The sequence below is a fragment of the Chenopodium album genome, chromosome 6 (assembly GCF_948465745.1).
Source record: "Chenopodium album chromosome 6, dcCheAlbu1.1, whole genome shotgun sequence".
In the NCBI taxonomy this organism is placed as follows: domain Eukaryota; kingdom Viridiplantae; phylum Streptophyta; class Magnoliopsida; order Caryophyllales; family Amaranthaceae; genus Chenopodium; species Chenopodium album.
The window spans coordinates 61,295,092-61,367,180 of NC_137839.1; the positions used below are offsets into that span (position 1 = coordinate 61,295,092).

Below are 72,089 nucleotides of genomic sequence, written 5' to 3' on the forward strand. Positions count from 1 at the left end.
ATTTAAACTCTGGTTTTATTTATTTACTACTTTTGTTTGGTTTTGAATAAAGGTCTTAATGGTTCCAGCTTGTATCACTTAATTTGGTTTTATTTGTTGGTTTTGAAACTTATTTGTAACTGATTTAGTTTTTCCGCTGCTAATATTTGATATAGCTTTAACGTTTGAACACGTGGCGGTAGCACGCCAGTAATTCTTTTGGATTTTGTGCAGGGTATTTACAGGTTCTAAGAGAGAATTATTGGGGTGTTACAGTTATGCCATGAAATTCAATGTTCTTTCGATCTGCTGCTGCTGCAGAGCTAATGGCAAATAGGGAAGGCCTTAAATCTGCTTGGAGGAAGAACATCAAGTTTCTTGAACTAGAAACTGATGCAGATGCCCTTACTAAGATGCTTAAAGATCCAAAAGCATTTGAAGACAATGATTTAGGTAACATTCTTAGCGATGTTGCCTCTCTGCTGGAAATAAGCTGGACTGTTCAAGTATGCCATGCCAGCAGGACTGTCAACTCTGTTGCTGACAGATTGGCTATGATGGGTAGAACCAAGATAAAAACAGGAGAAGTTGTTCCTTTCTCTTATCCTCCAGCCCATCTCTTCAACATATATGCAGCAGAAATTCCAGAAATGGCTCCTTAGATTTATGAGAAGTCCAACAGCTCCTTTTGACATTCACAAGTTGCTGAAGTAGACCTTGGAAAGTGCCTATGTTTGGTCCAGCAACTCCTTTTGACATCTACAAGCTGCTGAAGTCTATCTTTACTATCTTTGTTAATCTTTATCCTATCCTTAGATATTATAACTACTTTATGTACTTAATGCACTTTGAGCATCATGATTTATGCTCTAAGTGTCGATCTTTTGCCCTGATGATTACATCATCATTAACTCTCCTAAGTAATTAAATATTTCCCTTTTGTGTAAAAAAAAAAAAAAAAAAAAAAAAAAAAAAAAAAAAAAAACTCAAAGGATGACCATCTCAGGCTTTTTATGATTACTTTTGTTTTTAGTTGTGCTTAAGCCTAACAATTTATATTGCATTATATTCATAGCCTCTCTATAATCGTACTACTTTCAAGTTTCAACATATCATAATGCGGTGAAGGTTGTGAATTCTTTCTCGAGTAAACATCATTGTGTGATTTGTGAATACTGACGTTCCTCATCCATCACCTCTCCCTTGCTAAACGGATGCATCATTGGTGGGTTGGTATCATGCCTCGAGTCTAATCATACGATTCGCAGGCCCTCTTGATTCGATCGAGGTGCTCTTGAAATGTATAGTCATATTTACTACCTCAATCTGTCCTGACTCCTGAGTTGGAAGAGCATAGACTTTACTTAATAAAAGATTGAAAAGATGTTAACTTGAAAGAACAACAATCATAAACCGGAGTTGACACCGAGTTTAACATTGGGTTGGACTTGAAATTGGGTTCGACATTAAGTTGAGTTAGAGACACTGAGATGCATACTTGAAGCTGGCTTAGAGCTAGGAGGGGAAGCTAATCAGCATGTAACTCTAATTGTAGAGAACCCAAAAAAAATAAAAAATAAATAAAAAATAAAAAAAAAAGAAGCTAATCAGCATGTAATTGTAAAAATGTTCCATGATCAGTAAGTGGATTAACTCCATTTTTTCACCGGGGATAAAAAATTAGTAACTCAACAATTTGAGTATTTGACGTTTTAAAATAAAACATTGTCATATGCACGAAAATAATCTCATTTTTTTTTATAAAGAATGGGTCAAAATTCAGATGAATATACACACCTCTAGAGATTTGTTTCCTGAAAAATTAAATAAACATAAATTATAGAAAAGTAAAATTTCTGTCCAGTATTTCATACACTATAGTTTCCAGAGTCCAGTAATTTAGAATCCTCGCTTGGATCGTCACTTTCCGATAACTGAATGTGTGATTTTGCACTCATTTTATTCCACTCATTTTCAACACGAAAGAAAACCCATTGAAAGCGACGGAAAATCTCCAGAGCAGTTATAGCAAAAACGGTAAGGTAATTATGTCGGAGATGGGCAGAAAGCTTGTACGTCCAAGTACATCGCATAATCAAATTGCTTCCAATCACCCAGCAATAAACCTGAAAATTCCATGTATCATTCCGAAAGGTAAGGTAACGATGATGAACAAAACAAATATTCTACTAAAATTAAATGTATCATTGCAAAAGGTAAAAACTGTTTATAAAGGGGTTATTTACCCAAGTCCGTCCATGCAGAAGGTATGAGCAAATATGAGGTCTCCCAAACTTGAAAATCCGAGTGAAACAGCTGAATGTCAAAAGAAATATCACATGAACACTCAAAATTCCAGGTGTAGCAATAAACAGTTTTCAATATATAATAAGACAATCTTTGAAAGAGGAAATAACTACCAGAAGAATGGCTTCTTATTTGAGAAGTTAAATATTTCAACTAGATGCAAAGTAAGAATGTAGCTCTTCACAGTGGTCATCAAAGCCCATGATTTTACAACCAACAACAACAAAGCCTTAGTCCCAAAATGATTATATGACCAATTTTAAAAATTTGGTCCTAGTCTCTTTTTTTTTTTTTTTTTTTTTTTTCCAGTTTGAGAGACAATATCCTCCACCAAAAGCATGATAAGACCGGAACAATACTAAGGATCTTAAGTTGGCCACTCGCCAAAAAAAATAGTTTTAACATTACAAGATATATTTCCCAAGATTAAGAAGCTTCTTACAAAAACATTCATTAAATTTTATGTTAAAAAACTCTCTTTCGAATGTAAAAGATAGATTTTGATTTCAACCTACTCTCTTCCCCTTTCTAGTCATAGTGCCCTTCCCCTACATATTTTCCCCTAGAGGTCTGTTTTTAATAGCCTTCACTCTCTCCATATCCCTCCTTTCATTAATTAGTCCAGCTATGGATTGAATATCAAGTTCCGAATGCTCCTCCCCAAAGTCAGCCCTCCTTACTTACACAATGCCGCAATGGCACAATGTGATACAAGACTTAGCGATGAATATCAAGTTCATCAATAAAAGTGATAATCCATAGTTAAAGTTTAAACTTATTGGTAGCATTGAAATGTTTCCTTGAAAAAAGCTCACTAATTATCAATCCACTACCTTGCATGTTTCTATTTCTTCCATAAACAATTGTAGGCTTTTTAGCCATTTTCTGCACTAATTATCAATCAATAAGCACTACTGCACTAGGCTCCTAATGAGAACTTTAATTAAGAGTGAATTAATACAGCATTAGCAACATGATTCTCTCTCCTCTTCTCTTCCCGAAATAGTGAGCTTTGAGGGCAAACGGAAGAGAGAACATTCAATATATGCATAAATCATTGTAAAACTATATGAACAAATCAGAGTTATAAACAAATAAAATTACTCTATTAATCAAATAAGTTCTCCCTATATTCTTTCCCTTTTTTTTTTTTTTTTTTATTTGTGAGTTGAATAGTGTTTAATTTGCTTAGTTTACAGAGTAGCCCTCTTTTTTGGAAAATTGCTATCTCAATTTAACTAAAGGATAAAAAGAAGATAAAATGAAACGGTGAGCAAACAAGGAAGTGATGGAACAGTGAGGAAAGAAATAGTCAGAGACAGTAGATGTTGTAAACTACTGATATGCTTTAGTCCCACACATAGGAGGAAGAGAAAAAAGATGAGAGAGGGGGGGGGGGGGGGTGTGAAGTGGGAGGTGTAAGTAACATACTTAAATTTTAGTTTTAAACCTACTAATATTTAACACTACTTCATCAAAATTAAATTAACTGAGGATGGTTTCCCAATTACTACTGGAAGAAAGCCCCTGTACGGCTGTACTTATGAAAAGCATTGGAAATTTGGCAATTTGAAAATACCTTTACACTTGAAAAAATAAGTGTCCGAGTAGCAAGAAACATGGAGGATTAAATAAAAGCTACAGTAATATAAAGTATACAATAAAGTAAACAACCATGGAATCATGGATACCAGTAAAAATAGGTGATTTTGCCACGTAAACATACCTCATATCCCAATCTCGTGTAATATCCCAGTAAAAGGAATACATAGAATTTAAAAGACTTGACATCAACCAGAGTGGCCGATATATGCTTGTCCACTTATCTGGGAACACATGATATTTGAGTGCTGAAAGGAAGATAACAGGTACTGCTGTGGAATATTTTAAAGCTGATACAAAAATAATTAGAATGAGTTCACAATATTATGGATATTAAGAGATTCAACAAAACAATTATCAAGTGCAGAGAGGACCTATAGGATCAAGTTGTATGCAGCCTCACCTACAGGCCACAGCCACTATAGACTGGCCAGATATGATTTATCCAAAAGATATTGAAAACTAGTTGTTAAACCTGTGCGATGCCCGGGTTGTATAATACAGTAGTTAATTTATTATGTACTCATACAATCATACTCTGCAATTTTATAACATATTTTATGTTTGGCTAAAATTTCAAAGGATTCATTTAAATCCTAATTGTAAGTAATATAATCATGAGCCTACCATGATTCATATTTATCTTATAACAATATATCCATATTACTACTACAATATCTTTATAATATTTAAAATTAATTAGATAAAAGGATATGGTAATTGGTCTTATTTTAAAGCAATTTCGAGTTTTTTAAATGATGTAAAAATTATTATAGTCTTGGCAAATGCTTGTAAGAAGCAATGCATCTAATGATTATCCTCTTACCATTCAAGAGGCTTGATTTCTCTCCAGTGTCCTTGTATTGACGAAGGCATTGGAATAGCCGAAAAATATATGGTAGAACAAGAACCACTGGAATTGCAACAGAGTGACTGCCACATACAGAATCAGCTTCAAACCATGCAATAGTAGCAACCTACACCAATAACAATCAAACACCATTTACAGTAAGAGATATATAGCTATTAGTCTATTACTAAGCCAAGGAACAGTAGGTAGCAATTACAGCTGACAGACCCAAGGTCAAAGAACCATGATATGAGCAGTGTAAGTACTGAACCCCCCATCACCTAGTTAACAGAAGAATTGATAACTAAGGAACAATACAGGAAACACATGGGGACTGGTGATTTTTTTTAAACAAACAACCACATGCAACAACGATACAGGGGAAAGACTGTACTGTCCAATATAGCACAAAGTAACGCAGCAAAATTTGATGTTACCAAGAAAACATGATCCAGAAATTTAAACTGAAAAAGATTTTTCCAAGAAACTAATAAAAGACAGAAATTGAAAGTTTGATGTCTACGGTTGAGGAAGCAGTTTCTAATACATATTATAGTTTATTACAATACTCAAACATGCAATATTTGTTTGTTTGTTTCTCTTCGGTATACTACATGCCAGTCCACCAAGCTCTTGAATAATTGTTCACCACATCAAAGATTTTGACGACATTCAAATTAATATAGTATCCAAATCAAAACTTTTGCTAATTCTAACATGACTCGCTTTTTAATGTAAGACATATTCACTAATATAGAACATTGATATGTATTAAAAAAAAAAAGAAAAAAGAAACATGACTGTACAATTGTCCTCAAATTACAACACAAGGCAATATCTACTCCCTACGTTTCGTAAGAATCTCAACAATAGGGAGTGCACATAGTTTAAGAAAAATATAGAGTAAGCTTGTTGGCATCAATAAGATAATGCATGTGGGCAAATTTTGTATGATATAAAGTTTAGTTAGTATGAGAGAGAAATAATAAAAAAGTACTGTAAGTGGGGTTGGTAGGAAAAAAATAAAATAAAATATTTGTGAAAGTGGAGTTATTAGGAGAGAAAATTAATAAAAATAATAGTGGGTCCTTACCAAATAAGTACTGCTATTATTATGAAACGGACATAAATGGAAAGTTGCGATTATTACGAAACAGAGGGAGTAATTTTTTCTTCTTTTTCGTAATAATCGCAACGGTAGGGAGTGCACATAGCTCAAGAAAAATATAGGGTAGGCTTATAGGCTTCAATAAAATAATGCAAGTGGATAAACTTTTATATTATAAAGTATAGTTAGTATGAGGGGTTAAAAAAAAAATGGGAATGTAAGTGGAGTTGGTAGGAGAGAGAAATAATAAAATATTTGCGAAAGTAGGGTTAGTAAGAGAGATAATTAATAAAATAATAGTGGATCCTTACCAAAAAAGGAAGTGTTGCAATTGTTATGAAACATACGTAAAAATAAAGTATCGCGATTATTACGAAACGGAGGAAGTAATATCATAATACAAGTAAGAAACAAAAACGGAGAAGTGATTCAGATGTGGAATTAAGGCCATGTTCATACAAGATTCTAGCTAACAAGGAAACTCTAAAAGCAGATAGATATCCATTTGTCACAACTTTGTCATAATAAATAGTGTACCCATTGCATATACTTCCATCTACTCAATCTTAGTTTACACAATAATGAGGGGATGAGAAAGAGGAATAAGGAAAGAAACCAACCTGACGATGGACCATGCGACAGACCGAACGCTCCAAGTCTGACAATACCTGCACAAAATAATAACACCAAAAACTAAGCTTATAATTCGTCTGATTTCAATAAATATATATATATATATATATATATATATATGCAAGTAATGAAACACTTTGACTAACACGCTTTTCAATGCACAACTTTGACCATAAATATTTTTGACTTATCTATTACTAAAAAAGCACCAAAAAAAAATTGATAGTGTTAAAATATACCATGATGTAATTCAAGACCTTGATAACATTTGCTTTAAATAGATTAATAAAATATAAGAGGCCAAAAAATTGATAACTAACAGTGTTCAATTATTGTGGTATGGAGGAATTGTAATCATAAATACATATTTAAAAGTATTTAGCTCCGCGGTAATGACAGACCATACAACCTATGACCCCTATGCATAATTACCAAATTACATGATCAGTTTACAAACATTAGTATGGGTAAAAAGTTCACTATACGCTGTGACTTTCAAACAGTAGAGTTACATAAGGCTTAAGTCAGCATTATGCTCAATTTTGTTTAGTGTATTTGACAGACTAGAACAATCAAAAAGGACAGCATGATAATAGACTAAACTAACATTTGTTCAAAAAAAATAAAATAGACTAAACCAACATAGGAAAATATAATATAATTACAGAGAGAGGCCAAAAAGTCTATGAGATGTTGCCAAAATATAAAAGTTCTAAGGCCTCTCCTCTTCCCCAACCCTTACCCCAACCACCTAAATTCAAAGAGAGAGAGAATAAAGGATCAAGCCAACATCCAGGGAACAGTACTGCAGGAGGTAGCCTGAGCAGCAGCCAGCTGAATTGTCCAATCCTCCACAAATAAAACAACAATTCACATCTTGATCATGGCTTATCTCCTTGTAATTAACTCACCCTTCACTAACCAACAAAAGCCCCAAGAATTTTGACAACTAGATTTTCCACTTTAGTGTTCTAGATTGTGTGCTGAGGTGACCTGGTACACTTTTAACTAGCAAATTATGAACAGCCGAGAATACACTTTGATGTGGAAATAGGTTATGTTAATAATCATCCTCCTTATGACCCAGATTTCCAATTAAAAAGTCATAAATCATTGTCAATACTATAATTTCATCTGTTGCCTAGATTGTTAATTTGATAGTTTTTTTTTTTATTTCAATTCGCTAAGAACTTTCAATGAAATCAGAGACCAGCAACTTCCAGTCAGAGAATGTTCCAAGAAGGGAAGAAATTTAAATCAAAATGAGAGTGCAATGAAAAAAACATGCAACCAAATGTGCACTATTTTGCTAATCCAAAGATACAATCCACATACTAGAAGTAAATTTTCAAATGACATGAATAACTCATACAAATAAACAACATTAATACCTTAGACATTGATGTCAAGATATCAGCCAAGAAGAAGTCAGAAAAGGTTATCGCCTGCATTAACAAGCAATAAAGTAAAGTTACTACCAAAAAACAAAAGTTGAAACTGCAAAAGGGGGTGAGGGAAATGAGAGGTAAGGTTTCATTGCACAGCCAAAAGAGCATTGAAGTTACCATATCCATTCTCATTTTCATGCTTTCTTAAGAGGCAGAAGTTACAGCATAGTCCTGGATCACTGATCCCTCCTCTAATTGATGAGATGGTGATCTCTACAAAAATTTGTCATCATCTTATAGTGAGGAGGGAGCAATGGTCCAAGATCTAGCAATATATCTTTTTTAGAGGAGGCTTCCTAATTTACAGGGGAATTGAGGGGAGGGGACTATCAGCAAACTTATACATAAACCAACATCGAAGAGTGTCAATCGAGAGTGTATGTGTGTGCGTGCATACGCAGGCATGTAGTTATGTGCTAGCTATAAGCATAATGGGCAGCACAATATTTTGCGGTGCCAATGGACAAACCCTTACAAATCTCCCCAGAGTCCCCACCTTAATGTGTGTGCTTTTTCTGGATCATGGACCCGCATAAGCACAACTTCAGCAACTCTAAAGAAATATTATCCTTGAGATTCAGATGAAAATTGAAAATTCCTTGCAGACCTGATGATTTTGAATTTTAAACATTTGGATTTGCATGCCAAACGGAAGAATACATTAAATAAATGAGTTTAGCTTGCCAAAATCAGAAGTGTTTGGTTGGAGCAAACTTCAAAATGTTGAGAATCAAGCATTTTCTTCAGGGGCGGAATTTACTTTGGAGTCAAACATTAAATCGGTCTGAATCGATCTATTTCAACATGTTCTAAGAAAAAGCTTTATTGTTGCAGGAGATAGTTCGGCATCATTTAAGTTATAGTTGATCACTGATTTCAAACCACTGTCTTCCAACATAAAGAGATGTAAGTGATATCTTTTCAGAGATTAAAAAGTTCTTTCATAAGTGATGATTTGAAAACCTCCTTGGAATTCATTAATTAAGAAAATCATTAATTCCACAAAAAGTAGGGAGAATTGCCAACTCTACAACATAAGAAGCAAAAAAGAACAGCACACATAATCAATTCAACAGCATGAACGCTAAGCAAGAGCTTACTTGCCTGCAGTGGAAGAACTATCCTCCAAAGAGTTCTCAACAGGTAGTACCGCGACGATAAGTAAAAAATGTCAAAAGGGGATATCAAAAGCATAAGAGCAGCAACGTACAAAAGAACCTGCAAAAGCGAGGTATATAAATGTCAATAACTGATCAAACCATATCTAAACATCCAAAATAAACCAATTTGACAAACATTCAGATTAGCCTAGAGCGTAGAAACTGATGGGGGAAGCCAGCCAACTTTTTTTGACAAAATTCTGTAACAAACTATACTGTCTTGCAGATTGTGGATATAATCAGCTGTTGATGTGGATATACTGCAAGACGGTCTAGTTTATTCTAAAAATCTGTTTCACTTGACCAAGAGAGCAGATTTTTAAAATGACTTGCTAAAGCAAAGGTATAAAGCCATTTACACATTAAACCCATTTAATAAGCATACTACAATGGGGATTACTTGAAAAGAATATTCCTAATGACTTCTTTAGCAAACCATTAACAAAATATTGCATAAATGCCCTAGCCAATTTAAGAGGGTACTTTTCTTCGTAGCTGTAGGCACTCAAAAAAGATAACATTGATTCAAACACTCTACTCAAAGCTCCATCATCAGACCACTAGCAATATATGATAGAAAGTAGAAACACATGCATAACATTGAAGTAAACAACAACGAATGTCAAAACAAACATAATAGAAGAAAACAGTCAGGCTTCAGGTTTTACATACATATATGAGTATCGAATAGATTCAATTTTTTGAACAACATTTAAGGTTATTGGTGTAAATCTCAAGAAAAGGAGGTATCTATTACACTGGTTGAGATGCTGCTAATGACACTTCTCCATCTGAGTACAGATAAAGGTATGCTGTCATGCTGGTTGGAACTATGATGGTCATCCAAGTGGCACACTGCAACCAAAACATAACAGTGAGAAACTCAAGCAACATTAGTGTTTCACTAAAACAGGAGAATAATCTATAACGGAATGAATTGACAGTCACAACATAAGATAAGTAGCCTAAGTATGAATTAAATGAGACCAAATGTAGTCTAATAAAAAACAAATCTCAATAAATACATCAACATATTCATAATGCAATCATCTAAACTCGTGAACAATCATAAAAGGATGGACTGACTACAAAGGGCTTATACAGAGAATTCTACATGCAATAAGACTTGTTCTTATCTATAAAAATAAATTTATCCCAACAGAACTGCTAGTACCAAGCCACCAAGGGCATCAGGATAAAGAACGACCAAGACAAATTTGTCTTGAGGAATATCAAAGCCTCAAAGGGAAAGCAAAATCAGGTAGCCTAGCCATCTAGCCCAAGCATGTTGTCATGAAACAAGTTTCCATTTCACCACCCCCTGCCCCGAAGAAAGTATTGATCAAGTAAGAGCAGCAGCTTAAGTGATAGATCCACTAAGTAAAATAATAGAGTTCTGATCCAATTTGCTCATTTGATGTAGTATCTTTGAGCATTAGAAGGAACTTAGTTGGATAAATAAGCTTAACAGCTGTTTAAGGCATGAATGTAGTTAATACTTCTATAATTTTTTTTAGAAGAATTAATACAAGCAACAACAAACCATTCAAAGTTTCTGCATGCTGGAAGCAAGACCTTTGCAGTGAAATTCTTGCTTTCACTTTTAATATTTATCTTTGGGAAGAAGTCAAGCTTCTCAGCAAATCAAAAGGAGGCACCTAATTTTGGTTATTACAACTTGTATTCTATAATTGTTTTTAGACATCTCAGATATAATAAAAACGGTATAAACTATAGACTCTCAATCTGTCATTACAGGAACAGTAAAACAAGCAACTAAAACTAAATTGATGGTAAGAAAAAAGGCTGAGAGACTTAATTAGGGTCCTCCATCTTGCTGTGGAAGAAGTCTTTAGAAGAAAAGGCTAGCAGTTAGCTCTAAACATCACACTATCTCGAGGATTCCTTGCCTCCTTGGAATGGCCCTCATTATCCAAGATAAACTTAGGGGCATTTGACTAGTTAAACTACAAGGGATTGAAACAGAATCTCATACTAGGGAGGTATAGATTCAAAATCACATACTACGTAATAATTTGAAGTTTTTGGTTTATTAGTGATTTGGTGGAATGGTTTTTACATCTCATTAATAAAATGGATTATGAACTTTAGGAGGTGAGATGGGTATGGGATTCTAGGGGGAAGGGGTAGAGTAAGAACCCACCTTGGCATGAGGTTCTATAGTTAATAATTCTAACCAAACAATAACATGAATGGAATGGGTTCTAACTTCATTCCAAAAGGTCCAATCAAACGGCCCTTCAAATCCTAGATCTTGTGATTCCTACAAAGATATTCTATGTCTTGATGATCCAATAAATATTTATTTCTTTTTGGGTTTTTCTAAGCTATACCCCTAAGGTAGTTGAGTTTCTAAGGTGTACCCATGCTTTTTCAAGTTTCTAAGTCGTGCCCTTCAACTTCTTATCAATACTAAAATGTACCCTTATTAGTTATTTAAAAGTTAATTGAGAGTGTGATTTCGTGGCTTTAGTTTTCGTTATTAGGGTTGTTGTGGTTAAGATTTCTTTCTTGTATCATTTCCTTACCTTTTATCATCTTTTTATTAAATTTATAGTTAACTTTAGGTGACGTGGAAGTTCCAAGGAGGGTACCATTCATTAATGGTAGTGAGTTGAGGGGCACAACTTAGAAATTTGAAAAAGCATGGGTACACCTTAGAAACTCGACTACCTTAGGGGCATAGCTTAGAAAAATCCTTTCTTTTTTATTAATAAATTATATAAGCTCAAGTATTGATTTTTCAGACATTTTAGCAATAAATTACAGAGGACTACACTCTATATACCACATTTTTGCAAACAATTAATCCCTCCGTCTCTTAAAGATTGCCTAATGTTATATTTTGGGGTCAAACTTTTAAAATTTCTACCACAAATTCTCACTAATCTATAAGAAATAATATCATCATGTGAGATCTTGTTAAACTTGTTTCGATATCCACCTTAAGAATATCAAGTTTATATTATTTTAAAGTATAAAAATTAAATTTATTAATGTTTTTAGACATGTCTTGGAGAATGTGAAAAGTCGAATGGGGAAAACATATAAGGACGGGGGGAGTACCTAATTATTTTTCCTTAAACAACTACCTTGTAAGACACTTTGTTCAAAATGAACATAATTTTTTGACGATTTTCATGAACTCCAAACATTAAGAATGAACAACAAAACCCAATCAACATGGAAGCAAGGGGAAAGGGACTATTTTGAACTCAATACTTGAAGCTCACAAAATCGGTCAAATGGTAGTATTATACAACTTGAGATCTCTACTCCTCGTCTCATATATCCCAAACATATGGTCATATACCCTCGCTCCTTAACGTCAATTTTTCCAATTTCCTCCTTACCCAAGTCTTCTTCACATAAATCTTAGAAACCCTCATTGGACAATAAATGTTAAGCTGCTTCTCTTTCCTTTCCAAGGTACTTTGTTTTCTTTTCTTTGAATACCCATAACTTCCCCTATACTTCTATATAATCACTCCTCCCAAAATAATTCTTGTTTGAAGAAATCTCTTGTCCATTTGACCTATTTTAGGATAGGACCTTAATTTCAACACTTTGGTTTGATTAAAAATGGGATATCTGTATGCATTTCATCCTTTATGCAAGCATTATGTAAAAACAGTATGCATTTCACCCCCTATGCAAGCACCCTTTAAAATTATATGCATTTTACCCACTATGCATAAACTATTGCTTTGTCCTTTAATCAATGTTAATAGAACACATACATAGGGAGAAGTAAAGTCATTATGGAGTCATTGTCAACATTCCCTAGTTATCTGAATGATAACTATTGAGCTAGTCTCCTTCCCAAGACTATATAAGAGTCAAAGGATCTGTTTCCTTTTCAATTCCATTATGGCCCTTTTCTTTTAAGTTGCTCTCCTCCGCTGAAACTGTTGTGCTTGCCGGAAGCTCAAAAGAATAGGGTCTACCTTTATTTACTTTGTGGGGGTGGGAGTGGGGGTAGGGGGGAAGCTAAAAAAAGGATAAAAGAAATTTCACTCTTGCATGTGCATGCAAAAGTTGTGAAAATGAGAGATGAATAAAGGATGTAACCTTCTCATTCTTTTCCATGGTTCCATCAAACTTACTTCACTTTGTCTTTGGGTTCCGAACTCAATTGTGGAAGGGGGAATAAATTTTAAGTGGCTCATTAAAGAAGAGAAGAAAGGCCTAATGACTATAATAGAACTTAATTCCTTTAGCAGTTTGAGGGCGTACCTAAAAAGAGAGAGGGAGAGAGAATAAATCTTCAACATAAAACTTTAGGGTACCGGGAGAGAAAGATAGGGAGTAATTCTTTAAATCAAAGGCTTCAACTTATTTGAAATTATTACACTAAAAGCCAAGTGAAATTTTTTCCATTATTACTAGCATTTTTCTTATCTTGATTAAATAGATGAAGTGTATGATAGTTGCCACGGAAAATGATGGTTTTTTTTTCTTACCTGCTCTTTTATGGAAGAATAAAACCCTTTGGTATAACTTTCTGTGTATATACTGTTTAGGAAATTTAACAACAACAAACCAACCTTTGCTTCATTCTCCCAAAATGGACCAACCTTTAAATCTGCCCAAAAAAAAAACACAAGTTTGTGTTTTTTCTCTCTTAGTAAACCCAAATGACCTATGACCTGAAGATCCGGTCACTTTTTTATTTTCTTTAAATATTTTTTTAAAATAACAAAATTAAATTAAAAAATTAAAAAAAAAAAACTCAAACCACCCCACCCTCACCCACTGCCAGCCCCTCCTCCCTCACTTCCCCTACCGGCGGCCGGCGGCTAACTCACTTCCCGGCGTCGGCTGATTCAATTCAAACTAGATTCAAATAAAATTAACATTGACCTAGCACATACAAAAATAAATAAATTCAATTCAATGTTTTGTAAAATTCAGGAAAAATGAAGAGGATTATACAGAGACAACATCATTAACCCATAAACCTACATGATACGATGAGGAGGTTTGGAGTGAGAATTGGAAGAATAGGAAAGGCACAGCAGCGCAGCAACAGTAGCAGCGAGCAGGGCACCACCGCATCAGGTGGTTGCGGCAGAGGAAGCACCAGAAAATGCACAGGGTTGCGTTTTCTTCTTCTTCAATCTTCTTTCTAATCAGGCGCTTCTCTCTCTTTGTTGATGTTGTAGTTTCCCCCATTGTTGTGTTTTCTCTCTCCTATTGCTCTTGTGGTTTCCCGCTTTGGGTGGTGTCGAGGGCAGCGGAAATGGGGAAAGGGGAAAGTGAGGTCGACGGCGCCGGCCGGTGGCAGGGGAGGGGTGGCTGGTGGGGAGGGGGAGGGGGAGGGGGAGATAGCATTGATGGGAAGGGAGGGTGTTTTTCTTTCTTTTTTTTTTTTAAATCGTCATAAATTAAAAAACAATTAACCAATAAGAACGTGACACGTGGATTGCAACCTAGTATAACAAGTCAAGTGACCTGCTAGGTTCACTATGGGAGAAAAAAATACAAACTTGTGTTTATTTTGGGAAGGTTTAAAGGTTGGTCCATTTTGGGAGAATGGAGCAAAAGTTGGTTTATTGTTCAATTTTCCTAATGTTTATCATTCATCTAAAATATCATAGCAAACTACAGAAATTGTAGAAAAATATGCAACCTGGACCAGAAGCTAACAAGGAAATATAACAAAAGTAATCATACAGGTGCAGAATATTCAGTTGAAATGGATCAAAACTTCATTACCTTCCATATTTCTCTGTGAGTAAGATGATTTTGATCAAGGTCAAATATTTTTGCATAATTGACATTAGCCTGAGAAAAGACCCATAAATTTATCCCCCAAAACCAAACCATCAAAGTCTGCAAAGAGGATTCACATAAATTATTAATTTGAGTAAACAACTCAATTCATAAGGAGCACAGAGTACATAATTTATTGATACTAACCACGAGCAGAAGAGGATTGTAGTATAGAAATGCCTCGTACAAAAAGAGATCTCTCAGATCAGCGCTCATTCGCATTACAGAATGCCATCCAATCTGGCAGTCATAAAATCGCGCCCAACATTATAAGTTCATCATCAAGAAATGCAATGCTACCTAATCAAACCAAAAAGACAAAAAAAAAAAAAAAAAAAAAATACAAACAATATAAAACAGAAAATTCTTTCTGACCTTGCAACAGCAGAACCCCCAGATGAAAAACAACAATACCTGTACACCAATTTAATCAGAAAACATTGAAGATAATCTATGAACTAAGCACATGCATATCTAGCAAAAAACATCCTTTGACCAATCCTACACGAAATCGCAAGCAATACAAACATCTTCACCTTAAATCTCCACAAGAAAGTGGGTGATGGCATGATCACCCCGCCACTTAATGGGGATGTTAAACTAATACCCTTCATCTCATTAGACCCAGATGAATGTAAAAGAGATTCTTCACTGCTTTCACCTAATCATGCACATGTAGCATTAGCCATAAATCAATAAAAAAAATAAACTAATATGGCATTAATTGTCATGTTGATAATGTAATTTGAGCTCGTAATGTAACAACTAAATCCGAAACCGAGGGATAAAATAATCACATCATTCCATTTCCAACAAAAGATTGAAAAAATTACCCAATTCACCAAAAACAGGTCTACTGCCAGATTTCCGGAGATGGGGACTATTAGCATTCACAAGTCCCCCAAACATAGATAAATCTCAGGAATTTTACACAGTGCAATTGCACCTAAACCCACTTCTTACCTAGAATCTGCACACACCAAAAAAAAAAACCAAAAATTATCAATAAATTACAATAAATAAACCTACATTGTGCAACAAATTTCGTAAAAAAAGTCGTAATTCAAAATCAAACCAAAAGTTACAATTGAAATATTCACCTTCAAAATGTCCACCACTTTTCAGCGATTCAATCAATGATCTGCAAATTTCCGGCACTATTAAGAGGGGAACAAGGTGATTGGCGATTGATCGCAGCGGAAAAAATTGGAGGGAGAGGATGATTAAATGGGTGAAGATGATGGAGAAATTAGGGATCCGAAGAATAATGGGAGAAAGTGCAGAGCTCACTGAAATTGGATCTCGTCAACTATGGCGTGGAGTATAAGAATGTTAACTTACTTTTGCAATTTTCAGTGTAAGGAAATTTTTTTTTTAAAAGAAAGTTGAATCTTTAGGAAAGTTTAGTTGGTGCCCTTTACAAGCTTGTCTCATGGCTCATCCTTGCACGGTGCTAATTGGTTTCAATTTTCGATATAGGAGGTACTAAATGCAAGTATTTTACCTAGACCTACCCGACTCGATTGACCCGACCCGAATGACCCAACCCGTACCCAAAAGTTGACCCAAAAACATTGATCCGAATATGATCCGAACGCGAACTAACCCGACCCGAAATGGAGTTGACCCGAACATGACCCAATGACCCGAAGTGACCCGACCCGATTGACCTGACTCGAAACCCGAACTTGACCCGACCCGAAATCCAAAGTGATCCAACCAGATTTTAACCCGAATTAATTGACTCTATCGACTCGACCCGAATCCTAAAGTGAATAGGGTGAAATTAGGGGTGTAAATAAGCCAAGCCGAGACGATTACTACCTTGTTCATGTTCAGTTCGTTTAACTTAGGCGAGTCCGAGCACGATCTCGAGCTTTCAAGCGAGCTCAAAAATTTGTTGAAGCTCGGCTCATTTAGTACAATGTATGTTCACGAATGGTTCATGAACAGCTTGTTTAGCAAACGAGTTGATAAATGAGTGATTCATGAACGAGCTTAATAATAAACGAGCTTTTACAATAAACGAGCTTTTGATATCCTCAATTGGTGGGATGATATCCTCTATTAGTTTAAACCCTCACCGTGAAATGGTGAATTACTTAGTTTAGGGCTTCTTTCACATTTCGTCAGTCCAGACTGACAAAATGCAGATTTTGATATCCTCAATTGGTGCGATGATATCCTCTATTAGATGGGTGATATCTTCAACTGGATGATATCCTTTATTGGCTATATGATATCCTTTATTGGCTGGATGATATTTCTACTGACTGGATGATATCCTCTATTGGTTTGATGATATCCTCTACTAACTGGATGATATCTTTTCTTGGCTGGAAGATATTTTCAATGGCTAGATGATATCCTTTATTAGCTGGAGGATATCCTCTATTGGCTGAATGATATCATTTATTGGCTATATGATGATATCATTTTATTTGTTGGATGATATTTCTACTAGCTAGATGATATCCTCTATTGGCTGGATATATGATATCTAGGGTTGTACACAGTTTGGTCTGGACCGTAACCAAACCAGACCAAACCGTATTTTAGCGGTTTGATTTGGTTTACGGTTCATAAAATTACGGTTTGGTCTTGTTTTTTTGTAAATATGGTTTATGGTTTGGTTTGGTTTTGCAAAAATTATGAACCAAACCAAACCGTAAACCAATAAACCGTATTTTAAAATTTATATCATTTTTAAATAAAAAAATTATTTATTATATATTAAAAAAAATTATAGAATAAATATTAACTTTGTATAACTTTGGGATTGACTATATAACTTTGTAGTACTCCATATGATTTATTTTTATTGTTATGTATTATTTTTATTATGTATTAGCACTTGATTAGTTGATTGTTATTTTTATTGTAACTTTGTAGTACAATTTAATCCGTTTGGGCTACTTATTTAAACTTTATTATAAATTAATGAAATATTATTTGACAATTTTTGAGAAAAAAATATCATCTCATCATAAACCGCAAACCAAACCGCACCAAACCGTATTATTACGGTTTGGTTTGGTTTGGTTTCAATACTAATATGGTTTGGTTTGGTTTGAAAAATTTATCAAACAGTATTTTGTGGTTTGGTTTGGACGAACCGCACCAAACCAAACCATGTTCACCCCTAATGATATCATATATAGACAATAATAGATGATATCATCTAGCCAAAAAAGGATTCATAGGCACAATCATAAATAATATCATATAGCCAACAGAGGATATCATCCAACACTAATATCATATAGCTAATAGAGGATATCATCAAGCCAATGGAGGATGTGCATAACTTGTTTGATGATATGAATATTTTGTTTGATACTCCGTAATATGTATAACAATGGCAGAATCTCCATTGAAGATCTCGTACTAAGGTCATGGATATAACATAACTTGTCATTTCTCAACCAAAATACATGTATTTGCTATCAAAATGCTCACAAATCAACATACAATCATATGAGACAATCAATTTCAACAATTATACGTAGTACATCACATAAAAAAGCTCCTATTCGATTTTCTGGCATTTTTTGAAAAATTCGAGAATTTCAATCAATTAAACTTTCTCTCTCTTCCACCATGGATAACCTCGCTCCTCTCCTTCTTCGTAACCACCACCAGGCCAACTTGTCACAAGGTGGAAATTTGTTCATCGCAAGAAGTTGACGATCACATGTTGCTATTTATCTTCTCCGTCTGACGATACTTTGTTCCTAAGTAATAGGTACTCACGATTTGTTTATTTTTTTTAACTTTACTTTATTTTTCCAACTATTTTTTTAAGTGAATTTATTTTGGTGACCCGACACAAATTAAACTTGACCCAAATAGACCCGATCCGAAGTGACTCGACCCGAAATTGATCCTAAAAATTGACCCGACCCGAATTGACCTGACCCGAACAGACACGACCCGAACTTGACCAGGCCCGAACTTGACATGAATTTGACCCGGAACTCGAATCGACCCGAACATTTGCTGACCCGAACTTGACCCGACCTGAATAAACCCGACCCGTATGACCTGTTTGCTAGGTATAAATTTACTTAAATGCAGGATATTATAATTTACAACAAATTTTATACTTCCAATATTACCCTTCTTTTCTCTAGTCAAAATAAAAAATTACCCTTGTTTTAACCTGCTGCTACCTTTTACCTTAATAACTATTTAATCACATTCCATATCATTTAACTTGTAAATCATATCTCATAAGTTTTAATGTTTAAGCATTCATCCACGATTAAATGGATGATGATGAACCTTATTATGATATTTTTGTACTATCAAGGTTGACAATTACACGATGATTCAACAATTGAACCTGCCCTCCATATTAAATTTTAGATGTCATAGATATCCTACCACTAAACCATTCCGGGACTTTAAATGAACTACCGTAAAAAATTTCAGGGGCCTTCCTCTTACTACCGGCTATGGTTTTCAGGCCTCTTCATTGCCTACCGGCATGAATTTTCAAGGCCCTTTAGTGCCTATAAACTTTCAGATTATAATGGCAGTAACACATTATGGTTGATAATTTTTAAGATATTCAACTTCATAATATTGCATTGATAAAGACCTTGCATAACGTCATACTCATTCATTAATTAACAATTCCAACCTCAAAAATCCAAAACACAAAGAAAATATTTCCTGGATTTTCATTGCTTTTATTCAACATCTTTGATCTTCCGATCGGCGTTATCAAACTCATGAGTACTCTGTATGTGATAAGAATCAAGCAATGGGGAAGCTAAAGGGACTTTAATGTTTGAAAAATGAAAATTAAATTAAGTTGGTTTATAAAAGGGTAGTATAGTCCTTAGCGAGTTTAATTGTCATTTTATAAAACCTGCTTTTAGGTTATTTTATATTGCATTTGGTACTTCTATTCGATATAAGGGCTTTTTTGGTGTTCACTTTGAGTTAACATAAATAGAGGGTATTGAAGTTTCACAAAAGTTGCAAATTAGATATCGATGTTTGAGAAGTTGCAAAAGGGGTACTGCTTGGGTGACCGTTGGTTATTTTTACGGTGGAAACCTCTTCTAAAACCGCTTAGCTTATGGTTTTTTTGACACAATTCTATGGTCAAATATCAGGTATAGGAATTTTCGGATCGAATGTCGATATCAAATACAGGAATTTTCGGATCGGATGCAAAAATCAAATATAGGAATTTTTGGATACAAATATCTGAACCGAAACCCAGTTTCTAATCGGATATCTTATTCATGCTCACCCCTAAGCAATGTAGCTACTGCATAACAGACATATTTGGAAATATAATTAGCCAAACTCAGTAATTGTAACAGACAATTGTAATTTCCTTTTTTTTTTTTTTTTTGCTAACTTTTACCAATTGTGCAAGGTTAATTTGCGAGGTAACTTGTTCAAGTACCTTATTTGCAATTTCTCAAACAACGGTACCTCATTAGCAACTTTTTGTGAAACTTTAGTACCTTACATTGTGTATGTTAACTCTGTTCACTTTGGATTTGAACCAAATTCAAATTGATTCAAAATAAAATGAGATTTGAAAAAATAAAGTCCACTTTCCCAAAAAAATTCAATCCAGTTGAATTTGAATTTAATTTTGGAGGAGTGCATCAATCTGCAATTTGTATTAAAACTAGTTGATTGGTGGCTCGGGCATTGTCCCGAGTCATTTCATTACATGTGTTATGTAAAAATGAATTAAGCGAATTGTTGAACTATAGAATGAGATGAGATATATAGTATTTGTTTTGGATCCATGAAATTAAGTTAAGCCAATAGTTGGCCCCGTCCTTCACTCTTAATAAGAGGTTAAAAGTTGCACCTTACAACAATTATATCATACTACTATACCCTTGCTCATCATGATGTATATGGATGATAATTGTTGACCTTTTCACTCTTGCATTGTTTAGACCCTCTTTTTATTGTTCTCTACGCAATCTTCCTCTCCATGTATAACAACACACACACAAAATACTACAAAGTATATTAATAGTTCTCTTGATGCTCTCTCTCTCTCCTAATAGTGGAGGCTAACATATTCTATATAGGGGTGATTAATAATGAAATATTCGATAGAAATGGAAGATTTATATAAAAGGGTTTAGTGACAGTAATGAAATAATTAATTGAGATTGGAATTAGTGATGTTATTGGCGATACGTATAAAAAAAAACCCCCAAGAATCATAGTACTCCGTATGAAGGTGAAAAGTTGAATATATTTTCAGATTTATTCTTGGTTAGTTACAAACTTATTAATTAGTATGAAAATAATTAAAAATTAGCTACTACATAGTTAAAATCTTAATTAGTACGGAGTATGAGATTAAATAATTGACTACTCCATCTATGATTATGAACAATGTCAATTACAACTATATTTTGGGTCATTCATTAAGACCGTTGATTATTTAGCGTAAATCAAGGTAATTTAAATTTATGATTAATGAATTGTTAGTGGTAAAAAATGTTATTGTTATCACACTGACATATAATTGCTTAAGTGACGCTTGTCAATAGGGTGGAAAGTTTTGATGATGTGGCTAAATAAGGAAAAGAAAGTGACACATGGAGGATTAGAACTCCTTGCCTTTGAGTTCTAAAATAACTGCCTTTTGGCTCGTGCAATGCACGTATTATATGTAGGTATACAATTTTCACCCCAACTAGATTTATGTTTTTAAATTCTAAATAATAATAATAATAATAAAGTATAGATTGTATAACTATATTTTTTGAGCTAAATGACCTTTTTTTAAAAAAAATCCTTAACCTATAAAAGCACCAAGACATTTAAAAAAATGGGACTCCTTATGAACAGTGTTCCGACTAAATTACCCCTGTATTTGTTCTTGGAATTCCTTATCTACAGTGGTGTTCCTGATTTACCCTAAAAAAATCCATGTGCATCATTGGCATATCATTGACCACGTGTAGGAGTGGGTGACCACGTGTATGAATATGACAAAGTGGGGAATTAAAGCACTCATCTTTGCTTAATGTCTGGGCAATTATGCATCGCAATTAAGAAGGTGAACATGTAGGAATTAAAGTCTGCTTTGCGATTTGCACGAATTAAAGGCTCATTTCCCATTAGTTCTGATTGCATATGCATTAATTTGCAATTTGCATGAATTTAAGGCTAATTCTCCATTGTTTCTGATTGCAGATGCATTAAGTAGATGTTCATGGTGCTTTTGTTGGTCCTCACTTCTAAGGTATTATTCAGTTCGGCCTTAGAAATTAGTATTGCACATTTTAGCTGATTATTATGTCCGATGTTAGTGATTAGTACATTAAAAGGAGGCAAGTAATTTTAGTGATTTGTTTGTTTAGTTAATTAGCTTATGCACCTTTGTGGGATTTTCAGCAATTCAATCATTGGAAGCATTGATTTGGGAGGACTAAATTGTTTGTTTTTTCTTATGATGATCCGCTTAATTATTCGTAGGCCTATTGTTTTGCATGCTGTGTAAGAGTGTTTCTCTTCTTTGAGCTTCTGCTCAAGTTTTGGGAAGTAGGATTAATTAGATTGTATAGAGTTGTTAAGTGCTAATTCATTTTATTTTGGGTGTCATAATTACTGTGCTTTATTTTTGCCTTGGGCTTTTCACACACCTTTTTAGTTTTTACAGTTGCTTACTTTATACTGCTTGCACCTCAGTCCTTTACCCAGTGGATTTTGGATGATGAACCTAATTACCTATTGGTCTATCACTTTTCATAGTAATATGTAAACGTTTCCTCTTCTATACCATGTGCTTATTGATAGCTTTACTGATAAGAATAGACTCTTTGGGTTTGTAATTAGATTGATTTTATTAAAGCACTTACAGGGCTCATTGAATTACCTGCTGTGTTTAGCTTCGTTTGTTTGCACTTGCTATGTCTTCTACTGTTTTGTGTTTACATAAATACAGGCCAGTCCATCTAGTCTTCCTCATTGAAAAAAAAACGCATACCACATCACAGTCCTATGGAGGTTACATTAGAGGTAAAGTGAATTTGGATATAAGTATCTTTGCTATAGTAACAACAACACAACTCTGGAAAACTATCCTTTAATATTACTAACCATGAACACAGAACATATATGAACTTGCTTCAAGGATTTCTTCAGAATCATGACATTCTTTGACTTCACAAATTGATGACATTCTTTAACTGTACTTGGCATGGTTAAATTTCTTTTTGTTTAGATTAAATGGCTTATGTACAGACAACATTTTACCATATTGGTGGCTTAACAAACTTGGTGTGATTTGCTCAACAACAGTTACTCTTAAATGTAGTCTATATCAATTATGAAGTAAAGATTTAGTTACATTTGTGTTGTTAAAGGTTGGCTAATTAATCTGATATTTTTTTTTTGTTTATACTCTCTTTTAAAGTCTTGTTTGGTTTAGAGTTAGTATGAAATCTAGAATTGGTTACATGGGCTAGCTTAAGCTTTGGTTTTGATCTTTTTGCTACTAATAAATCATACAAATGTGATTGCAATAAAGGGATCAGTTTTGGGTGAAGGTATTGAATATTTATTTTGGTTTTTGTCATTTCTATGCAGAGTTATGAGCTTGCAATGGGTGGAGGTGCAAACTCTGTTGTAAGTAGTTCATTATTTTCAACTATGTTGCATTGCTGTTTCTGTTCTGTGTTGGTTTGGTTTCTTTTAGTTAGTATTTAGTGACTTTGTTGTGTTATCTATATCATGTGTTACATGCCTTAGTAGGTTGGTTTGATTATTTTGTATAGTATACTTGGCTGACCTTTTAAAGGGTCAACTATGTTGATTTGCTGTTTTGTATATTATGTGTTGCCTGCCTTAGTAAGCTGCTTACATTTGTTAATATAAGGTGGCTACTTTGTCATTTTAGATGAGGTGTGTTCTGTTAGATGCATAGTTACATTTGAAGATTATGTGTTGCATGCCTTAATAACCAACGCTGTTATTCATTTGTGATGTAATTGCATGTGCTATTTAGATAGCTTTATCGTGTGCCATAGATTTAGTCTAGCATTTGTCTGTGTCTTCCCACAACATATGTTTCACTTCCTTACACCTGTAGTTCAAGCGATTAGATGCCCTTAAGCCAGTGTTAGCTACATAAGCACCTTTCTTATGTTATGGGTATGCACACAGGTGGCTGGGCCTGAAACTCGAAAAGTCTCTATTTCTTTTTCCTGCCTTCTTCAGCAAGTTGTTGAGTATCTGAAAATCCCTCAACCGGCTTACTACTTGGTTGACACGTGAAAAAATGCTGTGAAACTTGTCCTGGAGACTGACCCAAGTTTGGGCTTCTATGTGTATGAAGGTGGTCCAGCTAAGAAAGTTGGAGAATTGCGTGAGAGAGCTGCTGAAAATGTTGTTCGTTCCCTTAGGATGGAATACAATATTCAAGTTGAGGACTTGACTTCTAAGAAAATTAAGAAGCTCCGGCGCTGTGAATTTCTGTATCAGATTAAACGCATTGAACTTGAGTCAATGGAAAGGGAGGCAGGGAAAGTGCCAGTCAAGTGGCCAGATGTGCCAAACCAAAAGCGTTGCAAGAAATATGTGTGCATTGATTACATGGATGTTCTGCGCACTCTAACTGTAGAGACTAAAGCACGTGTTTCAGCAGTTGACACTTTCAAGCTCGGACCAGCTAAATTTATTTCCTGGCTTACAATTTATGCTCCTTCAATTGCTACTGGAATGGAATGCATTTTTAGTGCTGTCCATGCTGATTGCAAGGCTACCAAGCAAGAAGCTGCTAAGAGGGCCGTGGATTTTCTCCGCACTGCATACAATCTTGACATAGTGGATTTGAACTATGGCAATGGGGTTTATGCTGGCATTAAGTGTTCCTTAGCTAGGGAAAGCTACTTAGCAGCTAAAGAACATGTGCTGGGGATTCAAGGTGCTTTGCACTTAGCTCCTTTTTTAGGTGAAGATGGATGCATAACACCTAAGTCTGTTGCGCATAGGATTCTAACACCTACTCTTCCTCCACCTCCACCTCACAAGGCAAGAGCTAGGCCATCTTTTGGCGATCGCCTCAGTCAAAAGCCATTTTCAGTACCCCCTGAGTTGGACAACTTGTTTAAGCAAAGGAAGTTTGATTAGTGGTCAGAGTGAAGTCGCATAGGAACTTGTTTTGCTGGCTTAAATGTTTAGTTCCTTGTGTTTGTGTTGGGCCTTAGATATGGCATATTAGCTTATTGTACTACTTGTATTCCAATTTATTTTGTACTGCTTTATGTGTTACTGCCATTGGCAAGACATGCTGGGTGTTTTCCCAGAATATAACGTATTCCAGCCTTTTGAGCTTTAATTAATGAAGTACTGTTTTCTTGCCATTGCCCATTTTCTACGAAAAGTATTGCCTGTATTTTTAAGTGTGCTTTCTTATATGCACAACATGGTTAGCCATTAATTTGTTGCAATTTGATCATTGTCCAATTTTCCCTTGGCAGGTTATACTAGCTGCTAATGCATTGTACTGTAACACTGTTCCGTTTATCAAAAGGCTTTCTACAACGCCTATTTGCAACTTCTTTGCTGTCATTAGCCAATTTATATTACTACCATGCGTACATATGAGTTCCTTTGCCCATTATATTTGTTCACTATGCTATTTGCAACAACTTATAAATTAGCCCTTATCATAAAGCTACAGTTATCTTCAGTTTGTTTTAAAAAAATTACTTTGTTAGTATATAGATCGTGCTTTACTTCCAAAAAAAAACTCTGCAGAAGACTCGGGTTAGCAAACGTTTACAGGCGATACAAGCTATGTCTCAAACCCCTGCTCTTATGAGGTGTTAGCCTATTATTCTTATCACATGTCCAGAATAGCTTTTGATTGATGTGTTTTTCTTATTACTTTTTTTAAAAAACAATTTCCTATCATTACATATAGGGAGCTGGATGAGGCAAGTTCTGCCACACATCAGCAACAAGAGGTTGCACACATTGAGCCAGAAATCGCTTATACAAAGAATGCTACCAACACAGTGGTTGAAAATTCAGCAGCACAATTTAATAGTAAGCATAGTTGTATATATTTTAATTTTAATGCAGATTATTTCAACAAAATTCACTGACTGAAGTTAGAAGCGAAACAAACTAAAACAGCTATGCAAGCTGCATCTGTTTGAATAACATGGGTACTAAGTTCATTCTAGGTTGGATTATTTAGCCTTGCATTTGAATGGCACACTTTTCATTTACAGGTCCATAACTTTTGGTTGCTGATTTAGGTGCACCCAACATAGCACAGGCTGTACGAACGGATATTAGTAGCACTCCCTCAGACCGGTGTATGTTATATAGGAAACTTCCTGAGAATTCAAGGTCTAGCAAGCGCAAGCGAACAATTGCAGCTATGGAACAAGCACCTGTATCAGTGAGGTGCTTTTACTTTTTGTTTTCCACGGGAACACATGCCTTGCTATGTTTATGTATTTCTGCTGATATTGGCATTGTGCTGTTTTTCCTTTGGCTATACAGAGAAATAGGCAAAACAAGTGCACAGGGTAGTAGCAGAAACCAGGGATTGAAAAAAACAAAGGCAAAAAACAAAAGTAAGCCTTTCTTTAATCAAGCCTTGTTCTTTTAAGTTTTTTGTTTTTCATTTGAAAGCAGATTAAAGGCCATGTATATTTGTCACTGAAATAGTAAACTAATTGCATAAAAATAGATTTGCATTCCATAAGTTTGAGAGATTTAGTTTTACAATAAATGTAGCCATTTACATGTTGTTAGCTAGCAGCCTAACCATTTAAAGCACCTTAACCTATCACCAAAACCAGTAGGTGTTATCTGAGATCACATTGTCTTTGCCCTTTTCACTTTTAATCTTCTCAGCATCCTCATTGTGCTTGAGTGCCGCCTGATCCTTAGCAACATTAGATATCATGGCTACACTATCATCAGGTATATCTTCATTATTCTTCTTAGTTTTTTTTCCCTTCATTACAGATTTGCATTTCTTCAATTTCAATGGACACTTCAGCCAACTCCTTTTCTATCTTCACAATTCTCTTTCCCACATCAAAATGAATTGCTCTTGCATATGCTAATTAGCCTTGTAAATTAGCTTCTCTAAGTTGAAGTTACTGCAGCTTAGATTGCATGTTACGTTTCTAAGACACAGAAAAATGGTTAGGAAACATGTTCTCATTTTCTGCCATGATCAATTGTAAACTAACAATGGAAAAGGATATAATGAAAATTTCATATATAAAAAAAAAAAAAAATAGATGCAGCAAAATGAAGTTGAGCTAAACAAGCCTAATATATTGTAGGTAATATACAATGTGTAAGACTTGTAGATTAATAAATGCTCCCTTTCTAACCACAGCTTTTATAGAAGCATTAAAAGAAAAAACCTGCTCAATTATATGAGACCGGTTGAGTTAATCACTATGTCATACCTGATTACATTAGACCTATTTAGTTACCAAATTATATTTAATTCTACTATACCTGAACATGTAATTTTCATGTCACAGAAATAACTATTGTATCTTCTCAAAAAAAGGTGGTCAAACAGGATACAGTAAAAAAGACCAGTAAGTTTTTCTTCACATATTTTTACTATTTTATTGTACTTATTTTGTGCAATATAACATGCTGATGAATTAGGCTGGCATCCTTGGTTTAATAATAGAACCTCCGGCTGCTGTAGTTGGCTTAAAATTGCCTACTACACCTTTGAAACTGAAATCCCCTTCCATTTGTCCACACTGCAGTGCAAAAAAATTCGAGCATGAATCACTCCATTTCTGCTGTGGAAATGTATCTGTTAAACTAGCCACTAATGAATATCCCCCTGCACTATATAGAATTTTAACATCTAATGAGGAAGATGCATTACACTTTAGATAATACATTCGATTATATAACAACTTATTTGCATTTAGCTCATTAGGTGGCAAATATGATGGCAGCATACATAAAGGAATATATGTTTTTAAATTGCATGGACAAATCTACAATAACTCGCCTGCTTTAATCCCTGATGAACAAGGCCCTAGATATTTACAACTCTATTTTTATGATGGCCATTTTGAATCAACTGCTAGAACAGATTGCTTTAAACAAGTCAGGCAAGATATTATAGACATACTTATGGAGGTAACTACTCAGAATCCTTATGCTCGCTTTTTCAGATCATTAAAAGAAATTGACATTCAAGAAGATACACAAATTACTATCAATAAATGTAGCGTTATATACCAACGAGTTTATAATGCACCCACAACAGATGAGGTGGCTGCGATTTGGCCTGACAATACTTCATCAAGCGAGTCCAACGGCCCATACATCACCGTCAGAGGAAAGTCAACACAGTCTCATCGCATATACCATAATTATGGATTCTATGATCCTTTGCAGTATCCACTCTTATTCCCACATGGTGATTGTGGCTGGATCAGGGTTTGGCCAAGAACAACAGTGAAGGACAGTAGCAAACAGACCCCATTACGTCTTTGACAGTGCATATCGGTGGCCCACGAGACATGAAGCGGCGGTACTTGAATGCCATGGCTTTAGTTCAATGCTTTGGCAAGCCTGATTTGTTTCTCACAATCACTTGTAATGCAAACTGGCCAGAGATCAAGGCAGAGCTAGCTCCTGGAGAAGCAGCTCAAAATCGGCCAGATATTGTTGCTCGTATATTTCGATCAAATTTAATCTGTCTAAAAAAACAAATCATGAAGAAGCATATCTTTGGGAAAGTGGCTGCTATGATATATGTCATCGAATTCCAAAAAAGAGGTCTTCCTCATGCACATTTCCTTATTATCCTAAAGCCTAATTACAAATTGAAAACGTCTTCGGATTTTGATCGCTTTGTATCTGCTGAGCTACCACCCCACAGCTCCCCAGACCTACGGAAAATAATAGTTCGCCATATGATGCATGGCCCTTGTGGAGTAGCAAATCCTGAATGTGCATGTATGGTTACCAAAAATAATAGCTCTGTCTCATGTAAATATGGCTACCCTAAACAGTTCTTACAAGAAACAACAAACCATGATGATGGATATCCAATGTATAGAAGACGAGATACAGGAGAAAGTGTCCGAATTCGAGGTTCGAACCTTGATAACCGTTGGGTTATTCCATACAACCCGTACCTTTCCGCATTTGTTTGACTGTCACCTCAATGTAGAAGTTTGCTCATCTATTCAAGCTGTGAAATACTTATACAAATATGTTTATAAAGGGCATGACAGATTATCTTTTAATGTTGTTGGTGAAGAAAATTAGCCCATAGATGAAATTGAAAGGTTCTAGTCTGGTCGATGGGTTTCACTATGCGAGGCAGCTTGGAGGATTTTTGGCTTTGATTTATTTGAGATGCACCCTCCTGTGCAGCACCTTGCAGTGCACTTGGAAAACATGTAAACACTTCAGCTAAGGAGTCATGAGCAGCTAGATTCTGCAGTGTTAAATGAACAAAGATCCAGAACTCAACTAACGGAATTCTTCAAATCAAATGCAGCCTCACCTCAAGGTATAGGATATCTCTACAGCGAATTCATTGATCATAACAGTGGGATGCCACTGCAAAGGCATGGTTTCAAAGAAAAAACAAGAAACTAGTCATAGGTCGGCTGGCATGTGTTACACCTGCAGAGGGAAAACGCTTTTTTTTTACGGCTGCTTCTTAGTAACATACGCAGTCCTAAATCATTTTCTGACCTCAGGACTGTGAATGGGGTGCTATGTGCCACTTTTCATGAAACAACTATTAAAAGAGGGCTCTTTGAGGATGACAATGTTGTTTATTCATGGTTGGCTGAAGCTGCAGAAATTCATATGCCATTAGCCTTACGTCGGTTATTTACAGCTGTGTTAGTTTTCTGTACTCCGAGCAATCCACATACACTATGGCAGCACTTCTATAATGATTTATCTGATGACTTTAGGCATACCTTTCCACAAAATGTAAACCAAGTTAGGTTACTAACAATACAGTCAATTGAGAGACACTTAGAGTCTATGGGCAAATCATTGGCTCATTTTCAGCTTGAACATCTACAAGAAGAGATGCCAGCAGAACTACACAGAACAAAGGATATTATTGATGCTTTGGATGCACCTATTCCCCAAGAATCAATTATTTGTAGAGGAAAACTCAATTCCGCTCAGCAAATTGCCTTTGACAAAATTATTTCTCATGTTCAAGCAGAGAAGCCTAGTTGTTTCTTTGTTGATGGCCCTGGAGGGACTGGGAAGACCTTTTTGTACAATGCTCTATATGCATAAGTGCGCTTGGAAGGGAAGATTGTGCTTCCAACGGCAACATCAGGAATAGCTGCAGCAAAAATACCTTCTAGCAGGACAGCACACTCGCGGTTTAAAATTCCTCTTGATTAAGAAGCATCTCTTGAGAAACAACACTGATTATCTGGGATGAAGCTTCAATGGCACGAAAGGAAAACATTGAATCTGTTGAACTCCTACTTCGTGATCTCTGTGATCCAGATCAACCATTTGGCGCTAAAGTTATAGTCTTTGAGGGAGATTTTAGGCAGGTTTTACCAGTTGTTCCTCACAAGACTCAAAGAGAAGCTGTAGCAACAAGCCTTGTTAATTCACATATTTGGCCTTGGTTACAAAAGCTACACCTGACTAAAAACATTAGAGCTAAAGCAGATCTCCCATATGCATCATTTCTGCTAAGTTTGGGCGATCGTCAACTTTAGTCATCTGAAAATGCTTATGTGGAGGTACCTCCTCACATTTTGAGCTATTATCAACAAGCCGAGGAACCTATCTGTTTTCTAGCTACTACTGCATTTCCTGAATTGCAACATCCAACCTTTTCACCAGATATTTTCACAGAAAGGGCAATCCTCAGATCACACCATTAAATGATGTAGTAGACTCTATCAACAATTATCTTATTGACAAATTCCCAAGAGAAGCAGTTATTTATAAAATTTTTGACAGTATCCTAGATGATAACTGTGCAATTTACCCAATTGAATTCTTGAACCAGCTTGCCCCGGGTGGTATGACACCACACGAACTTATTCTAAAAGTTAACAGTCTAGTGATCTTGCTTAGGAATGTTGATCCAGCTGATGGCCTATGCAATGACACACGTCTCATATGCAAGTACTTTAGAAGAAACGTTTTTGTTTGTGCTATAGCCACTGGCGATCGTCAAGGAGAACTTGTATTCATCCATCGTGTTAACCTCCGCCCTCCATCATCAACAAAATATCCGATTCAGTTTAAGGGAATACAATTTCCTCTAAAGCTCAGTTTTGCAATGAATATCAACAAATCTCAAGGACAAACATTAAGCCAGGTTATGGTTTACCTCCCACAACCATGCTTTTCACATGGTCAATTGTATGTTGCATTATCAAGAGCCAAAAAGTCAGACAAGGTGACTGTAATCACACCCCGGCCTGCTGAAATTTACAGCACACCAGTTCCGAAGAACATAGTAGCTTATGATGTCTTGCAACTATCTGGTATAACATGATACAATATGATACAGGTATTTCTAATACTGCTTCTATACCTATTCATTGAAACAAACTCCTTTCTCTTTCTACTAATTACATTTTTATTATCCTAATATGCAGGACCAATGCCACTTTTTCCCTCTAACTATTGAAAATGACCATTTGACTATTTTAAATCCTTGGAGCATCATTTTGGTATACATTAGTTTTTTGTAATATCTATTCTACAATTATATGTAAAACATACATCATTAAAATGGGTTGCAATGCTTTTTAACACTTGGTGTCCTGTTAATTTAAATGCTACTTCTCAAGGTGTTGCAACATTGCTTGCACATTTTTGCCTTACATGTAATCTGCATCTTATTACAAATTACTGCTTAACATATTTACTTGACTAACAAAGCATGGTACAACATACCCGCTTTAAATAAATAAATAATTTAGCAAATTGTTGGAGTGATATTCATACAGTAATACATATGGCCATCTTATTAACATATTAAGGTGAGCATGTATATTTCATGAAATTACAAAAGGGAAAAAAATATTATAGCATCAGTATCATAAGCTTTCTAATTTCAATGTTTTACTGTAATACCTGAGATAGCTCACAAATTTTGATTTCTTGAAAAGCAATCTTTATCATTCTTATTTGACTATTATATATAATACCCCTTCATTTTATTATCCCCAACACCAAAAAACGTTTATTAACTAAACAAAATCACCTTATTACCTACTAAACAATACATTGCTTCAAGTCATTCTTACTAAGTGTAGACACCTAAAAATGTCTCCCCAAAACCAAACCCGATGATGAACAACCTTTCACCGCCATTATTGGTCGGGTTGAGTATTTAATTTTTAGAGTGCTTAAATCCATATTTCCATTTCATAAAACAACCCAATTCCTATCCCATTTCCCCAAACCATAACTTATTTTCCTCTTTTCGTGCCTTTAAACCCAAAATAATTCATTTCGTGTCCTTTAATATCATTCATTTCGTGTCCTTTTTATAAAAATGTTTCATCCAGTTTATTTTGGTCCATAATCTGGGTCCAATGATTGAATAGTTGTATGGGGCTTTAAAAGATTTTTCAACGATATATTATAAGCCCAAATCTGAGTTATAACGAATAAGTTATGCCCAAAATATTAAACTGAGCCCAAACCGAACTTAATCCCACCTTACCTACGACCCAATGATCATGTGGAGGGTCCAAATTATTTAATCCCGTTCCTAAACCAATTAGGATTAATTGGTAGCTTCTATAAGTTTCTAAAAGATCTTAATTATTCATTTTTGAAAAGATAAGATTAAAGAGTTTGAAATTGAATAATACTCCTTTTTTTTAAAGTCCTAATTCTATCCGAATTGAAAGACGTTCAAAGATAGACAGATATGAATTTCGTGCCTCTTATTTTTTATCTGAATTTTATATGATTGGATAGCCCTTGAAATTATCTTTCCAATGATATATTATAATATCAATTCCGAGCTATAACGGAAAAGATATGAATAAAATGTCAAACTCTATCCAAAACTGACACCGTCTCACTATTTCGGCTATATCTTTTGTTATACAAAATATTTTAATTTGATTTTAATTGGGTTAGAAATTAGACTTCAAGATCTTTCCAACGATATCTTATTTATCTTATTTCTATTTCTGGATCAAAAGATATGATAAAAACAATAACCGCAAAAACTGCTGTCTATCGCAAGAGTTTTAATCCGATTCGAACTCGATCTTATCTTGTTTTTTCGACCCTTATTTTTTCTCTATAAATAGAGGTCATATCACCCCTTTTTCAATCATCAACAAGTTTGATCATTAAATAATTCTTTTCTCCCTCTTTATCCTAAACACTAGCCTCCCTATTCTATCATTTCTTCCTTAAGCACTCCAAGGAGTCCATACAATGCCCAAAGTTTTATACTTAAACCAAGGCGTGAAAGGTATAATTAACTGAGGGTTTGGGCCAAATCAAATCTACCTTTATTTAATTTATTTTTCATTTGCTTTATATTTTTTATTGAAGTTACTATCAGTTTATTCATGATGTAGCAATTCAAGGAAACGCGAAACGTGAGTAATTAATTCACTTAATTACTCTTATTATTTTATATTGCTAGTATCATGATTAGGGTTATTATTATTATTTGATTTGAATAACTTTATTATGGTTAGATTGCTTCCAATATTAATGGTAATTCTATTATTTTTATGATCACCATATTGCATGTTTAAAGGGAATATGTAATTGAAAATCACGCCTAATAAGATAATTTGGACGACCGGTTTAGGATCCTTTTTAATCTTGTTGTTTAATCAAGTGATCACAATATTTAGAGTAATGTGTTGCATTAATATTAAACCAATTTAGCATAATAATAGTTTGGAGCAAATTGAATTTTTGTTTGTATGCCTTTGAGATCGCAGGAATCACTTTTCACTATAAGAATCGAGTAGAGGCCAATACGGGCGAATGTGACTCCATGACTCACTTCATACCATCTTCCTCGATCCTCCTTTCGTGGTTACGAATCATATGGAGTTAGTAATCTCATGGATTATGAATGGGGTGTAACCTTCACGGGTCAATCGTTGTTGCCTATCGTTGTCCCTTAATCGTGGTTGTCTTTTATGATCCGTGAACGGTTTACAAGTTCCTTAAAAACTTGTTGGCGGCTCCCTACTTTCCTTGTCCCTAATCGTATATGTCAATTCCCACTTCCTAAGAGTGCCAAGCATATTCACCACATGCTTTAACGTAGGCGCACTTTGAACGACGCCTACACTTAGTTACATAACTTTCTTGATTTATCAAACCATGTCACACAAAAGCTAAAAATAAAATGCTTTTTTCTAGATAGCTATAATTATACCTATGTTTCTTTTCTTGCTGCACCTATCAAGCATACAAGAACAATAAATAATAGTTAAATCCTAGGTTTTCTACATGGACCACAAAATTGATTTTTTAAAAAAGGCTTCTACTATTTTATATTTACATAACATCTTTTCTTTTATAGTTAAACTAGATCACTAGCTGATCACCCTATTATCCACATGAACATGCTGCTTTAGTTTATTTTACTACATACAACCTATTAACCACTGGACATTACCATGTTTCAGTTAAAAAAAAACAATTAAAGTCAGATGCACCTTTTCACATGTTAAATAATTACCATACTCTTATCACTTAGAGTATTTAAGCAGTAAATAAAGATTGACTTCCATCACTTCATCTTTTATTTGCATACCTATTATTATTGCAGATTCCTTGATAAAGTGAACTTAATACATATTCAATGGACAATAGACTATATCAAACCATTCTAATATCCACTAAATTTTACAAATCATTCATCTTTAACTTGTTAATAGCCTATCTGCTATTTAAGTTGGTTACAGTTCCAGGGAACATTTACTTGCTTCTATTCTCTGCTGATTTGCTCTGCTATAGCCGTGAATACCTGCCTGGAATTCCACTTCAACAAGGTTAGTACTTTAATGATGCTCTTCTGAACTTAACATCTACCTGTGCATTAACTTGATTCCTTCTCATTTATTTACTTACATTCAATTAAGTTATCTTTGTTGCTTTCCATATGCCCTTATGTTAACCTAAATACATGTATATATAAACATGCTGCTATTAAAGGCCTATTTGCTTGCTTTGCATTGTATCATACCATATAACTACCTTACAGCAGTACTTGATATAGGAAATTCTAATCCTTCTTGACCTCCAATCATCTAACATAAGTCATTAGTTCACATGTAAACAACAACAATACATGTAAGCATATAATTAATAAATAAAATATTGAATATACAAATGACATGTGATTATATCAGGAACATATAAAACTTATACAAAGTCAGATTGACAAATTCAACTTATAGATAGTAAAAATTAGAATCTAACCAAATAGCCAGAATTCTGCTTTTAATGAAGTGACTGTTTTTATAACAAAAAGATTAGTTAGTAAATACAAATGTGACAATACTAAGTTAGCTATAATACTAAAGAAGTGAAGATGAAAAACTGAAATCCCAAACTAATTCTTATGTGCTTCTGGCTGCAAAGCCACCATATAATAAAATTATAACATATAGTCAGATGATAAATTCTATATAGAGTTTTGGAATACTTCAACAGTATCTAAAAAAGTCACAAAATAATTATTATTAAGGTTAATTTAATATGGCATTCATCAGCTCCAAACTTCCTATAATTAAATGCCACGTAATAAAATAATTATTTAGTTCTTACTAAACAAGGCTCACAATAAACATGAACAGAAAGTAACCATAACAAGAAATATAAGCTTTCATTAAAACCACACTACACCACTTACAACAATCTAGAAAGAAACATTGAGTACAACTTACTAATTAACAATGAACTACACACAACTAGAAGTAATAGACACTTTTATTACTAAAACAACAACATAAGCCTCCTAATACATAGAAACACAACTAAGATTAGACCACAATTGCCTTGCTAAAACTTAAGCTTTCCTTTAAAAAGAACCACCATAGGAAGCATCACTTTCAGGAGAATATGAAGGACTGGAGTGGTGATGGATGTCACTGCACTTAAGAATAGGCTGAGGGTTGTAGTTACTGGTTCCCTCTTTTGGTGTCTATTCCTTTGGGCTGGCTTGCTTATCTTCAGGCTCAAAGAGATACCACAGCCTCTAAATCTTCCACCTTTTTCTCTAAGGAACTCAGTCGTTCCTCCATTGCTTCATAGTTAGACTGTTTAGGAATCCCATATCCACTACTATGATCCACCTTATCTTTCCCCTTACTTGCCATTGCTCTGACCTTGAATAGAAAAAATAGAGATAGAAATGAGAATGGTAAATGCAAAAATGATTTGTAAAAATTTGGAAGCCTCGCCTTCCTTTTATACATACCTAGGTAGCACTTCTTTGTCTAGGGGATAAAACCATGCACTAATTATAAATATTTAGGAACTCATACAGTACTCTACTATGTGCTTCAGCACTGCATAGCACTCAACAAAATTTATTATTACAAGTCACATCATTACAAATTCCTTCTTATATTTTATTTGATTTAACAATTAATGCATGTATACCATATAATATTACAGTTATGCAGATATGTAATGTTCACTAGCACTGCATAGAACTATACCAGATTTGTTGTTATCTAATTTCAGTTCAACTCACAAAACTAATTGCATCTGTATGCTATAGATGAAACCTGAATACACGCCTTTGAACAAACTGTCACCTATAAGCAAGGCATACAAAGTACGTGTCAATGTGAAAGAAAAGTCTCCTATCCGAGCTCCTCCGAACAAAAAAAGATTTCAAAAATTGGTTTTTGAAGTTTTTGAAGATGAGGAGGTCCAAACTAACCACTCTGATTATTTCATAGTTATTTGTATCTTACCAATCCAATACATGACTTCTCCTTTTCCATGATGCAGGGTAACAACATGAAAGCTACTTTGTTTGGAGATGAATGTGACCACTTCAAAAAAGTCTTTGAACATAAGAAAAAGTACGAGATAGCTAATGCTCCAGTGCGAACAATTAACCCAAAGTTTAGTTCATTCCCAGGAGAATGCAAATTAACATTCGGAGGAATGACTAAAATTCAAGCTATTGATCGAACAGAGGGACCTGTTTTGCATGAATATATCTCTATAGCTGATGTACCAAGGACAAGTGGACCATCAGACCGGTTTGGTATCCTCTCAACCTTATCTAAACTAAATATAACTATTGAAAACACATTCACCTCTTAAAAGTAATCTGCCTATTTCTTAATTATCTAATAGATTTGCTTGGAATAGTAGTCCACATGGAAGATATCCGGCAAGTGGAATACAAATCAGGCAGAGTAGCCGATGTGCGAGACATCATCATAGTTGATGAGAGGTTACTACAACCCTTTTAAAACTCCAAAATGCTACCCTCAATATAATCACACCCTACATATATTGACTTACAATTTCTTTTACAGCACTGGTTCTCGCCCACTAATCATCTCTGCATGGGGACAATTAGCTCTTTCTGACTGTGAGAAAATCAAAGACGACTGGACATTTACTTTCTTGGTTGTTAGCTTAACTTCATTGAAACCTGCTAGCCACAGAGGTACACTTTTCTCACCCTTTGCCACTGTATAGATACTATAAGAGCCAAGAATTCTTATGCAAATTTCCACAGGTTTTTCACTACAATCAAGCATGTCCACAACAATTGATCCAAACCCCACTGGTGAAAAAGCTAATGCTTTAAAAGCTTGGTAATCTATCAGCTCTATTGCTAAAAAACATTTACACCAATACACACTCACATGTACTGCACCTACACCAAGCTTAATTTAAGCTTCTGTGATTAATCAGCTATGTCTTATTTTGTATATGTCATTAGGGCCCATGCGCATCCAAACATTATTGCTGATTACATGGCAAGGCAACTCGAATTCATGACTGTTGGTGTTGAACCGGTCCCAACCACACTTGATCAAATCATTGGCAAAAATGTGAGCGCATTCAAACACATATCTCTCTACTGCCTACCTATTCTTGTATACTAACAAAGCTTCATTTAGGTTGACAACACTGTCCAAGAAGAAATATACGCACTTGCAATCACAATTCCAGATGCACAGCTAACCAATATTATTGCTTACATTGGGTGCGATAACTGTGGACGGTGTTGTGGTGTTGCTGCAAATGTGTCATTCTTTTGCCCTCATTGCCCTGACAAAAAATGCAGCTCCACTTAAAGGTTCGCTTTCAATTCTAATACTGTACAACCAGCTTGCAAAATACTAATGTCAATTAACATCAATTCATGCTTCAAATGCAGGATCAACTTTACCTTTGATGCTGCAGATGACACCGGAACTTTCTGCCTTACTGCCTTTGGTCTAGTGTGTGAACAAATATTCAATCTAACAACGGCTAAAATTTTTGAAAGAAAGATTAAGGTCCACACTCAATCCTAGCATAAAGTTTAAATAAAATTACAACATATACCTCACTATCCTAGACATAACACCACTATTTTTGTTCTTAGGATGACTGGACCGATTTTGATCAAGTTGCTGAATCTCTACAATCCACACCAATGCATGTCATAATCCACCCAGCTTAGGCACTGAACAGGGCAGGGGTGCTGCGATGGGTTGTCCAATCAGTTACTCGCCCTTGAAAATCTGCTATCCCAATCTACAGCTTACAATCAGAACACATCATCCGCGATAACTCCAGCTTATCATTTTGGATGTGTTCTTATTTGAGGCATTCTTGATTGCCCTTAACCATATTTACTACTCAAGCAATTTGCCAAGCATTGTCTCTTTATCTTTGAACTTATATCTTCTTTTGATGTTGTTGGTCATATAGAACAGCTTGAATTTGTTTACAGTTAGGCCTACAAACAATGCCTCTTTTGTTTGCTTACTCCATTGCATGGATTCAGAAATTACATGTATTTAAAACCTGATGACTCTTTATGAAGCACTATGTTCTTTAACTTATTGTGTTAATTTAACTGCTTATTATTTCAATTTAGCTCCTTTTCTTATGATACTTTGGTCCCTTAAAGTAATAAGTACGTAAATCTTTCTATACACAATAGCTTTTGAGGGGTAAAAGAAATAGATGTGCTTATATAGCGTTATTTGTTTATCATGACAAGAAACAAAATAAAGCACCTCATTATCACTCATTTACTCCCATGTTAGCATCATCACTAACACTATACCATCTAACCTAGCACACTTCTTGCTTGGGTTTTAAAATCCATTTAACAGCAAACTAATTTGGCTATCCTTACTATTCCAACATTATCTTGATTATTAGCCCATAAGCTCTTTAATTAAGTCATCATACATTGATGATTAACATCACCAGACTAATACTTTGTTTTTTCCAACAGCCGAAACACAAGTTTCTATCATAAAAGAGCAGCATTGTTTGTATGTAAACTCAATAACCTGATCCAAAATTCTATCATAAAAGACCAGCATACTAAACTAAATCTGAACATCAGAAAAACCATGTTCAATATACTCAAGCTGATTGAAACACTACCCACAATGTATGTACATTCACTGTATGTGATCAAGCACATATACATACACCTAAAAATGGTAGGTTAAATGTACACAAACTCATTAAATAAACAATTAGACAACAAATAAATAAATGAACTCACATTTATAATATAACCAAAATACTTATATTCATTGGAATTTCAATATCCAAACAAAATACTTATCATCGACCATGATCATATCATCCCAACTAATTAAAAGTTCCACACTAAAATAACAAAATATTACATAAATATAGATAAAGTCAATCTTTAAATAGCAAATTGAACCCTACATTAATATCTACTTTAAAACAAAACCCTTCTTTGCTTAATCAGTCAGAATCAAACCCATAAGCTCCATCATCACTATGAGACAATTAATATCTACTTTAAAACAAAACCCTTCTTTGCTTAATCAGTCAGAATCAAACCCATAAGCTCCATCATCACTATGAGACACTTCAGGAGAATGGTAATGGTACGGATAACCATTATCCTCCTCTGAATTGTCGTACCATGAATCGTCCTGCTCCTGAGCTTCCCCTTCCTCCTCTTCTTGTTCCTCCTCGAAATCGCTTCCTTGATTCACTTGCGGCTGTTGCTGCTCCTGTTGCGCTGCATCAGCATCCTCAACCCCAATAACAGGTTGCTCTTGTGCTACTTCAGCCTCGAAAGCAAGCGTATAATCAATCACATGCTTCACTATACCCTCATCATCGCTAATATCCATATCAGCCTCCCCTCCTTCAACCCCAACACCAAAAACCACTTTCGCATCACTACATTCTCCCTTGCTTTTCGATGACTCACCTTGAACACCCACAAATCTCCTCATACTCACTGGCTCTTCATCACTCTCACTGTCAACTTCAATTGGTGTATGAAAATTGCTTCCGGGTTCAAGTTCCTTACCCTTTCTCTTCCCTTTCGCAACCTGAGCGCACTTTGCTAATTGCGCATCAACATCTTTGATATGCTCCATCAGCCCCTCAAGCTTCTTCGTCGCCTGCGTTCTAACTTCATTCGCTACCAGAACCCCCGGAGATTATGTTTACGCTTTTCAAGCAATTTCCGATACCACCCTGTGAATATAGTATCATCGCCATTTCCAGCCATGGTGAATTCGTGATACTAAGGTTTTTCTAAAAAAAAAAATTCTAAAAATGCAGGATAAAAAAAAAACAGAAAAGTTTCTGAAAATTTTCGTGATACAATGTAATTAAATAAATAGGAAAATTAATAGGATGAAAAAGAAACTCTTCAACTTCCCATAAAAAAACAGAGAAGTTTTGGGAGATGTGTAATAAAGATCAGTTTCTACTTTTTATTGCAAATCAACCGCCATTTTTTTTCATGTCACTTCATATGTCTATCATAACATGCAAAGAAGAAGAAGAATTGCACTATTTTTTCACAATGCACGTACCACGTGACAACACTTCGGTTTTAAATTAGATATAAGGCGTACATAAGAACAAACCCGAAATAATTTTCTTCTTTTTTGACACATACAAAAAGCTACCTATGCTAAAATCATGTAATAATTTTCCCAACAATTATAAGTAGTCGATTTAATTTTAAGACTAAAAGCAAAATCAAGCTACATATAACAAAACAAAGTGAATTTTATTTTGTCAATTTTATAAATTAACTTACCTTAAATAAAACTTTATTTTAAAACAACAAACCATCATATTTGAATCAATTTATGAGTTTGAATAAAAATGCAAAATATATAAGTCATATATTGTAGGTTAATAGCATTGGTATCACCTATATCTAAAAAAAAACTTGCACCGAAATAGTATCAAACATTACAAATAAAGCAAATGATACATTAAACTTGTTTAAATTGTTATTTTTCATACCAAATTAGACTAATAATAGCACTCTTATTCATATAATATCAAACTTATTCTTGCAAAGTTACAAAGATATTAAAAATCAGCACTCAATTGTAATGTAACATCAAACACTATAGGATTTCCGTGGTCATAACTAACAATCGCCCCTTCATCAATTTGTACATCATAATAATCAATCACAGCAGCAACTCCATTCTTGATAAATACTGAATAAGCTTCTCATCACATTTCTTAATTTTCAATTGAGCATCAAATTGAGTATCATAAAGCTGCATAACAACATTCGTTGATTTTGGAAATGTACCAAAATGTGCTTTAGCAAAGTCCAACGGAACATTCTGCATCAATCAAACATTAATTAACAAAAAAAAAAAACTAATCTATAATAAACAATCACTATCAAAATCGAGTTAAAAAGGAAAAACCATACAATAATCCCTTCTGAGTGATATGCTTTAGAGAACACAAATTTAAAGTACAACCCTTCCTAATCAACTGAAATATCATTCAACCACGCATGTGTTTCAGCTACTTTTTCCCGAGACCCTCGCACAAAAGGCTTGCATCCACGCCTTATAAAACCACAACCACCTTTACTCGCCATCCCACACCAATTATTCATGCACAAAACCACAATTTCTTTACACATTATATATAACAAGCATACACTACCACCAACCAAGTTCAAACTAAAGTCAAAATCACAATTAATATCATTAAAAATTGTTTATTCCTCATTAGTTTCAACTTAAAATATAAATTACACATAAGTCTTTCACTAATTAATCTTTGTAACCTAAAACAATGGTATTCATTGCTCATAACTCTTTGACTAACTCTTTCATTAAATAATAATATTTTTACTTGCAACTATGAAAAATTATTTATACATAACAAAGGTATTTTTTAAAATACTCTACAATATTTCTCCACATATAACAAATGATTTCTGTGTCAAAAAAAAAAAAAAAAAAAAAAAAAAAAAAAAAAAAAAGACAAATGATTCCACACCCACTAATTAATCAACTCACCAAAAACATTTTCCTAAGCCAAGCCCAATCAATTTCAAAATGGGCCCAACAAAATCACTTTTCTAGCTTTGATCCAAACACAACACCAATCCATATTACTTACTTTCATAAGTATGCAAAATCTCCTTACACATACTACAATTTCAATTTTAATCAAATTATCCATTCAAAGTCACATGCAAATTGAAATACAATCTAATACCTTTATTTAAAAACATATGGTAAAAACTAAATTATTTTATAAAATCCATCAAAAAGATCATTAACATTTGTCATTTCAAAATTCCTACATAAAATTCAATTCAAACTCATAACATACTTGCAAAACTAAATAGACAACCGCCCATATTGCCACACCTCAAATTAGAAAAACACCTCGAACTTCAAATTAGCATCGCGCGCGTAGCGCGCGCGTGCTACCCTAGTGCAAAAAAAATTACAAAAACATTGCATTAGTCTACCATCTCGAAATATGCTCTATGAAGTATTAAAAACGGTTTAGTTTGTTGGATAAATGGGTTTTCTACGTTGTTAAATCCAAGTAGTTTAAAAATAACGTTAGATTATTATATATATATATATATATATTTAAAAAAAATCGGTTAATTTGAATCTAAACCTTTCAATTCCAATCAAAAATCTAAATTTGTAAAGGTATTAATTTCAATTCATTCAATTCATCCAGAGATTAAACATTGAATGTTGGTTTTTTTTTTATCTAAAATATTATCGGATACGCCTGATTTTAAATCCTAATACAGAAGTCCAATCGTAATTACATTTTGCATTATTTGAATATTGTTTACAATATTCGATATATGTATTTATTTTTTATTTTTAAGGGCTAGATATATGTATTTGAGAAGCATGATTTGATCCATAGTACTATAAACTATATAGTCTCTCTAATCTATTTCCTCCAAAATCATAATTATTTCTCCCCAATTTCACTCCTTAATTTCCAGCCTTTAAGACGCCTTATTTCTTCATAGAGCTCTCAAATTCCATCTCCACCTCAATAGACAGCTAAATGTATATATCTCCCCAAGGTTGGTCAATCTTCGACGTTTAGAGGAGTCGAAAGACTTATATGCGGAGCTACGGCACCAACGTGATAATAATATATCAGTGTCACGATTTGACCATCATTGTCAAATGATATTAGGGTGTTTTTATTCGCGAGATGATGACCTGGATGATGATTTTGACAATCATGGGAAGGTGGATTTTGCGCCGAAGCTATCACTATCTCTAGGACGACGTTACGGGTTTACTTAGGACCCATACGCCCAGTTCCACCCTGCGTGCTTGACGTTCTGAAGCTGAACTAATGGAGCAGCAGGGGGCGGGTATACCAACCCTGTCTTTGGGCCGGTGTAATGGCCATATTTTATACGTATTTCTATTTAAAACATTATTTTATGAATTATTTATGGTATTTTAATAATTTAAAAAGGTTTATTTTAATTAAAAGTCCAATTCTATTTATTTAATCATTTTGAAAATATTTTATTCTATTATTTAGAAACTTTGGTGCATACTATTTATAAAAGGAAGTTTTAAGGTCAATGAAATTTTAAAGAAAGTCAATGACTATTTTGATTAGGAATAGGAATCATTAAGGGTAAAAAAAAAAAGGAATTTAAGTTAGAAGGGTTTTGGGAGAAGGTATAAATACCCATCATATGAGCAAATTGAACTTTGTCCAAGGTGGAGAATACCCAAAGGTAAACTCTATCTCTCCTCTTATTTTTCTTTCTCCTTAATTTTTCCCCTTCCCTTTTATTTTCTCACCTCCACGCCACACGCGACACATGTGTGGCCGGCCACCACCACAGCCACCCACCGGCCGGCCACCGCCAGTAGCAGTAGCATTGGTGGGCGTTGCGGCGACAGCCTTGCCGTGGTGTGTGTGCGCAGCCCAACAAAAAAAAAAACTCTCCTTCATGTTTAAATTAAATCCAACCTTGATTAATTATTGTTTTGCTCGTGTGATGATTTAATTTTATGATGTTTTATTATGATTTATATGTATATAATTTTCATATTTAGTTTTTGAATTTAAAAACCCCAAATTAAAACCCTAGTTTTCTAATGCTTATTGAAGGAATTATATTGTAGTTGATTAAAACTATTGAAATTAATGTTTTTATACAAAATATGATTTGTGGTGCACTATGCTCTTATGGTGTTATTTAACGCCGAGGTAGTTTTAAAAAGGGTTCAACATTAAATTTACGTGGTAACTAATTATTCAAGAATTTAACTAGCACGTTTGATTGCTTGAATGGTTATTATGATGGTTTGTGTTATGGTTTGAGAATCATCACCATGTCTAAAAATATGTAAACAACGTAAAGTGAATGAGATTACGCACTAAAACTCTTGGAACGTATATACCTTGAGTATGAACATATGAGGGGAGTTATGCGACTTTATATTTGACCATAAGTTTTACTGGGAGTACATGCTGTATTTTCCTTTCTTTTATGCACAGAAATTCCACCACTTACGAGTGGTTCTTTTATACTAGCACATTTAGCTCCCGTGTTAATACCCCTTTATTGGGGTAGGTTAAGGGGGGAACCTCGTTGGATGCGTAATCAAATTGAATAAACGAACCATTTTACTATTGGTTGGTTATGTTGTATGTTGTATGCTTGTAAACATGTGCAATAAGGTAAGTTATGTGTGTTGATAGGATCGGATAAAAGCATGTTAGTGTGTATTGTTTACGCGTATAAACTTAGCTTTGCTGATTATGTGTTTGTTTGTTTGTTTGGACTTGTCTTTATCTTGGCCCTATGACGATCCATTTCAAATGGCGAGTAGTAGGAGGGACAAACTAAAGAGAAGCTTTCAGGTGATGAAGAATACTCATGATGGGAATGAGTGAAGAGCAATTCCTGTTTAGTTTCCATAAGAATATGATGTGTTTTATTCGCTTTGATTATTATATATTTGCTTTTGAGACTAACACAAAGGTTGGTTTGACTTTAAGTTTGTTTTTTGTTTAACTTTTTAAGTTAACTTATTTTGAATGGTTTTAAAGTGAGTCTTCCGGTGTGTGTCTTTGATAATTGTCTTAGACATTATCACGGTGGCACTAATGTCTTATATGTTCCTATTTCGTATTTTAAAGAGAGCAAAATAGGTATTTTAAGAAAAATGAATTTCTAATGGTGTGACAGCCGGCCTCAAAGGTGGAGCCCAAATCATTCCTCATCCAGATTTCATATGGCTTTGTAGGATATGGGCCTTCCACATCACCAAGGCCGAGTTTTATGAACTCTACTTATGAGGTTGGGAAATCCTCAAACGCGGCTAGGCGTCAAGAATCAAATGGGGCCTACTCTTTTCCAGACTTTGGGCATATAAGAATGGGCTACCAATCCCTTTAATCAACTGAGTGACTCGGTGCAAACAGGTCTTCTGTAAGATATTCCTAATCAAGGAATTATTATGGCTAATGCAACAGAGGTTATTACACCTCCGAATCAGTGGCTGGTGGCATCCCCGCTGCAGCCTAGGGTAAATTGATTATCTCCTTCTTTAACAATTTTTCCTAATGTTTTGAACAAATATAATTGAGGTAGGAAGACAACTTGTTCATTCTCTACGCAATGGGTATGCTTCTTCTCGGGTTTATCTAGAACCGGTGCCGAACATGTCTTCAATCTATGAGCCGCTTTTCTGATGATGTCGGTGACATAATTTGATCCACCAAACTCCTCTGTGTCTCCAGTTAACTCATTTAGTGGGAATGAAATTTAGAACCGGTGCCGAACATGTCTTCAATTTATGAGCCGCTTTCTTCAAATTTGTTTAATAGAGTCAAGCACCGGCAAAAGCAAAAGGAGATCGTTACTCTAAAAAATGATGATGGGGATTGGTTAGTGGCCATGATAACATCGCCTCCCTAATCCAAGATTCACTTAAAAAAAGTCTATATTCCGAGATTTGTTGCTAGTAGTCTAGATGAGAATGATATTGATCATCTATTTCGAGAAATGGATTTTACACACCTTGCTGAGGTGGATGTGGAAACCTTAATTACAGGTCAAGAAATTCGGAAAGTTATGTTTTCCATTCATCATTTAAAGTCGCCGAGGCCGGATGGGATCATCACTAAATTCTTCCATGTACATTGGGAATCAGTAAGGAGCCTAGTGGTTGATGAAATGCGCCATTTCTTTAGAACCGGTTTTTTTGTTAAAGCAATTTGACGCTTCTCTCTTAGTCATGCTACCCTAAAAGTCGATTGTTCGGAGCTGGTAGCACATTTTCGGCCAATTAGTTTATGCAATAGAATCTATAAGTGTATAACGATATGCATGGTTAATAGGATGAAAGGCTCTCTACCTCACATTTGATCATGGAATTTTGCAAGGGCTTGTGATTTAGATCATGTTTTCATGGAAGATTTTGTATGTTTGATATGTGTATTAAATCCATTTTATTTGTTTTGATGTTTGTATTTTTGTGAATAAACCCTCATTGTTAGCTTATTGCTCATGCCTTATTTAGTAAGATTTTTGTTTATTTATTTGTAAATTTTATGTGATTCTTTGAGGTTTTTGGTGTATAGTGATGATACTTTGATAAGTAAATTTTGTTGTTATTATTATTGTCGTTATCTTCAAGATTAATTGCAGTTTTTGTTTCAAAAATACATTATTTTCATGTTCTTACATTTACAATTAGGGTTTTAAAGGGTTGACTGACAATTGTTAAATCTATATGTTAGTTGTTATTCTGAATCTGAATTTTGATAACTACTAATTTTAAGTTTTTGGAAATTCGAATGATGAAACTTTAGAATTGATTTTGTATAAATATATGGCTTAATTTTGAAATTCGATTATGTTGTAACCATGCATGCATATAGAGTTCATCAACCTGATTATGTTATTTATTACTCCGTAATCTATAATTATATTATAAAAAGTCAATGGGAAACATGGTATTTCCAAGTGTCACCCCTTTCCTCAAGATGAATTGGTGCCACATGAACTAATGTGTCACCTTATGTGTCATTACTTTTCACACATACATTATTGTAGTAATTAATGTAATCCTCTGTAAAAACTCTTCATAGGTGTAGACATCTACTTTTGGCCTCCTGTCCCGATAGGAAGTGTAATGACGATAAATAAAACCATCTTCGTGTTGGATCAAAGTGAAGAATACTTATGGATAACTAGTTAAGCCACAAAACACAAAAGACTAGCCCAAATTAAAGAAAAAGCCAAAACAAAGGTCCAATTAACTAAACCCAATCATAATTAGGCTTAAGCCCGTGCTTAAAACCTAATAATGACGGATTTAGGAGCGCCTAGGTTTAATCTTAGTGCTGCCACAGAGAAAGTCGCGCGCATCTCAAAGAGTCGCGTTGGGCTGTCGCGCGACACCCAGCGCAACCCCCAGAGTTGCGCTGCGGAAGATTCAGAATTATATGGAAAATATAAAATCGAATCTTACCATAAAGCCGCGCGCAAGACAATTAGTTGCGCTGCCCATAGCAGCGCAACTCAATCACTTGCGCCGGGATGCCGCGCGCAACTTATTCTGTTGCGCGCGACACCTGCTGCAGCAGAATGTTCGAAACCCTAAACTTAATCATTTCCTATAAATACGAGCTTAGACCGAGGCTTAAACAGACAGAAATGAACCTAAAACTCTGGCGAAATACTTGTGAACTTGTGCAACCTAGCCCCTCTTGTCCTAAACACTCACCCTTTTGATACTTTGTTACTACGGTGGAGGTTCCCCAACAAGGAGGAGTCCATAAGTGTTCTAAACGGAGATATAGCAAAGAGAAGTGGTAAATTCCCGAGCACTTAGTTAAATCACATTTATTTTCTTGTTCAAAAGGACTTTAATCAATTAATTAGTGTTGTTTGATCACCTTTAAAATAATTAATTAATCAATTCCACATAGTATCCTGCGTTAAATAAAGATTAGAATTGAATTAAATAATTTTTGGTTGATCACTTAAGCCAAGGCGAATATTGTTTATTTTCTTGTTCTTTTCACGAATTTGATTAAATAATAATAATGACATTACGATGTAATTCCTACGTGAATTAATGCTTGTAAATAAAATCAACTAACATAGTTTTAGGTATCGCGTTGCATATATTGTTTGGTGATGAAATTGTAAAAAAGGAAGAGTTAGTAGAGGCCGCACTAGGGCTAGGATAACGATTCCCCTCTAAAAGGAACGTTATTTTAGTACCCTCGCTCCTGAACTCATTTCTGGTTTATAGACCAATTTGGGCATGAGTAAACTTATGATTCATGCTAATTATTCCATGAACTCCACATGGAAGAAAGGCATGAACGAGGTTTTTGAGTTTTTCCTAAAACTCATTGGCGACTCCTACTTGTTTCTTACAAAAAAAATGTAATGATAGAATTAATTCTAATTCAAGGTTCCCCAAACAGTCAGAAATTCAAATCCTACTACACCCTAACAAGTGTAAAGTCCTAGGCTTTTAAGTGGCCAAGGGCATTTAAGGAGAGTACCCCTTACGATGGGATCACCCTCCTTACAATAGGCATAACCTACTTATAGTAATTGTTTTTCAAAATTATACAGTTTTAAATTTCAATTTTAATTATTAATTTAGCTTTGTTATTTAAAGACAGGAGGCTTGGATGATTTATATTTATTATGAATAGCTAAAAAATCTAAAATTGGTAACATGCATGCTAGCAGATGGATAATAGTAAGTAGAATAGGTGGAAGCCTTTCATGTTAGATACTAGTATGTATTGTTATGTAGTGCTATATTAGTATTGATAAGGTTCAGTGAATTGGAAAACCTATATTTGTATGGAGTGCTATAATAGTAGTGAAATGGTGGAACAGTAAACAGTACAATCAACATAGAATGATAGATGTTAGCTTAATTTTTAGAGATTGCGGATTTAATAAGGCATTAGATGTTGTTAAAAATGCTAGGAGACGATTTGTAACATATTAGTCGTAAGCTACCGTTTCATTGAAATAAATTGATTTATTTAATTAATTATTAAAATAATTTTTATTTTCATGTGATGATGACTATGAATCATTTTATGTTAAACTAATACAACTAGTGCTGTCAAATTTCAAACCGAAATCGTTTAACTGCCCGAAATAAACCGACCCAAATGAGAACCGAACCGATTAAAAACGTTTTATGAAACCGAAAACTGACCGGAACCGTATGTGAATGAACCCAAAACCGAACCGATCCGAATAACGTTACACCGTATAAGAACCGAACCCGTTAATGAACCGAGCTAGTTCTAAATCGAACTGAAATCAAACCGAACCGAAAAAGTACCGAACTATTTCTAACCCGAAACCGTTTGAACCGAGATAAAAACCATTTACACCGAACTGTTAACAACCCGCGACCCGTTTGCACCGAATTGTATATAAACCGAACCGCTTGCAAACCGTATCGTTTATGAACCGAACCGCTTATAAACGAATCGGCTACAAATTGCTTACTTTAAAAAGAATATTAAAATCAAGTTAAAAGGTGTTTTAAATGAAATTTTATTATCATAGTACAAAAATTCTTCCTGCCAAATTATTATCATAGTATAAAATATCTTCCTGCCACTAAACATCCTCCTGCCATAAACTAAACTGAAAAGGAACCCAACCAGTTATAAACTGAACCGAAAAAGAACCAAACTGTTTCTAACCCAAAACCGGTTTCAACCCAAAACAGTTTGAAACGGGATAAAAATCGTTTACACCAAACCATTAACAAACTGCAACCCGCCAACACCAAACCGTTTACTGCCCGGACTGTTTACAACTCGAACCGAATTAAAATCGCTCAAGAATAAACCAAAACCGTATCGAATCGATAACTATTTAAACCGAACTGGAACTGAACCGCAAGACACTTAAACCGATTTTAAACCGACCCGATTTAATACCGAACCGATTTCAAACCGATCCGAACCCGAACTGTCAAAATAGTTTTGACAGTGCTAAATACAACACCTTGGTTATGCTACCTAATAATGATAAAGAAAATTTCCAACAAAATCTGTTAATGTCAAAGTTATGTGTTGACGTAAAATGTAAAATGTAAAATGTAAAAAGCCCCAAAAGTAAAAATCTAATGTTTTACTTGTGGCACCTGGTTTTTAGTGGACAGAAATTAGTCTATAAAAGGTTCCACTTAAGTGTCTGATAAGACTTATAATTAAAAACTTAGAGTCGCCACCTTATTTTTATCCGAATAAGGATGGATTTAAAAACAGTCAATTTTAAGAAATAAATCTTTAAAAAAAATCAACTGCTAACTCCATAAAAAGAAATAAGGCACAGGGTTCGGGGTTTAGGTTAAGAGAATCGAACGTGTGGAACTCGTCTTCCCTTCCGTTCTAAGGAACGGGCTCTTACTATTGCGTTGTTAAAAATCAAGTTTTAAGACATGTAAACCACATAAAAAAAATAATTAATATAAGGTAGGTTTGAGCACCAAAGTTGCACTACGTACCGATCATAGTGAGATTTTGAATTCATTCACGGATCAAAACTTTCGTAGTTCGGACAGATGCCATGTTTAAAATAGACAATTCCATTGGGTTTTTAATTTGGGTTGTTGACATAAATGTCATTTTGTAAGTGGGGTTTTAGTGATCTTTGACGGATTCACTCATAAAAGTAAAATGAATCACCTTGGTTGAGGAAAATCACCCCGATTAGTGATTACCAAAAATGTCTTTTGAACAAGACAATTCAACAAATGCGTCCCGATTGACGACTTTTAAGTGGGTCAAGGTATTTTTTTTGGCGTGAAACTGTAAGGGTTCACTATATAATCTCACTTTGGGTTTAAAATCACTCAAGGTTAATTTTTGTAAGGTTTTAAGGGTTATGTGTTTAGGCCTAATGGAATTGACCAAATAAAACACGACACCTGTCAAGGCCTTACTTCTAAATAATAAACTATTTAATCATATCTGATTGTCAATTAATCCATCGGGTAATTATGATGGGATACAAGCTTATTTTTATGGATGATGGATAATTGTTAAAACCTTATACAACTAAATAATTAATCTTAACCTCATGTTCGGAAATGAGGCCATAACCTTATATTAACTATCATTAATTGTTAGAAATAAACAAGCAAGGTTATGATTCATCCTTGTATCACAAAAAGGGTTTGAAATAAAAAGGTTCACAAAATTATAAAAGAAAATAATGTTTGTTAAAACTTTATTTCTGAAGTCATCTTAAAATGAAATAAAAAGATTCTTAAAATAACACTTAGAATTAAGCTTGGTTAAAACTCTTATATTTAAAGTCATTTTTAAGATAAGATTAAAGACATTTTAATTAAAACTCCATAAGTTAAGAAGTATATATATAATATAGTGTAATATAGGTTTCATACCACCATTAATACAATTTTTAAAAAAGCAATTAAGAGAAACACGTGCATATTTCATCTCTTTGATAGCTTGAACTAAAAAAAATCATTAAAAATCATAGAAAAATCGAAAAAATTATTGTGAGATATGGTTGGAAAGCTCTTGAAAATTTCTAGCACTTGAGCTAAAGAAATAGAACGGATTCTGGTCGTAAGGGTTGTTTCACAGGCCATATTTGGGTCATGGTAAGTAATTCTTTACTCTTGAACAACCTTTGCTTAAACTCTTAATTCCTTAGGTCTTTAAGCTCACTTTAAGAAATAAATCATTCTTTAAAATATATATTAGGCAGTCACATGAATGTATTAACCTTTCATATTTAAAATGCATTATAAAGAGATGTAATGCAAAATGCAATTAACCCCCCTCTTTGTAACCTATCACCTAACCAATAAGCTTGGCTTTCTAATGTGGAGTAATGAAAGATTTAGGGATAATTTATCACCTAATATTGTCATTACCCCTATTGGTAACATCACATGAAAACAAACACATTAGTTAGCATAATAATAATAATTAAGGAAATTAAGAAAGGAATAAAGATAATACCTCGAACTCGATGTAGCAATTTTTTGGATAACCTTTCTTACTTATCAAGGATGAAAAGATGATCACTCCTTAATTAAAGTGCAATAAAAGAGACTAAGTGATTTTTTTTGGAGTTTTGAGATATTAAAGGAACTTAATGCAAAAATAAAGCTAAAGAACTTTTTTTTTAATTTTTGATTAGAGGAAATAAACTTGAAAAATAAAGCTAAATCTTGAGAAACAAACCTTTTTTTTTTTGTTTTTTATATAGACTAGGAATACTTAAGAAATTAAACTAATATTTTTTAACAAGGATAATAAAGAAAAATAATGCTTGAACTTGAAATATTTTTGTGTTTTTTTTTTACAGGAATTAAAGACGATAACAATACTTAAATAAAAATAACAATATCAACTTAATTATAAGATGCTTTTAATAAGCTAATAATATAAGAATAAAGCTAAATTATAGAGATTTTATCTAAAGCAAAGATTAGAGGAGAAATTTTTTTAGAGAGAATTTTAGAGAGAGAATTTGTAGGAATTTTTTGGTGTCTTAAAACTTGAGAATTAGGGGAGTATTTATAGGAAAATAAAGGGGTTAATTTGTAAATAAAAAAGTAAATAAATTAAAATTCAAGGATTATTTTGATAATAATGAGAATCTTGATATTAAATCCTTTGGTTTTATATGTAACAAACTTACTTAATCTGTTTTGCAACACTTAAAGAAAACCGTAATAAAATTAACTCTAATATTCACATAATAAAAAAAAAGGTTCTAAAATGCCATGGTATATAAAAAAAAAAAGAAATATATGACCAAGTCATGTCATAACTCAAAAATAATACTCACATGGTGTATGATAACAGGGTGCCTAAATTTAATTAGTGACTATTATACTCACCAAGGTGTTAAAACAACACTTATACAATAAAAATCAGCTCTGAGATGTCAGCTCTAAAAGATACACAAAGACCTTAGGTTACAATACTAATATGGTTGGACAAAATATTTCAGAGTAAGTAAAAAAAGTAAAAAAAAAATTAAAAAAAATAAATAAATAAAAATAACCCCTACCCTTATTAGATAGTACATATAAATTTACCCAAGAACATCCAAAAGCATACGACAAAACCTTATAAATACAAGCATTTTAAATAATAACCCTATTAAAAATATAAAGTAAAGTAAATCATATAGAATCATAAGATTGACATGGTCAACGTGAAAATACATCATACAATGTTAAGTTATAAAAAAAAAAATAACCCCTACCCTTATTAGATAGTACATATAAATTTACCCAAGAACATCCAAAAACATACGACAAAACCTTATAAATACAAGCATTTTAAATAATAACCCTTATTAAAAATATAAAGTAAAGTAAATCATATAAAATCATAAGATTGACATGGTCAACGTGAAAATACATCATACAATGTTAAGTTATACGACATAAATTTAAGGTGGTCAAGAGTAAAAAAATATTCCCTTGACCGAATGACCTTAAAAAAAAGGTGAACTCTTACCTTGTCTTACTCTACTAAAACACAAATTTATACTTATCATAGTTAGGGATGGCAATTCTAATTGGATATCCGCAAATCCGATCCACCCGAAATAAAAAAATGGACGAAAATCCGCATTAAATGGATGAAGGGAGGGTGACGGATAGGGTCGGATTCAAGTGGGGCTCCGTTTCATCCGTCACCTGATCCGTCATCCGTTTATCACCCGATCCGTAGTCCATCCGTATATATATATAAAAAAATCTCAATTTTCTTATATACTAGTATACTTGTGGGGAATATTTCAAGCGTTAATCCCCTAGCTTGAACCCCACTGTGATCATACACTAAAATACGGTGGCGTCCAAAGGGAAAGAAGATAGAGCAAAAGAGTCGCCAACAAGTTTTGTAGGAACTTGTAAACCGTTCACGAGGTGAAGGTTACACCCCTTAACGATCCAAGAGATCGTCAACTCCATAAGGTCTTGAACCAAATAGGGTTCGGGGATGAAGGTACAAATCCAACCTAAAAGAGATTGAACCTGCCCTAATAATAGGCCTCTACTTTATTCTGATCGTACTCATGTGCGCTTTTTGACTAACATGCAATCAATAGGATTAACTCTAAACCTGTTTATCTATGTTGGTTGAATATTAATGCACAAACAAATCTATTATTGGCGATCACTTGAATTATAATCAAATTAACCCTAAACAAGATTATTAATTATCTTATTAAGCGTGATTACAAGTACAAATTCCCTTTAAACATGCATAAAAGGCGTGATCAAGCAATAACAACAAATATAATATCAAGCAACATAATATATAATAACAATAATAATCATAAAAATCATAATTATAATCATAATAATGTTAAAGCATAATAATAGCAAGATCCTAGGCATGATATACTAACAAGATTAATAACAAATCCTAGCATGTCACTAAGCAATAAAAATCAAATCTTCAACCCTAACATGATACTAACAATCATAAACATTAAGAAGAACATAGGAAGCATCATAACGATCATACTTAGTATTAAAGTTACCCTAGACATGATACTAGGAATCATAATAACAACCTAAACATGAACTCTATGCCATAACATCAATAAAAACCATTAAAGTACTTACTTTGATGCCTCGTACCTATTTCTAATAACAAAATACACACGTTAGTAACTTCAAGGAAAATAATAATCAGCAATTAAATTAAATAATGGAAAGAGAGATTTGGGACCAAACCCTCAGAAATTAAACCTTTCACGTCTAGGGCGAAGGCAACTTCGAATATGGCTAAGTGTGTCTAAGTCTAATGAATGCGGAATTTTGTATTTGAGAAAAAGCTAGTTTAAAAAAAAAGAGAGAGAAAGAGAAAGAATTGATAGATTGTAGATGAAAACTGATGATTGATGAGAATTGATGAATGAAAACGGAGTTTTTAGCATGTTATTTATAGAGAAAATCAGCCAAAAAGATAAAATATCAAAACAGAGTTCTGGCGCACATAAAACGATGTTGGCGCCACCCTGGCTATTGGCGCCAAACGCCAACATTAGCACCAGGCGCTACAGCTGGCGTTTGGCGCTGATTCAGAAATTCACGCGTTTTCTTAAAATCAGATAGAAATTGCCGTACAGGAGGATTAAATCGTATCTTCCTCAAAAAACGTTCTTTGATTTTAATTAAAACTTTGAAAAGTCAACAAAAGTCAATTTATCAATGCTAATCGAATTAGGAATGAAAAGAACCTTCTAGAAGAATCTAGAAGACTAAAACCATTCCTAATTGCATTAGGAATGATAAATCTATATTAGGCCCTCCCCTAGATCATTGGGCCGCATATAAGGCTCAAAACGGGCCCAGTTTAGTAAATTGGCCATAACTTCCTCAATATTCATCGAAATTGGGCTTATAATATATCGTTGGAAAGCTCTTGTCAAGCCCCATCCAACTACACTACTATTGGACCCATATCATGGACCAACCAAACTGGATTGTATGTTTTCTTAAAATAAGTTTTCAAAAACAGAGAGAAGAGAAAAGAAATTTAAACTATCCGCAACACTAAACTTTCCACACTTTCACTTCATTCGATTATGATTCGACGCGAAAGATACTCATCACCGGGTTTGGTTTTGGGGAGACACAAATGGGTGTCTACAATACTACACTATGTATGTACTGTATATTTCTAAAAAAAAAATTTCTAAAAATTTTTTAATTTTATTTTACAAAATATAAAACCTCCCTCAATTCCCAATTATGTAGTACCGAAATAAGTTAATGATTCCGTTAAAAAAAAAAGTAAGTCCATGATTATTATTATTGCTCTAGTTTGGAATAAAAATTTAATTAATGGTTTACTTTTTAAGTTTAAAATTGGCTAAAAGTTTTTTGTTTTTTTTATTCTAATGTATTAGATTTTATAGTAAAAGTATTATAATTATCATCCGTTAAGCATCCGATCCACCCGTTTCATCCGCGGATGACGGATAGATAGGATGCAAGTGATGGGTTTTGCGGGTGACGGGTGGATCGGGTGGAGCGGATGATTAATTCGGGTGGATGCGGGTGGAGCTCCATCCGACCCGAATCTGATCTGTTGCCATTCCTAATCATAGTCGTAAAAATAAAAGATAAAATATACAAAACTAGATCAAAACAACAAGAAAACAAATAAAACAAAAGACCAAATTCACGTCGGCAAAGCAAATCAACGTAACGGAAATTACTATTTGGAATAGTGTCAAATAGTGTTTTGAATAGTGTCAAATAGTATTTTGAATAGTGAAATGCAATATATGACACGTAAGAAATCCAGTTGTCCCAATTAACGTCAAATAAATATTGATGCAATTGGTCCAAATTGAAATTTGCTGGATACAATATTAACCGCGGGGGGGGGGGGGGGGGGGGGGGGGGGAAGGTGACGTTATTTCACTATCGACAATTGCTTATCAAAACTGACGAAAGAATACACACACTAAAAAAAACAAAACAAAAAGTGAATGTCAGAAGCTCAGAACTCATTTATCAAAATGTGAATGTCAGAAGCTCATAACTCATTTAGTTTTGGTGAAAGGAATGTCATAACCCATTAAATTATGGAGAACGAACAGAAGTAAGATAACAAAAGTGAAGAAAATCATGCAACATCATTCACAGAAACTCAATACACGATCCAAATTTTCAGCTGTTTTTACTATCCATACATATTTCATTTCTACGCGTTGTATTCACAAGTATTTCCCGTTTACTCTCGTCCATACAATACTCAATTATCCATAGATAAATATCGATGGGTTTGGTCCGAACTTATATTTATCGGATCAACTATTAACTGCGGAACAAAAAGACAAATACATTATATCAAGCGTACATAAAAGGAGGTCCCCTTAGTACTACAACATATAGTACCCATTTAGGTGTGGGGATTTTTGTCATTTCCCTATAGTGATTGGGCATGAGTCTTTATAGTAGTGGACTTTATAGCTTTGGTAAACTGGCCATATAATAGAGTAGTGCACAAATTGCAAAAATCACTATATAAAATAAAAAGAATAAAACTTACTCTAGCAGTCTAAGTGAACATACGAATATACTTATCTATCTATAAATAAACTAAAGTAGCAACCGCTGACGTTATTTTTCCGCAAAATTGTACACGTGTCGACTCATTATGAAAAATTTTCCCGCCCAATTGTATGGCTTATTTTAGAAAAAAATAACTAAAAAAATTATCACTAAAAGTTACAGCAGTAAACTATTATTTCCTAAAATAATAGGATTTGAATTGGTATAATTGTTTTTGTATTTATCCCAAGTTACTATACATTTTACATAAATTAATAATTTAAATTACAAGTAATAAAAAAAAGGTAGGGATATTAACGGATAGTTGTTTTTCTACTTTGAATTCATATTAATGATTGGCTTGCTTTTAAATAATGATTAATTATATTGCTGGGGTTGCTTCTTAATACAAGAATTTTTTTTTCAAATCAGAACATTTTCTTAATACATTTTTTTTTTTTTGAGTGTTTTTTCCTTTTTAAAAAAATCATCCACCTTAATATTTTGACATACTATTGAACATGTTGTTGATGATACTTCTTTTTTCTTTCAAAGATTGATAAATTGAACTTTGTAGTATTTCTCTGTATTTGATAATTTGGGTGTTGTTTCATTTAATTTTAAGTTGGTCACTACTCGTCAATTATATTGAAAGAGTTGATTGTATTATTAGTAATATATCACTTAATATAACAACATAGGCTTATGATATTATCTATGGCAAAAATGTGGAAATATTAAAGTAAAATTAATATTAATTATCCGATTGATGTGTGATTTTGTCATGCATTACAAACTTAATACGGAGTACTATTTTAAGTAATATATTAATTAGTTATTTAGCGCCTCACTCGAGAAGATTATTTGTAGAGTATATGCGAGTTCAACACTACGGAGTACAATTTTATTTGTTAAAAGGACTTAAAACCGTGCATCGCACGAGGCTAATCTAGTTATATTCTAAAGGAGTAAACAACGATTGTTTATAAAGAAAATGACATATTCCCCTGGCGAGACAAAAAATATTATACTTTATACTATACGATTATTATACATATACGTATAAAAATACGGTCTAAAATACTCACTTTTTACTATAAAAAGAAATTACCCTTATCCAAAATCTCCACTCACCACTTAATTCTTATCTTCTTCCATCTTCCTCCTTACCCGAAAAAACCAAACAAAAAAAAAACCACCATTAAACTCGGCCACCATGTTTCAAGAAAACCAGGAAGATCAGCATGTCTTCACCTTTGAGGAAGACATGAAGATGATAAGGGTGCACTTCATGTACATTGTGAGACTAGTGGTCCTCCTAATGGCCGTATTAATTTACTTGTTAATGCACAAGTAAAAGCCGAAAATTACTTCGGTAGAGCAGAGTAAAAATACATGTAGTGTTAGCTGTACTTCAATATTTTGTAATTTAGTAGTTTAGAAGTACAAATTGTAACATGTTTGAATTTTGTGTGTGGTCACATGTGCGTAGGGATGGGAATTTTGTTGCCCACCACCTCGCTAATTTAGTTCCGTTTGGTGTTGAACAAGTTTGGGAAAACTCATGCCCCGATGTAATTTCCTCTTATGTTCTAATGGACAAATTGTCCATTGATTAATAAAATTTACTAAACGGGTTTCAAAAACACTACAAGAAAAATGTCTTTCAGTAGCGTTTATTTCGTAGCGATTTTACATTCGCTACAATATGCAAGTATGTTTGTGAAATAATTAAGGAAGTCGTATCATTTTACAATTGCCATGGTTTTTCCATATAAAATCGATACATAAAGCATAATGATACATATCCACACTATTTTTACACATTTAGGGTATGTTTGGCCAAGCTTCTTTAAAACAGTTTCTGTTTCTTAGAAATAGTTCTCTAGAAACTGTTTCAAAAGAAACACTTGTGGGAAACATACTTGTTTGGCCACAAAATTTTAGAAGTGCTTTTGACTTTTTGAGAAATAGAAACGATTTTACATTGTTTGGCCTATTGAAAAATGTCATAGTATGGACAAAAAAATGAAGAGTAATGTTTATTTTCAAGAAGAATAATGTTTATTTTATGAAAGAAGATTAACGTTTTTTAATTAAAAAAAAATATATTTTTTATCTGATAAATGAAGATTAATAACAATTGAAGAATAATTTTAGTTGGTATATGAAATGAGTACTCATGTTAATCTTTTTTCAAAATCATAAATTATAAAAGACCCATTTTTTTTCTCACATTTCTCAACTTTAGCCCTGCTTGTGCTCTGCTACTTTGAGCCATTAATACCTCCCACCACCGCGATAACCATTACTAATGGAGATCTCTAATGTTGTTCTTAAGTCTATCACTTGTTAAAGTTCAACCCTAAAGATATCTAAACTTTCATGAGCTTCATTTGTTTCATCAATCCTTCCTCTCTTCCTCCATTTCTCTGCTTGTGCACCAATTTCGCCACCACAATCTTCAATTTCGCCACCCACCACCAAATTCTGGCCGACAAGCAGTAATGCTTCGGGGTTTTAGCAGCAGATGTAGAGAAGGTACTTGTGGATAAATCTATGGAGACAAACGACGGAGGAGAGAGAGAATCTAGAGGACCTATTTTTAGAGAGGATATAAGGTCCTTTTAACAATTTTTGAGGGTATTATCGTCCAATAAAAGTTTCATTAAATGGGTATAAACAGCTCCCCGAGAAACTGAAAGTAGAAGCTTGGATTTGGAGCTTCTGTTTCTAAGCTCTTTAAGAGCTGTTTTGGGCTTCTAGAGAAACAGAAATTAGTTGTCCTTAAACCCCTGTTTGGCCCAATTTTAGATTCTTTGGCTGAGAAGCACTTGTAGAAGCTAGGTCAAACATGCACTTATATAATTTTGAGAAATCGTATCATTTACAATAGCCACTAAATCCTAAAAATCGATACGAAAAGCCTTTTCAACACTAGATATATAAATATTGTTTGACAAAGAATACATAAAATATGTCATAGCTTATTGGTGAAACACTTAATATAAGAGTTTGAGGTTGCATGTTCGAATCCTGTAAAGATTGTACGCATGTTTTTTTTTTTTTTAAGAAAATGAGTTATACATTTATAGCGATTGTAATCACTACAATAATCACCACGATTGGATGTAGTTTTTCGTATCGATTATTGAGGCCAACCCCAACGATATTGAAAACCACTACTAAAGGCTAAGGCAACGGGGGATATTGTATCGAATGACCATTCGTTGGGAAAGTTTTTTGTTGTAATTACAATCGATACTAAAGGTTAAAATAATCGCTATGAAAAGGTTATTTTCTTGTAGTGAAAAAAAAGTACAAATTGTAACATGTATTTTGGAAATTATAAATAAAAATCATTATTATTACTTATTTTCTTCGTTTTAAATAATAAAACAAACGTCATTAAGTTTATAAAAATATTTAGCAAAATAATAATAATTATTTGCAAAAAACGATAACTATATAATAAAAGATATTAATAGTGGCAATTACAAAAGTAGGATCAAAATTTGGTGTCTACATTACTTCAATTATTGCCGCTTTCACTTTTCAACTCCCTCATCTCTCCTTCAATTTCCTCATCTCAGATCTCTCCTTTAAGCGGTTGTAGCTTTTTCCTTCAGTTTTGTTCGTTCTTGCCGTTTGTTCTCACTGTTTGTTTAGGCGATTTCATGGTAATTCTTTGGCTTTTTCCTTCTCACTGTTTGTTTGATGTTAATTCACTACAAGAAAATAACTTTTTCCGTAGCGATTATTTTAACCTTTAGTATCGATTGTAATTGCAACAAAAAGCTTTCCCAACGAATGGTCATTCGATACAATATCCCCCGTTACCTTAGCCTTTAGTAGTGATTTTCAAAATCGATGGGGTTGGCCTCAATAATCAATATGAAAAACTACATCTAATTGTGGTGATTATTGTAGCGATAATGTTTAACTCAATTTCTTCAAAAAAAAAAAAAAAAAAAAACATGTGTATGATCTTTACAAGATTTGAACATGCAACCTCAAACTCTTATATTAAATGTTTCACCAATAAGTTATGACATATTTTATTTATTCTTTGTCAAAAAATATTTCTATATCTAGTGTTGAAAAGGCTTTTCGTATCGATTTTTAGGATTTAGTGACAATTGTAAATGATACGATTTCTCAAAATTATATAAATGTGTAAAAATATTGTGGATATGTATTATTATGTTTTTCGTATCGATTTTATATGGGAAAACCATTGCGATTGTAAAATGATACGACTTCCTTAATTATTTCACAAACATTCTTGCATATTGTAGCTAATGTACAATCGCTACGAAAAGACATTTTTCTTGTAGTGATTATCTAAACTCTTTAGATTTTTTGATTTTTTAATTGTTAGCAAAAATATGGCTCTAATAATGAGTAAACAATTAGAATGACGTTAAGATTTTTTAGGTTATGTCATTGATTAATATGGTTTCTTAAATAAGAAAATGTAGTCGTACGATAAAAATTAAAACATAATGTATTCGTACAACAATAATTTTATGTAGTGGTATAATATTTATCTTTCTTATGTAATTTTAAATTTAAAATAAATGAGTATTTTCCTACGTGGTTGATTGATCGATTAAATTTTCATTATAATTTTACTAATTATTATTTACATAATTAGTTTTATATAATTAGATTTAAATTGTTCAAAAATGTAATTTAAATTCTTTAAAAAAAATGTAATTTAAATTAGTATAACTTCATTAAATAAAAAATAATAAATATGAAAATGGTGATGTGTATAGTAGAGTTGATCAATGGGTGAACTGGGTCGGGTTCGGTCCGGGCCAAAATTTGGGCCGAAAAATGTGTGCCCAAACCTGCCCAAACTAGGTGGGCTATGTGGGCTTTTCGGGCCGGGCAAAAAAAAGTCAACTAAAATTGCATAAATTTGATTTCCCAAGCTCGCCTAAATTTTTTTTTAACGGGTCGGGCCAAAAAAAGTTATCTTAAACCCGCCCAAAATTGGATCATGTCAACGGGGCGGGCTCAACTTGATCATCTCTAGTGTATAGAGAGAAATGTTGGTGGGATATTGAAAAAAGTAGGAGAGAGAATAGTGTAGATTTTTTTTTTAATCATTGGTAAGGAAGTCAATGGAGCGGTACAGATGTTGGTCTTACCATTCCCATCACCACCAAAAATTTTCATCCCCATCCCCATTCCGTGACGGGTCCAAAATTCATTCCCCACCCCGTCCAGTGGGTACAATTCCAAAACCATCCCCGCCCCACCCTCCACTTGGATATCCATCCACAGTTAATTCCCATCGAAGACCCACCTAATCCCACCTCCCAATACACCATCCAACATAATTAACATAGGTTATAAAAAATAAAAAAATTGTTGTTAATATTACACACTCTCTAAGTTATAATATTAGTGTATTACAATTATTATATCTACTATTTTATTTTACTTATTTTTTTTTTAATAAAATTGTATAAAAATATACTTCCTCCGTTTTTTTGTAGTTGCAATAGTTTGACTTTTATACTATTCATGTGTCTCACTTTGACTAGCAATTTAACGATTTATACTTAAGTAAAAATATAAACATGTGGGATCTTATTAGATTCGTCTCGACTTATACAATTTTAATATCTAAGGTTTATAATTTTTACATATTGGTAACTAAAGATATTTATATCTATACTATATATTTAAAGGCGTTCTTAAGAACGTCGATGTGCCATGTAAGCTCTTTTTAGTTATGCCATGTCAGCTTCCCAACATCTCATGACACCATGTCACCTTTAACCATCTCAACTATTAGGATATTCGAACACCCAACCTCGTCTTATAACAAAGATTACTACTTAACCGTTAAAACCAATTAACAACCACGTTATCAATATTTAAAAAAAAAAAAAGAAAAAAGTAAATAATTGAAAAGCACAAGGTTCAATTTTTTTTGTAAAAAAAATAAGATACTCAAAAAATAATTTCAATAAGTATTCAATGTATGGGACTATTATCTCATACCACCTAGGGACAAAATGACATACAAATTCATCTTTATATTACATGAAAACTATAATACAAGGTGTGGATGAGGCGAGTATGAAGTGGGGCGGGACGGGTACAATGTAAAATCCACCCTCGCCCCATCACCCATGGTGAGTATGATTTTAATCTCCATCCCGGCCCCACTACCCGCCAAACCAAGACCCATTTCCATCCAATTGGGGCGGGTGGGCATCCCTGATCATTATTAAGATAAAAATATGACCACCAAAATACTCATGAGCAAGAGGAGAGAGAAAATAGGTAGAGAGAGAAAGAAAAAGTTGTTTTTTTAAACGGTACACAATACACTTGCTCCTAAACTATAAACGGGCACAAGTACTGTTTATTTAGGGCATGTTCTCATATGTTGAAATTCAGTTCAACTCCTAATTTCCTTTTCTTATAAAATATTTATTTCAATTCAATTCAGTCAACAAGAACATACCCTTTGTTGACCAAATCCAGCAAGGAACTTTGGCAGCAAATATAGCAAGTGAAGTATTCTCTCTCCTTTCCCCCCAATCTATCTATATATTATATTATACTAAAAGACAAGCGCCTCAATGTGAGGATGACAAATGTCACTCTCTCATTGGCTTATCTTAAATATTAAATATATCTATATAATTATTGTTTACATATTCAAGCATAGTTATTTTTGTTAAACTTCAAACAATAAAAGCAAGTTTCTATACATGCATAAGATTTTCATGATTTCCTAACATAAATATTGATTTAATTTTTTTATAATAAAAATATACTTTCCAATACTACAAATAATCCATAAAGTCTTTCCAATCTTTATTTATAGTCAAGTTAAAGAATAATAACTAATTTGAAGCAATATGATTAAACTGGCATAATTAAGGAAACAAATATTTCGTATTTTGAAAGGCTAATTTTTTTTTTTTTTTATGAAAATTAAATAAAATCGATAAGAATTTAGTTTGACGTCAATTATGAAATCAATACAAACATTTAAAAAAATCAGATGTACAATAAAATATTGTGCACCTATTATAAAAGCCACCCTGTAATGAATGAAAGTTATTTATGCTTTATTGATAAAAGGTGCCCAAAATAGTCTACAAGTTATCCTAAATTCAATTCAAGTAATCGGATGAATACAAAAGTTTTTGATAAAGGTATAAAATAGTGTAAAAATTATTTTTATCGTTTGTTGTACTCCTTGACAAATACTGAATGCTGAGCCGAAATGTTGTCTTGGAAAAAAATACATAATCTTGAACATAAATTTAATTTTATTCAGCCTTTCATTTTCTATACAATGTCTTTTATAATGACCTTTTGTTTTTCTTGCATAAAAAAAAAAAAAAAAAAAAAAAAAAAAAAAAAAAAAAAAAAAAAAAAACTTAACCAATAACCAATCAAAACAAGAAGAATAAAAGTTAAATTGAATTAGACATTTGACGGAAAAGGGATAGATATAAAATGTATTATAACTATTACTCGTGTTTTAAATTGTAATATTCGTATTAACAATGCTATTACTTATGAATTTTTTTTAGAAAAACTAACATTTTGATTTAAAAATCGTGCATTGCTCATGTACTATACTAGATATACAACAATTATGTGCAATAATTTATGTTGTTTTATACATAATAATACTTTTAACTATAATAGTATGTGTATATAATATAATATTTTTTATAATATAAAAAAGTATATGTATATAATATAATAGTTTATAACACGTGTCCTCCATACAAAGTGTTTGGTTGTTGGTGTAGTGGTGATTGAGACTACACTTGGTAGGGAGGACCTGTGTTCGCTCCCCTGCAACAACAATCGGAAGGGGAGTGGAACCTAATAGCCTAGAACATATCCTCAAATCTGGATTAGCCCAAAGGGTGAACCGGATAGAACACCCAAAACTCAATGCATGTATGACGGGAATTAACTTATGCTTTATCTATCTTATACAAAACTCCAAAGTCTAAATTTTTTTTTCAAAATATAATAATAACATTTGTAAATTTTTGTTAATATGAAGGATATAAACCTATCAAAATGTATATATAGTTAAATTGTTTAATAACTTATATCGAATGCGTAGTTTTATTAAAATTATTTGCATGTAATCATTAAATGTGTTGGATGTTGTGTAGCTATGCAATGTCCAAAAATTATAGTTGAGCGATTTTGATTTAGTGATTGTACAGTAAAAAGATATTGACTTCGATCTTGAAACCTAATAGTCTAATAAATTCTAAATAGAAAAATTAAAACAAAAGGAAATGAAAATAGTAAATGGCTTTAAATATTGAAATAAACATAACCTTTTAAATCAATTTAGCGAATTCAAGAGACAATTTTAAGGCTTTTAAAATTAAATGGGGGAAAATATATGTAAAAAGAACATTTTTAGATATATAATTGTCCATGCACTATTATAAGAGTTTTGTTAACCATTTTATAATTAAGGTAGAGATTAAATCTTAGTAATATATACTCCGTATATTTTATTTATATAAAATTATCAGTATCCATACCTATATACGAAGTATTTGTGTTGTATATTATATTTAATCAGTTGTTGGTTATATATATGACTATTATATAATACTTCCTCCGTTTCATAATGTTAGTCCCATATACTATTTTGGGCGTTTCAAAAAGATCTACCCATATTGAATATATTTCATTTAAACTTGATTGTGTATTGATGACATGACTCTAGGTAAGGAAATTTTTACCTTAAATTATGCAATTATGAATTGTGTTTTCCTAATGATTAATCAAAACAAGTTAAATAAGGTAAACTAATTATGAAATATGTTGTACTTTAATGTTAGATTCCAAATATATTTGTTTTCTTATTTTATGTGATTGATTCCATATGGGATTAACATTATGAAACGGAGGGAGTATATAGTTTTTGGCACAATGCTTAACTTAGGAAAATATATGTTCTGGTAGGTCAAATATAAGGTTATTATTGTGTCTATAGATTTAATGAGTGCGACGGGTAAATAAAACATGTATATATTAGATTGATTGTAGCTACTAATGCGGATGGTATGATAAGAAAATTTTAGTTTTTTCTCAATGGGAGATATAAATAAATTAGTCCACTTCTTATATAGCTATGTGGAGTATTATTCAATTATTTTTCAATTAATAAAATAACATTATAAAAAATTAAAAGAAATTCAAATAACATAAAATACTATTCAAATAACGTTCCTTTAATTTTTTTTATTGACCATTAGTAACCAAGTCCTTTAATAGTAAATGAATTACCTTTGTTTTTATTTTTATTTTTCCTACGAGTTTAGTAGTTTGATTTATAAACCGTGCATCGCACGGGCACTATGCTAATTCATACTAGTCATACATCAACTTCATCACTAAAAAAAAACCCTTTCTTCTGGTCTTCTTACTACAAATACAAACAAATAAATTATCCCCAAAACCTCAATTTCGTGAAACCTAGCCCCACCAGGCCACCACCTAACCTTACTCTCACCGTCCGCCGTCTCCGGTCACCGGACCACCGCTTTCTCACTCGCCAACCCCACCAACTCGTCGGCTCATTCCTTCGCTACTCCCCGGCTTCCGGCGTCGGTGCTCTCGGCTTGTCGGCTTCGACCGACGCTCAACAACTAAGCCGTCGAGCCGACAAAGGTCAATATCTTTACCTATTTCTGTGTGCTTATTGTTTTACACTTTGAATATTCGTTTCAAATTGGTTTAGTTTAAGCTGGATATCAGTAGAATATGGTAATGTGTTGTATTTTTGTTGTCTAATTGACTAATTCAGTATACCTGGATATTGTTTTTGACCGATTTGGATTGGTCAACCTTCGGCTCCGTTTAGTTCGTTGAAACGTAATTGTAAATTAGTTTTGGTTTGTTCGGAAATTTGAATTTAGTATTTGTTAGGACTATAGTGATATTTGAATTGTTGTTGTTAGTTGTAATGGAGACCATGGAGTGGAAGTGAATGCTGGTTGTGAGTGTTGGACTTTTGGTATGATTAATGTTGGCTTTTCAAAGACCTTTGAGATGGGTATTTGGGGACTTGGGGTTTAACTATACATACCACTTACAAGTTATCAATTCGCCGAGGTCCTCGAAACCGTGGTTTGAAAGTTTCAAATTGATTATGGTGAGGGGCTTCAATGACTACATGAAGAACTATGCCCTTATCACGGGTGTTACGAGGCTGTGAGCCTACTAGCCAGCTGATATTAGGTTCATAATTCATACAATTTATCGATCAAGACCGTTTTGTTATTTAAAAAGAAAAAGAAAATAGTGAGGCACCTCTACCTTTGGATGGTTTTGGTTAGATGTTAAATTTCTTATACTCCGTACTTGTTTTCTATTGAAATTTCTATTAAGACCTCATTTTGAAAATCCGGGATCTTTCCTTCGATAATCTTAGGTTAAGCTGATATTACTTTTAAGGATTGAATCTTAAACACTCTTTAATCGTTTGCTTTGATTGTCGAAATGTTACTAAATTAAGCTGTAGAAGTTCTGATTATGTAACTATCATCAGTATTGTGAGCTTTTTTAATTGCTTAGAATACCTTTTGGGGTGAACTTTTCTAAGGCTCTTTTTCATTCTTAACTTTCAAAGCTAAAATTCAGCTGTAGTGTTTTTCTCCTTAATTATTAAAGGTATACTGGCTAAACAAGATTTTATATTTTTAGATCTTCAGCATATTAAAATCCGATAGTCAAATTATAATTTAATTTTTCTTTATTAATATTTGTGGCAGGGGTTGTGTGATTTCTACGCTTACAGTAGGGTGAATTAGTTTTATCTCCTTTTTGGAAATAAAGGCAGATGGAGTTACATGCTTGTGAGAATGGTGTTGCTTCAACAAATCACCTTGATTATTGCAGTGATGGGTCTTGCCAATCAGAAACTTGCGATATTTACGAAAGCAAGACTTTGGGTGATGATATCATTGATGATTTGGATTCTTATATGGAGGACATACATGACCGTCTAACAATCTCAAGAATGGTAAGTGATTCAATTATCAGAGGCATGACTAATGCTGTATCTCAAGAGGCTGCTGAGGTAGTCGGTGCTAAAGAATTAGAAGTAGCTAGGCTGAAGGAAGTGCTCTGTCAGATTGGCCACAGTGAAATTGATGCATCCATTACCCTGAGTAAGCATGATGATATAGAATTGCAGGAACGTGGTATAGAGTCTCTTGGCGTACTTAATCTGTCTGTTAAAAAGCAACTGGAAAGGCTTGGACAATGTATCGCAAAGGCTGGAAATTTTGAAAAGAGCTTAATAATGAAAAATGATTTGGATGAAGCATTTTATTGTCTTAAAGCTACACTAAAAGCTTTGTGTCAACGTGTGAATGAAATTGTTTATGCACCAGAATCTTCTGTAGAAGAGTGGAAGGTGGAGTTGGATATCTGCCAAAAAGTAGAGGCAATGGTGTTCAGCTCTGTTGTTCAGGGTTTACAATGCGAATATGAAAAACAGATTTGGGATGTTAGTAATAATTTAGTGTTGAATGACAGGTTCAATGTAATTTCAAGCCTACGTCATGAACTGGACTCTATCCAAAAGTATTTTGTTGGTCCTGAAGTTGGGAATCTTAGCTCACAGGGGTCTGCTGAGATGGATCATTTTCATCGTAAGGTTTCAAGCAATCATGGTTTACCTTCTGCTGAGCTTTCGAATGGAAATGGTAAAGGCGAGGAGTCTAAAGTTTTTCTTCCTGAGAATTTTGAGACTTCTCCGCTGAAACACATGACAAAACAAGATCTCTATCAGCACTTTAGGACCGTGATAACTGAAATGAAACGAGGACATGAGTCTACTGTGCAGCAAATGACAGATGTAAATTTTTCTTTGAGGCGTGAGCTTTTGAAAGAGCGGGAACTCATGAAGGAAATAGGACCTTTTGTGGCATTTAAGAAGGATAAGGATTTTGAAAATTTGAAGAAAAAGATTCCCGAGGTTATTGCAAAGTTGGATGACATTGTTAGGGAGAAAGAAAAATTTTCTGAGTTTTGTAATCATTCCAAGGACACAATGGGTAGCATGCTTGTTGAGAATTGTCATCTCAAAAATTTACTCCGTGATAAGATAATAGAACAATCTAGGGCTGAGGAAAACCGTCAGAAAGGTCTCAAGTCTGCTATTGCTGATGAACATATCAAAGCATCTATTAGTGAAGAGGTCTATAAATGCATAATTAGGGAGATGGATGGAATGATCAACTGTTGCTCTGAAGATGGTGATGTGAAGTTTAGAATCACACAAAATGTGGGAACTCATGGAGTTTTTCACCCTATTATAATTGCCAGTGAATCAGACTATGAAGAGTTTTCATGTTTGCAGTCTTCTATTATACAACAGATTAACGGAATAATTTACCAAGAAGCGTTAGGAGATATGTCAATGGAACTCATTGGGTTAAAGGAAAAATGTCTAACGGATAGCAAAAGTTTGAATTTTCTTCAAAGGAAAGTCTTAGAAATTGAGAACGAATTGGCAATGAAGGTTGAGGAAAATAAAGATTTGAAGCATCAGATTCTTATGCTTGAAAGTTCAGTCAAAGAAAAAGAGAAATCATTGCTTGAAATTACAGCTCTCCTTGAGAAAGATAAGTTGCAGTTTACTGCAGAGCTTGATAAGTTATTACACTTGAGAGCAGAACAGGAGGCTCTTTTATTGGACAAAAATGAAGAATTAGTTTTGCTGAGGGGCAAAATAGAAGACTCTCTGAAGCAAATAGACTCTTATACACTTGAATTGTACAATTTGAAACAAGGGCTTAAATTGTCTGAAGAAAAGTTGAGGATGTCTGATGAAGAGAAGACAAAGTTGATTTCAGTCTTAGAACTGAAGCAAATTGACATAGAATTAATGAAGGAGAAAGACAATGTACACATTAAGCATCTGCAATCTCTATGCCATGTCATCCAGGGTTTATCTAAGTCATTTGGAGATTTTGAACTCAGAATAAAAGAAAGTATTGGCTGGCACAATGTGAGGTACACATGTTCTTCTTTCTTGTATTTCATATCTTGTATATTTGCGTGGGATATATGTATATGATATATATGTACTGCTGTAATTATTTGTACTACTAGAAATTTATTACCAAGTTAATAGGCTTATTCTTAATTTGATTAAGATTAGAATTGAATAATAGTGACTGAATTTTTGTCTAAAAATCAAAAGGGTTGTTTAATCTTTATGCAGCATACGCAATCAATGAAATTTGATTTCTCGATCATTATCATAGTTTGATTGACAATATATTTTGCTACTTTATGTGGAGGTCAATTAGATAGTTACTGATGTGTCTATCTTCTGACTCTTTTCTTCTTTATCTGTCATAGCAATCCATGTGTTTCACTTGTGTACTACTTTGTTGTGTGATGATGGTATGATGAGTTGCTTCAATTCCAAAGATTTATCAAATCATCTCAAATTCCAAAAAGTATTAATGTATGAAGATACTTTGTGAACAAAAAGAAATCTTGTGTCTTAAAAACAAATATGAAGTATAATACTACTCATGTCTTTCGGAAAATAATTGTCATTTTGTCCCATTGATCAGAATTAAGAATTTACAAAAACATGTGAAGATACTTGAACTCAAAACAACTAGTTTTGAACATATCAAAATAGTTTAGGCCATTATATCTCGAACATAGATATACTAATCCCCCACCTCCTTTTTCATCTGTTGTTGGGTGGGGTTGGATGCCCCCGTTTTTTCTTTATTGTGACCGTTTTTAGCTTACTTTATTCTTTTGGAAGGAAGACAGTGCACAGTGGTTGTTTTGTAAACCAATTGGAGCTTTTAGATGTTATTGTAGGTGTTGAGACAGGGATATGTAATGCCTACATAAGTTTTGCATATTTTCAAAATGCTTCTTTGGAGTTAGTTATCTCTAAAAAATAATGATTAATTTAATCTTTGTGTAGGCTGGAGAATTCAGCCTTTCAGTTACAATCTCTGATTCCCAAGGTTAATGTGCTCCGAAGGACGGGTTTCTTATACAAAGAAAGGCTGGAAAAAAAGTGTTCTGATCTTCAGAAAGCTGAATCTGAGGTATGTCCTATTCTTTTTTCTTTTTTTTTGGTTGCTCTTTGTTGTGGTGGAGCTTAAAAGAGACGGTGCATACTTCACTATCCTCTAACATCTACTCCCTCTGGTTCTACATTAGTCCATCACTTGTTTATGCACAAAGTTTTAGGTAAGTGATTCAAAGTGAGTATTATAATTTGCAACATGCAAGTGAGTTAAACTGAGTATTAAAGGCAAGTGGAGGAATATTTTATTCACATGTAAAGGGAGTGTGTTTGCATGAGGATCATGAGAAGAGAAATAATAAATAAATAAATAAAAGATAGCAAATGGGGTTAGTAGGATGAGAGAGAGATAATTAAATAAAGATTGCTATTTCCATTTAAGGATGTGATGCATTAATTTAAAACAGCCAAATAAGACAAGGAAAGTACTTATTCAGAAACAAAGAGAGTGACTGATAGCTCCAATGTTACAAGGTACGTGGTTCGATTCGATACGTGGTACAGAAACGGATACGCGG

At 33.6% G+C, this 72,089-nt stretch overlaps 5 protein-coding genes across 7 annotated transcripts in view; 4 read left to right on the top strand and 1 right to left on the bottom strand.

The window, feature by feature from the left end:
- LOC145637023 (uncharacterized) overlaps nt 1-641 on the top strand; it is a 3,911-nt gene extending 3,270 nt beyond the window's left edge. Inside the window, exon 3 of the mRNA XM_081688539.1 lies at nt 301-641. Within this exon, the coding sequence (XP_081544665.1) occupies nt 301-641 (341 nt within the window). The remainder of the gene's footprint in view (nt 1-300) is intronic.
- Nucleotides 642-1,712: 1,071 nt separating this feature from the next.
- LOC145634972 (uncharacterized) lies at nt 1,713-16,305 on the bottom strand. 3 transcript variants are annotated; one of them, XM_081686290.1, is made up of 14 exons: nt 15,984-16,305; nt 15,717-15,853; nt 15,420-15,544; nt 15,259-15,297; nt 15,031-15,123; nt 14,827-14,943; nt 9,847-9,942; nt 9,032-9,145; nt 7,871-7,924; nt 6,467-6,514; nt 4,715-4,865; nt 4,013-4,178; nt 2,226-2,295; nt 1,713-2,105 (listed from the first exon to the last, which is right to left on the bottom strand). In XM_081686290.1, the coding sequence occupies exons 2-14, from the start codon at nt 15,790-15,792 to the stop codon at nt 1,848-1,850; spliced, it is 1,407 nt and encodes a 468-aa protein (XP_081542416.1). In that variant the 5' UTR covers nt 15,793-15,853; nt 15,984-16,305; the 3' UTR covers nt 1,713-1,847. The 3 variants fall into 3 exon arrangements, with proteins under 3 accessions (XP_081542416.1, XP_081542418.1, XP_081542417.1); XM_081686292.1 differs by lacking the exon at nt 15,420-15,544; XM_081686291.1 differs by lacking the exon at nt 15,984-16,305 and having other exon boundaries at nt 15,420-15,534; nt 15,717-15,731.
- Nucleotides 16,306-30,329: 14,024 nt separating this feature from the next.
- On the top strand, nt 30,330-31,402 carry LOC145637024 (ATP-dependent DNA helicase pfh1-like). The gene is made up of 3 exons (XM_081688540.1): nt 30,330-30,494; nt 30,612-30,755; nt 30,908-31,402. The coding sequence occupies exons 1-3, from the start codon at nt 30,330-30,332 to the stop codon at nt 31,400-31,402; spliced, it is 804 nt and encodes a 267-aa protein (XP_081544666.1).
- A 5,232-nt stretch (nt 31,403-36,634) lies between these two features.
- On the top strand, nt 36,635-38,551 carry LOC145637025 (uncharacterized). Its single transcript, XM_081688542.1, has 9 exons — nt 36,635-36,787; nt 36,871-37,132; nt 37,225-37,324; nt 37,410-37,543; nt 37,616-37,694; nt 37,823-37,934; nt 38,004-38,131; nt 38,264-38,327; nt 38,474-38,551. The coding sequence occupies exons 1-9, from the start codon at nt 36,635-36,637 to the stop codon at nt 38,549-38,551; spliced, it is 1,110 nt and encodes a 369-aa protein (XP_081544668.1).
- A 28,348-nt stretch (nt 38,552-66,899) lies between these two features.
- LOC145634973 (WPP domain-associated protein-like) overlaps nt 66,900-72,089 on the top strand; it is a 9,243-nt gene continuing 4,053 nt past the window's right edge. Inside the window, exons 1-3 of the mRNA XM_081686294.1 lie at nt 66,900-67,166; nt 68,270-70,520; nt 71,464-71,590. Coding sequence (XP_081542420.1) covers nt 68,338-70,520; nt 71,464-71,590 — 2,310 coding nt within the window. The 5' untranslated portion in view covers nt 66,900-67,166; nt 68,270-68,337. The remainder of the gene's footprint in view (nt 67,167-68,269; nt 70,521-71,463; nt 71,591-72,089) is intronic.

Excerpts from the sequence above, each read along its gene's own strand:
- LOC145634972 (XM_081686290.1), bottom strand. The coding sequence starts at position 15,792 with ATGTTTGGGGGACTTGTGAATGCTAATAGTCCCCATCTCCGGAAATCT. Across the intron at positions 9,146-9,846 it reads CATTAGCAGCATCTCAACCA|GTTCTTTTGTACGTTGCTGC; the intron begins GTGTAATAGATA and ends TCGCTTTTGCAG. Across the intron at positions 2,296-4,012 it reads ACACGAGATTGGGATATGAG|CTGTTTCACTCGGATTTTCA; the intron begins GTATGTTTACGT and ends TTTGACATTCAG.
- LOC145637024 (XM_081688540.1), top strand. The coding sequence starts at position 30,330 with ATGGCACGAAAGGAAAACATTGAATCTGTTGAACTCCTACTTCGTGAT. Across the intron at positions 30,495-30,611 it reads AAGCTGTAGCAACAAGCCTT|TCATCTGAAAATGCTTATGT; the intron begins GTTAATTCACAT and ends CGTCAACTTTAG. Across the intron at positions 30,756-30,907 it reads CAGATATTTTCACAGAAAGG|CTTGCCCCGGGTGGTATGAC; the intron begins GCAATCCTCAGA and ends TTCTTGAACCAG.
- LOC145637025 (XM_081688542.1), top strand. The coding sequence starts at position 36,635 with ATGAAACCTGAATACACGCCTTTGAACAAACTGTCACCTATAAGCAAG. Across the intron at positions 37,133-37,224 it reads TGGACCATCAGACCGGTTTG|ATTTGCTTGGAATAGTAGTC; the intron begins GTATCCTCTCAA and ends ATTATCTAATAG. Across the intron at positions 38,132-38,263 it reads TGTGGTGTTGCTGCAAATGT|GATCAACTTTACCTTTGATG; the intron begins GTCATTCTTTTG and ends CTTCAAATGCAG.